The 72,089-nt window shown below is 42.7% G+C and overlaps 1 protein-coding gene across 1 annotated transcript; it reads left to right on the top strand.

Annotated features, from left to right (window-relative positions):
• The first annotated feature begins 27,281 nt into the window (after positions 1-27,281).
• On the top strand, positions 27,282-59,401 carry LOC141139810 (fetuin-B-like). Its single transcript, XM_073626313.1, has 7 exons — positions 27,282-27,553; positions 33,970-34,092; positions 37,170-37,257; positions 42,151-42,317; positions 52,077-52,190; positions 56,084-56,170; positions 58,690-59,401. The coding sequence occupies exons 1-7, from the start codon at positions 27,344-27,346 to the stop codon at positions 59,296-59,298; spliced, it is 1,398 nt and encodes a 465-aa protein (XP_073482414.1). The 5' UTR covers positions 27,282-27,343; the 3' UTR covers positions 59,299-59,401.
• Positions 59,402-72,089: the final 12,688 nt, after the last annotated feature.

Raw genomic sequence — 72,089 nt, 5'->3', positions numbered from 1 at the left:
AATTTTTGGAACGCGTTTTTTTTGGAAAAAAAAATGTTTTTTGCTTTAAAAAAAACAAAACAGTAAGGTTAGCCCAATGTTTTTGCATAATATGAAAGATGAAGTTACGCCGAGTTAATAGATACCCAACATGTCACCCTTCAAAATTGCACGCGCTTGTGGAATGGCGCCAAACTTCACCACTTAAAAATCCCCATAGGCGACGCTTTAAAATTTTTTACTGGTTACAAATTTTGAGTTACAGAGGAGGTCTAGGGCCAAAATTATTGCTCTCGCTCTACCGATCGCAGCGATACCTCAAATGTGTGGTTTGAACACCGTTTTCATATGTGGGCGGGACTTACGTATGCGTTCGCTTCTGCATGCGAGCACACGGACAGGGGCGCTTTAAAAAATTTTTATTTTTTTTTATTGTTCATTTTACTTTATTTATTTTAGTTTGACACTTTTTTCCAAAAAAAAAAATGTTTTGATCACTTTTATTCCTATTACAAGGAATGTAAACATCCCTTGTAATAGGAATATGGCATGACAGGTCCTCTTTACAGGGAGATATGGGGTCAATAAGACCCCACATCTCACCTCTAGGCTGTTCCTGAAATAAAAAAAAAAAAAAAAAAAAAAAAAAAGATCCTGGCTTCGATCATAGCGGTGAGTCGGTAGAAGCACCAGCACCGGAGGGCGGCGGGAGGGGGGGGCGTCCCCTCTCACCTCCCGTAAGAACGATCAAGCAGTGTAACAGCCGCTACGATCATTCTTATGGTGTAGGGAATCGCCGGCTGAAAAAGATGATATCTGAATGATGCCTGTAGCTGCACCCATCATTCAGATATCCCCGCACAAAGTCAAGGACGTCGTATGATGGAAGGCGGGAAGTGGTTAAAACGCTTTTTTTTTTTTTAACACAAAGTTGTCCATTTATACAATATTTCTAACACATAACATGTACATACCAAAAATGACACCCCAAAATAGATTCTCCTACTATTCCTGAGTACGGCGATACCACATGTGTGAGACTTCCACAGCCTGGCCACATACAGAGGCTGGGTACGGCTGAGCATGGCTGGGTATTGCAGAGTATCGCCGAGTATGACTGGGTATGGCAGAGTATGGCTGGGTATCACCGAGTATTGCAGAGTATGGCTGGGTATGGCAGAGTATGGCTGGGTATGGCAGAGTATTGCGGGTTATGGCAGAGTATTGCAGATTTTTGTGGGGTATTGCAGAGCATGGCTGGGTATGGCAGAGTATGGCTGGGTATCGCAGAGTATTGCAGAGTATGGCTGGGTATCACTGAGTATTGCAGAGTATGGCTGGGTATTGCGGGATATTTCAGGGTATTTCAGGGTATTGCAGAGTATTGCGGGGTATTCCAGGGTATGGCAGAGTATTGCGGGGTATTGCAGGGTATGGCAGAGTATTGCGGGGTATTCCAGGGTATGGCAGAGTATTGCGGGGTATGGCAGAGTATTGCGGGGTATTTCAGGGTATTGCAGGGTATGGCAGAGTATTTCGGGGTATTGCAGGGTATGGCAGAGTATTGTGGGGTATTCCAGGGTATGGCAGAGTATTGTGGGGTATTCCAGGGTATGGCAGAGTATTGTGGGGTATTCCAGGGTATGGCAGAGTATTGCGGGGTATGGCAGAGTATTGCGGGGTATTCCAGGGTATGGCAGAGTATTGTGGGGTATTCCAGGGTATGGCAGAGTATTGCGGGGTATGGCAGAGTATTGCGGGGTATTCCAGGGTATGGCAGAGTATTGCGGGGTATTCCAGGGTATGGCAGAGTATTGCGGGGTATGGCAGAGTATTTTGGGGTATTGCAGGGTATGGCAGAGTATTGCGAGGTATTGCAGGGTATGGCAGAGTATTGCGGGGTATGGCAGAGTATTGCGGGGTATTGCAGGGTATGGCAGAGTATTGCGGGGTATTGCAGAGGGAATTGCAGAGTATTGCACAGCATTGCAGGGCATGCAGAGTAGTAGGGATGGCTGAGCATGGATGGATGGATGGCTGGATGTCTCTGTGCAGCGCTGTGGGCACTACAGATGCAGCCCACAACGCTGCAGCCATCCATCCATCCGCCTCTTCGGTCACTGTGTACCGATCGGTACACAGGAGGGGAGGAGAGGGGGAGGAGAGGAACCGGCGTCATCAGATGACGCCGGTTTGTTTACATGTGATCGCTCCGTCATTTGACGGCTACAGGGCGGTTGTTTAACTCTGAATTCTGCTCTCGCGCGCCCCCTAGGGCGCGCACTCGAGAGCATCCATGATCGCCGGGTCCACAGGTTAAACAACCGCCCTGTAGCCGTCATTTGGCTATGGGCCGGTTGTTAAGTGGTTAAAGGCAGAGTAGGTGCAGCAGGTGGAAACAGGGTACTGGTACTTCATTGGTAACAGGGTGTATTGGGCGGCAACTGTGGTTGTTGGGGAAAAGGAGAGGAAGACATCCCAGCAGGCTGGTATCTAGCCACAGAAATTGGTGGTTGGGAGCTGACAGAGTACAACATGCTTGACCAGGCCTGTAATAACGATTGCACAAAATCAGGTTTGCACACTGCTCGTCTGACCAGGGACTGCACTGACTCAACACATTCTGCAAGCACCTGTTGAGGTCAAGCTGAGTATTGCTCAAAGAAAAAGGCTGTCATCTTCCAATAGCCAAACCAAGAGGCATCAGACAGGGCCAACTCAGCACAGATCTGAATCAATGGTTGCACATACTCAAATAGAAAACTGCATTGATCAATAAAAACATGAGCTAGACGGATGTATTCTAACAACTGCTCCTTAGTACATTCACTTAATGTTTGATAACAAAAATCCCTGTCATTTGTTGCCAGGAGCGATAAATACAGAATATCTTCAAAATGCATCTTTAGTAATTAGCAAGTGCTCAGACCCAATTCCCAGGTGCAACCGATCTGATTGTATGGCTTCAGAATTCTGTCAAGGATGCCATACACAGACATCCAATAGAGGTGATCAGATCGTTGGGCTGCACCAAGGAATTAGGAACAAACGAGTAAGTGAAAAAAAGTAAGTTTATTTATGATAAAGACATACGGGCAAACCAAACAGCAAACCATATAAACAAGTAATAAGTGCAAGACACAGCAAAACCCCAAAACACCTATCTAACTAATAATTATATGTTCATAAGCACAGGAAACAAACATAAATAACCTAGGCAGGGACAAAAGCAAAAGGGGAACAGAAGCCAGGTATGAGGAAACCGTAATGGGAGCAGGGAGCAGGTACAGGGAACAGGTCTCAAGGACAGGGTACATGGAACGGAATCCAGGACAAAAGCAGGGACAAAGCAGGTTCAGGCAGGGACAAGGCTAGCAGATGGAATTTTGAAGCATTTGAGCCTTGGTTAGGGGTGGGCTTATATAGTCCAGCAAACCCCAATGGGTGTGTTTGATAGCTGCTTGGTAGTCTTGGCAGGGAGACACCCGCTGGTGGCCACCAGAATTACACCCTTTGGTGCTGAGCATAAAAGTGCCACCAGCAGGTGAAACCAGTAATGACACCGTTCCTGACACATTTAGTAGCATTATTGCATTATTTTGTAGCATTATTGGGACTATGCTCATGGGCACCTATGGTACAGTTGGGCCCCAACGTTAGGCAGCTGAAGAGATAGATACTAATTTACAATTGACTTAAAGGTATTCACACTTTCACTCTATCAGGTGTGCCGGAGGGGCTGAGGTTGTTCTTGGAGTCGAGGCGCAGAAAAGAGAACCCAAATTACTAATTGCTCCTTCGGGGGTAGTGCTACATACATACACTATATTGTCAAAAGTATTGGGACACCTGTCTTTACATGAACTTTAATGGCATCCCAATCTTAGTCCGTAGGGTTCAATATTGAGTTGGCCCACCCTTTGAAGCTATAATAGCTTTAACTCTTCTCAGAATGCTGTCCACAAGGTTTAGGAGCGTGTCTATGGGAATGTTTGACCATTCTTCCAGAAGCGCATTTGTGAGGTCAGGTACTGATGTTGGACGAGAAGGCCTGGCTCGAAGTCTGCACTCCAATTCATCCCAAAGGTGTTCTATCGGGTTGAGGTGCAGGCCAGTCAAGTTTCTTCACCCCAAACTCGCTCATACATGTCTAGGGCAATCCTACCACGTGTGATACATGATACCCCTAAGATTATGTCCCTTAAAAGAAGAGAGGGGAGGAATTTGGATACAGTTTGGAGAGGCACAACGGAACTAGATATCATCTCATGAGAGCTTTAAGATTAACTTCAATTAACGATACATTTAAGAGTCCCTTGAAAGAGAGTCAAGAGAACCTATGCCACTTATCCAAATCTTTGTCAGTTGATAAATCGTTTTCCCACTCCTCCACGTAAGAAAACTTATTCAGGGTACCAAGTAACAACCTATAAACTGTAGATATACCTCCCCTCTGACCCAAATCTCGAGTGCACCATAAGGGGTACATTTGTCCATATTTCATGCTGTTTCATGCCTTAGTGCAGAAAAATAACCGTTAAACTGCTAAAAATGCACTCAGCTCCTAATTTCTTTCACTGTCATAATCTTTACAACATACTGTAGGATTTAATTGTTTTGTAGTACAAGGCAAGACGTAGGAGGGCTAATTAGACTTCTTAAAGTGGGTGTACACCCTGTACAACCACTTTTACCTACAGGTAAGCCTATATTAAGGCTTACCAGTAGTTGCTTGAAATATCTCCTAATCCTCCACAGGTTAGGAGATACTTAGAAAAAAGCAGAGCCCCGATGACTACGGCGCATGCGCACTTTAGAAAGGGCACATCGTGCCGTCCCTAATAGGGGTCATGCCGTGACTGGCAGCTCCCGCGCGCATGTGCGGGAATGACGTCACGTGACTCCGGCCAGTCACAGAGCCGGAGTTCGTGGCCCCGGAAAGAAGAGGGGTGAAGATGGATGCTCGCTGCTAGTGGGGACAGCAGTGACATTGCAGGCTTCGGTGTCAGGTAAGTGACACATAATAGGCTACTATGCGATGCATAGTAGCCCATTATGCTTTACCTTTGCAGGGAAATAAAGAGGTAGTAAAACCCATCAGGTTTTTTTTTTTTTTTTTAACATAAAGTTTATTTAAATTTTCAAACAAATTAAACCAAAAGTTTACATTGCCAGGTTATACCGTCATACAATCATACATCAAATTTTCTTTTTCACATATCTGCATATTCAAAAGGAACAGCAACAGTTGCACCAATAGATAGTCACCAATCTTATATCTAATATCTCCTAACCCGCTATACAGATGAAGTAACCGGAATCCCGGGGGGGGGAGGGAGGGGGGAGACTCATTAGGGTTTACTTCCTCTTTAAGATGACACATGAAATATGCACAGGACAGCTCTGAATTATGGAAAAGATTAGGTATTTCTTGCACCTATTGAACAAATATAACTAAACTTTTCCAAGGATGTATTTAACAAACTAAAAGAGAAACAAATAGAAGTTCTTTACACTTTAAACAAAAGTCATTACAGTCCCTCTATACTGCATTCTTGAGATGTTCTTCCAACATATTATTAGTGCACCGTATACATTCTGCTAGATTTCAGTAAGCATACAGTCAGTTTTTCCATTTTTAAATTATCCGTAGTATTTTAATGAGCTTCCTTCAAAACTCCTATAGTGAGTCTGCAAGGACACATTTAAAAGTATATGATTTGTTTCCAAAGGTCCTTGCAGTTAAAGTACATCCCATATTGTTTGTAATAAATAAGGCTGCAACTATATCTGTAATAAAAAATCCATATAAATAATAAAAGTGAAAAAAATGTATAGTGGTAAGGAGAGACGTTAATGCTCCTGATCTAGTTGCTCTGTGAGCACCTCTTAATATGAATGTTTTTTTCCCTTTTTAAATGTAAGTAAAGGTTGTATATATTCTACATATATGATGTTTTTACATTCCCTGGCTGATTTGGATAATCCAATGTAGAAGGAAGAACACGTGAAAGGTGTGCTACAGTGATAAAGAGGCCCTGACCTTATGCCCAACTAACCTACTTTTATCTAGGATCAACTTTATCTGGAACAACTTATCTGTCCTTTTTTTGGCACTATAAAGTAATGGTGAAACTCTCTGGAGAGAAGAGTAACATATTCACAAGGACACATGAATAAAGCATTGTAAAGATTTTAAAGCAATTGGATTATTAATAGATTTTATATATAGACTTTTTCATATTTATAAATTATAGACAGTAAGGTTTTTCCTTTAATTATGTTCTGTAAGTAACACTGCCGTCACTCTTGTAGCGTATATTTGCTTTCCTAAATTATTTCCCATTAAGCATTATGATCACATATTCAGTTTAAGCTTCCTTTTTTTCTAAACCCTTTACTCTGTTATTTAAAGCTCTCTCTATAAAGCTCCATATGTGGTGGATTTATGGTCCAATGGTTAAAGTCTAATGCCGCTTACACACGATGGGACATTCCGACAATGAAATCCTGGGATTTATTTCCGACGGATGTTGGCTCAAACTTGTCTTGCATAAACACGGTCGCGCAAATGTTGTCGGAAATTCCAAACGTCGAGAACGCGGTGACGTACAACACGTACGACGAGTCGAGAAAAATTAAGTTCAATAGCCAGTGCGGCTCTTCTGCTTGATTCCGAGCATGCGTGGAATTTTGTGCGTCAGAATTGTGTACACACGATCGGAATTTCCGACAACGGATTTTGTTGTTGGAAAATTTGGGAACCAGCTCTCAAATTTTTGTTGTCAGAAATTCCGACAAAAAATGTCCAACAGGTGTGTACCATGCACCTCAATACACATAACATCATACAGACAGCACCATGCCCCAATGCACAGGGCATCCTACACCTAATACACACAGTACATGCTCCCCAATACACAAATCATCCCACTCCTAATACACACAGCACCGTGCACCTCAATACATAGAGCTTCTTACCCTCTAATACAGTGTTTCTCTACCTTTTATGGCAAAGTACCCCTGCAAGACTAAAAAAAAAAATTCTAAGTACCCCTGTCTCGAGAAAGTGATGGCCAATTATAGGCGGCATGGATAGGAGGCACAGATAGGAGGCAATAGGTGGCACCGATAGGGGGCACCGATGACTGGGCATGCTGGCATGTGTAGTTCCTGAGCAGGCAGGACTCACCTTTTTTTCCTGTCTCCAGTAGCTGGCTATGTGCAGGATTGCAGAGTGGAGTGGAGATCAGGGAGCCGCAGCAGTCATTTTCACACATGACAGGAAATCTGAGGCATGCTGGAGAGTGGGAGGAGCCGAGAGATGGGAGAACATGGAGCCGCCTACTGACCCTGGTGAGTCAGCCCCGGCTGGGGAAAAATCGTCCTGGCAGCGTGATGGGTTTCCATTCCATTAACAGGACCCTGGGCAGCTGCCGCCGGGCCTGACACCCCCCCCCCACACACACACACACACACACGCACATGGGGCTGACTGCTTCTCCCGTTGGTAACACAGTGTTGCAGTGTTGCGCAACACAGCTACAGCAAGCCACCAGGGACTGTATGTGTGCAGGAGGTGGGACTCGGGAGACAGAGCACTGGGCGTACTCCCTGCCCTTGGTGCATGTACCCCCAGGAGTACGTGTACCATGGATTGAGAAACCCTGCCCTAATATACAGCCATGGCCAAAAGTTTTAAGAATGACACAAACATTAATTTTCACAAACACTGCTGCTTCTTTTTGTCAGATGTTACAATGGTATACTGAAGTATAATTACAAGCATTTCATAAGTGTCAAAGGCTTTTACTGACAATTACATGAAGTTTTTGTAAAGAGTCAATATTTGCAGTGTTGACCCTTCTTTTTCAAGACTTCTGCTAATCGCCCTGGCATGCTGTCAATCAACTTCTGGGCCACATCCTGACTGATTGCAACCCATTCTTGCATAATCAATGCTTTGAGTTTGTCAGAATTTGTGGGGGTTTTTTTTGTTCACCCGCCTCTTAAGGATCGACCACAACTTCTCAATGGGATTAAGATCTGGGGATTTTCCTGGCCATGGACCCAAAATGTAGATGTTTTGTTCCCCAAGCCACTTAATTATCACTTTTGCCTTATGGCAAGGTGCACCATCATGCTGGAAAAGGCATTGTTCTTCACCAAACTGTTCTTGGATGGTTGGGAGAAGTTGCTCTCGGACGATGTTTTTGTACCATTCTTTATTCATGGCAATGAATAAATTCAAAATTGTGAGTGAGCCGACTCCCTTGGCTGAGAAGCAACCCCACACATGAATGGTCTCAGGATGCTTTACTGTTGGCATGACACATGACTGATGGTAGTGCTCACCTTTTCTTCTCTGAATAAGGGTTTTTCTGGATGCCCCAAACAATCGGGGGATTCATCAGAGAAAATGATTTCACCCCAGTCCTCAGTAGTCTAATCCCTGTACCTTTTTCAGAATATAAGTCTGTCCCTGATGTTTTTCCTGGAGAGAAGTGGCTTTTTTGCTGCCCTTCTTGACACCAGGCCATCCTCCAAAAGTCTTCGCCTCACTGTGTGTGGAGATGCACTCACACCTGCCTGCTGCCATTCCTAAACAAGCTCTGCACTGGTGCCCCGATCCCGCAGCTGAATCATTTGTAGGAGACGGTCCTGGCACTTGCTGGACTTTCTTGGGCACCCTAAAGCCTTCTTCACAAGTGCAGTGGAAATGTTTTTTTTTATGGGATTAACTTAATTTTCATGGCATAGAGGGACTTTGCAATTAATTGCAATTCATATGATCACTCTTCATAACATTCTGGAGTAATTGCCATCATAAAAACCGAGGCAGCAGACTTTGTGAAAATTAAAACTTATGCCTTTCTCAAAACTTTTGGCCACGGCTGTTCACAGCACCATGCACTCTAATACGCATATCACCATGCACCAATATACATTGCACCATCCACCGCAATACACACAGCATCCTGCTCCCTAATACACACCGCACTATGCACCCCAGTACTCATAGTGCCATTCACTTGAATGATCACAGCAGATACACCTATGGCATCTTGCAAAAGGGAGTAAAAAAAGGGGAGTATGGTATGGAAACATACACACAGTTGCATAAAAATCAACAATAGAGGGTGTACAGAGCTGTAAAATTACTGTTGAGTGGAGTCATTTAGGTGCATACGTGTGTTTATGTGCCTATACGCATGTGTATTAACATATATACACTCATATTGCAATACTGGCAATAAAGACAATAAAGAAGAATTTTAGGTTTGTATATGCTTACAAGCCTTTACATGCGTTTACGTAAGGTCTTTATGGAATACTTTACTCCAGATATTTTTGTCAGCAAGATCCTGAGTATGAACATAAGTATATTTTTCATTTGTGTGCAACTGGCCGATACTCACTTCAGAGCTCCTAAGAGTGGTTCAGCAGGCTGAAGGAAGATCTTCAGCGGATAGCATTCAATTTTTGCCAGGATTCTCACTGAAAAGATGATCTGTCCATTCCTTGCTATCACTTCACTCTATCTTTTAGAAGTGCCAGGTAATGAAACCACTGACACTCTGCAAAGTTAAAGCAATATTAAACCCAAAACCAAAAAATGTATTATATTGCAGCTTACCAATCATTAGACGTAGTGGGTTTTTTTAGGCTTTTTAACCTCTGTTTTCATCTGGTGATCTGGCCAATAACACACCTCCCGTATTAGAGTGCCCCCGCTCTTGTTGAAGGAACACAGGGGGCACTTTTGGACAGCAGCTTTGTCAGTTTGGGGAAGGGGAGTATTAGATGTACAGATTTAGATACACTAACAAACTGAAGCCAAAAAGGTTGGGGACCACTGCTCTAGGGAATTAGTCTCAGAATTTCCCATCAGGCTATCTCCACCCAACATGCACATTGGCTGTAAATTTGATTCATCAGGTGAGTGGAGCTTGATGGGGAACTAGCTCCCTGTCAGGTCCATCCTGTTTATGATTGACAGCAGATGGCAATGAGCGAATTCAAAAGCCACTATTGGACAGAAAAGCAGCTATGGGATCTGCCCACTGCCATCAGCTTGTAACCAGGTGCTAACAGGGAGCCTGTGAGTATTTCAGGCCTGTCTGCACTGCATTATTATTTATGCAGAAAATGCTAGTTAGCAGCTGCTGCCCAGGTGGGAGGGAAGGAGTTAACTGTATCTCATGGGTCTCTGCTTTTGGCATGCTTCTGCTGGGCTCTGCCCCTATACATTCAGAAGGAGTTTTGCCTGGACAGAGACCAGCCACATGGGAGAAGAGGATAGGCTGACTGCTGCTGCAATGTAACCCAATCCTCCAGCACACCATCTGCCTGGATGGGCTTCTGCTTGTCCCTGCTCCAGCTATCTTCTCTTCTATCTGTCATCACTGAAGATGGCTGCTATGAGGAGCCTGCCAACATGCCTGGGATTGCTGAGACCTGTAGTCCCATAACACACAGCCTACTGAATGGAAAGGAAAGACACACCAGTTAGCAAGATGTAGGAGAGTGCTTCTGTTCCTGATTATAGCAAAGCTGCTACAATCCAGTGTCCTAGAGCTTTCCACATGTAGGGGGATATCTAGGACTTGCAGTCCTCCTGAAGACACCAGTATGGGCTCTTTCCTAAGCAGGTATTCCAGGGGCAGACACAGGCCTATAGTTAGGGACTAAGGATGTTAGAAAAAGACTGCACTGTATGCTGAATTGTTCTCTTGCCTTATTAACGTAAAATGTTTGATACTTTGTCCTTGCCTGGTCTGAAGTTACTTAAAGGGATGCATGGTGGTAATGGCGTATGGAAGAATAGGGCCTGTAATGCACACTATACAAGTAGAAGGTGCAAAAAGCTAAAACAGTTTATATCCCATAAATATTTAATCGATGTGCTGGGTGAGCATAGTATTATATGTGCAATAAGACCCCAAGTCCACAATCTATGTGATTGTATTAGAGGCAGTCCATAAATCATACAAGATAATAATAGAGGTAGGGGGTAGAGGGGAAAAAAGGGGGGGGGGATCATCCACTCTCACGGCAGCCATCCGGGGGGAACAGAAACCATGTTCCCAGTACACTGAAAAAACAAGAAGGGAAGAAGAGGCGCCTCTGGGTGCAGATTTTGTACAAGTTTAATATAAAGTAAGAGTAGTAATGGCAACTCACATTTTAGGAGTTAAAAACAGGCATTGTAAAGTCCCAACAACGGGGGTGTCTTCAGCGGAGTCAATTCCTTATTCTCCAGTTAGTGTGCGCTCTGCAGTCTTCTCGTACACCAGAAGATGGTTCTCTGCCGGCTGCGATGGAGTGTACATCAACACGAGGCTTGATGCGCAAGATGGTGCCAAGGCGAAGGGGATACGTCACTGGGATGCGACGCGTTTCCTGAGCGTGCAGGCAGTGGATGACGTGACGACCACGCTCCTTCTTCAAGCTGATTGACAGGGACTAGTCAAGTGAAATATAAGGGGAGGGAAGGGGAGTGTCCAATGTGTGGAATGCACCGTAATTGCATCGAAACAATAGCACGGAACATTGAAGGGGCAACAAAATGTTATACAAGAATACATGATTATGGCATTAGTAAAAACATATTACCAACATATTAGAAAACATATTAGAAAACGATCCCAGGCTTAAAAACATGATTAAAAACAATGTACTAGATGTAAAGCTGCAACATGTAGAAAATGTATGTGACAGTGCACACACAGTGGCATATGTAGGAGAAACGGGGGAAAAGGAGATGGTGTGCTAATCACTGCGATGCACATGATGCATGTTAGGTGGCATGGAAATATATAATGGTGCAAATTAATTATAGTACATTATTATGGGGAAAGGTTCATTAGTTGAATTAATGAAAATTAGTGGAGAGAATTCATAATATTAATTAATAGAAGGAAATATGATAAATGGACCGGATAGAGAAAAAGAAAGGGTAGTTGTATGGACATGTGAGATAGTGGGAAATTAATTGTGATGTAGGCAGATGAAGAATAGGAATGGTAAAGGGGATCGTGATAGTATGCGCACGCACATGTACAGCAAATGCATGGGCATATGAGCAACATATACATACATGCAAGCTCATGTCGGATTGCTGATATGTATATACTCATGGAAATTGCATACATACGTACACACATGAAGAACACATATAATATGTATGTAAGCGAATGTATACTTAACGGTCATGTGGAAGGTAATGAGCATATAGGATTTGCTTAATGGGAAGAAAAGGGGGAGGGGGAATAGAGAAAGTTGGAAGGGGAGAAAAAAAAGGGGGGGGGAGCAAAAAGGGGGGGTGAAAGGGGGAAGGGGGGGAGATTAGAGGTGGAGAGGTGCAACCATACTTACGGGTACCCGCCACTCCCATTAAATAGGAAGGGGAGTGCATGAGAAGGCCACCCTGAAGATTATATATAGGAAAAAATGCTTAGATATCGTGTTGATCCTAAATGTTAAAATTAGATATAAAAGTAGGTATGGTGGTATAAAATGAATCTAAAATACTTATAAAATAACCATAAAATTATTACATGTAAGAGGGCATATGGTTTGGGTTATGTATAGGTATGAGCAGAGATCAATGGTGAATGCTGGTAGTTAACGAATGGTAGCCAATTCTATGCATTCATTGATAACCCCTGGTGAGAGGGCATCAAGACTGTAGATCCAATAGGTCACTCTTGCACATAGCTTTTTGAATCGTTCAGCCGTCGAAAGAGATCTAGGGATCTTTTCTTTGACTGTCACGTACCTGGATTGTGAGCCTGACATGTAGAGGAGAGCCTCTCTTGCTGCACCGGCTTGTGGGCCCCTGAGGTTGAGACAGCAGCCACAGAAGCATGATGACGCAGGAGTGCCTAGGATCAGTCCAGTATCAGTATGGTTGTATGCTTGTGGCTGGAGATGCAGCAGGCAGACCGGTAGGGCTGGGTAGACCAGAACTGAGGTAGACTGGATCGCAGAAGAAACAGGAACTGGTGCTATTCGCAGGGCAGAACTGCAGCAGGCTGGAGGAATGGATGCAGAGTCAGGCAGGCCGGGTCGGTAACTTTCTGGTGAATTCAGGCAGAGCAGCAGGCAGAGGAGAAGTCCAAAAACAAGCCGGAGTCAGGGCATCAAGCAGACAGGATTAGTAAGAGCAAGCCGGGTCAAAGATAAGAGGTCAGCACAGGTAACAGGTTTCAGGATACACAGAAGCCGCAGACCAAACAGCAAGGAGTCTCTGGTGCACTCACTTTAAACCAGAGGAGGTGGACTCACAGGCCGTCGGCGGTGAGTCAAAAAAGCTTGTACCTTCAAACGGTGAGGTAGAGCTGATTATGGTCACACAGGTAAGCTTGGCTTGGAAGAACAAGAGGACTCAAAGGCTGGTGTATCCCCGGAGGAGCTGAGTTGGACCCAGATGTCCTATTGGACCAACTTCGATCTTCAACTAGGTTCCACTCGATCACCAACAGTCCTCATGATATGGCAAGGAAACAAGAAAGAAACTTCCACATAGTGTGAATTCGTTGAAAAAATGGGAATTTATTGGTATAAAAATGGTAAAAAGTTATATCCAACAAATGGTAAAAATAGGGCAGTAAAAATTGGGTTCACTGGAACTTGACAGCGCAGTAAGTGGTGGCTAAGTTAAAAAATGAACCCAACGCGTTTCGTCCTCTAAGATTTCTACTGGGGTGTCCAGCAGAAGTCTTAGAGAACGAAACGCGTCGGTTTCGTTTTTTACCTTAGCCACCACTTACTGCGCTGTCAAGTTCCAGTGAACCCAATTTTTACTGCCCTATGTTTTACCATTTGTTGGATATACCGTATTTATCGGCGTATAACATGCACCGGCGTATAACACGCACCCCAATTTAGGAGGGAATTTTAAGGAAAAAAAAACTTTTAGGAGGGAAGTTGAAGGAAAAAAAACTTACATTTAAATGCCCATCATTGCAGCCTTCTCAGTGCAGCCATGTCAGTGCAGCCTTCCCCAGTGCAGCCTTGTTAGTGCAGCCATGTCAGTGCAGCCTTCTCAGTGCAGCCTTGTTAGTGCAGCCTTGTCAGTACAGCCATGTCAGTGCAGCCATGTCAGTGCAGCCTTGTCAGTACAGCCATGTCAGTGCAGCCATGTCAGTGCAGCCTTGTCAGTACAGCCATGTCAGTGCAGCCATGTCAGTGCAGCCTTCCCCAGTGCAGCCTTCCCCAGTGCAGCCTTTCCCAGTGCAGCCTTTCCCAGTGCAGCCTTTCCCAGTGCAGCCTTGCCCCAGTGCAGCCTTCGATCCCCTGTCCTGAGCTTTAAAATCGCCGACCGCGATTTGAAAATGGCGCTGCCGGCGCCGAAATACACCGAGCCGGTCCTCGGCTCTTTCCGGCGGCTCTCGTTCACTTTCGGCTCCACTCGTAGTCCCGAGCGGAGCTATCCGAACCTAGCCGAGTAGATTTTAAAATTGTGACAGCTCGGGATCGCAGGGGATCGGCGTATAACAAGCACCTGCGACTTTCCCCTGATTTTAAGGGGAAAAAAGTGCGTGTTATACGCCGATAAATACGGTAACTTTTTACCATTTTTATACCAATAAATTCCCATTTTTTCAACGAATTCACACTATGTGGAAGTTTCTTTCTTGTTTCCTTGCCATATCATGAGGACTGTTGGTGATCGAGTGGAACCTAGTTGAAGATCGAAGTTGGTCCAATAGGACGTCTGGGTCCAACTCAGCTCCTCTGGGGATACACTAGTCTTTGAGTCCTCTTGTTCTTCCAAGCCAAGCTTAACTGTGTGACCGGAATCAGCTCTACCTCACCGTTTGACGGTATAAGCTTTTTTAACTCACCGCCGACGGCCTGTGAGTCCACCTCTTCTGGTAAGGGCATTATATTTCTATCTGCCTGAGTTTATGTCTGGAGAAGATATCACCCTGTATGCTGAGATGTTCCCAATAGTCCCGTAGAAATACCTATGAAGACTTGGAGCACCTACAGTGTTATAGTGGCATCCGAATGAGCCTATATTTTATACATTGACATTATACTTATCATGCTACATTTATATATTATGTATTCCACACTCTAAAAGATGGGTCTGACAGACACACAATATAGTTGAATTTATCCTAACTATATCCACATCAGTTTGTTTTGTATGGTTCTCCTCTACTAAATTTGGTGTTTCCAGGTTATTTACCTATGTGTTATTTTCACTTAGTTTCAAGGTCACATTCACCTGGACTGATATACTCATGTGAAACTCACCACTAGAGGTCACACGTAGCACAGTTTGTATTTACCCGCACATTACTATTTGTAATTTATCAATAGTCACTTTTTTGTGACTTATCACTAGAGGTTACATGTAGTCTAGTTTTTCTCACCAGTATAATAATATTACTTGTGACTTATTTATCTTTCTTTGGGGGTTACACCCTCTTTCCCTCATTTTTTGGTTCATTTTATGTGTTATTGCCACTCACAGTGACTCTACAATCATTAGTACTTTTTCCTAGCACATCCTATCAATCATTCTTTGGGGGTTACACTTTCTTTCCCCCATCGTTGGGTTGGTTTATGTGATATTGTCATTCATAATGACTCTATAATCACTAGTACAGTTTTTCCAGTACACTCTATGAGCGCTACACTTTGTCGTTTTACATACTTTTACAATTAGACTGATCGTTGTGTTGGCTACTTTTTTCCTTTTTTGAGTTGGCGCAGCAATTTTCACATTTATTCATAACCAAACATATGTAGGCTCCCATGTATAAGGGGTAAGAAGTTCCAATAAATGTGTTCCATCACGAATATAGGACTGGAGTTGGAGGACTATGGGTTGTAGAAATTGGTCTACATATAGACTGAAGCCTGAGGTGACACTGTCCATGGAGGCCACGATTGGTCTCCCGGGGGTGTTGTAGGTTTTTGTGGATTTTAGGTAAGTGATAGAAGTAGGGTATGGAATAAAAGGATTTATGTAGAAATGAGCTCTCTACTTTGGTGATTATGCCATCTAGTAAGGCGGTCGAGATTAGAATGTCTGCTTCTTTTGCGAAGTCACTGGTGGGATCCTTCTTTAACTTGATGTATGTGGCTTGGTCTGACAGAAGTCTGTCTGCCTCCTTGATATAGCAGCCTCTCCTGTGAGCTTTCTTTTTTGGGATACTGTGGCTGGAGGAGGACTGGGCACTAAAAAAACAGCTGGACAGTTGGTGGAAGGTAATGCACAACTTGTGGAGATGGTTGGTCCTGAATCACTGGAAGGTGGATCATGGTGACCTATGCAGGACGCCAATGGTGTGTTAGCCATGGTAGTATCCGGGATGGTGATGGGCTGGTCGGAATTATTGCAGCTACTAAGTTGAATTGTAGCTATATTGATGGTGGAGTGATCTGGAAGGCTTGAGGCCATGGTTGGAGGGTTATTGGGGCATCCAGAAGCAGAGGGGGTGTAATCAAGAGCTGGTGCAGAGCTGGATCTATTGTAGAACCGATTGAGGGCGATAATCAACTCTCCATTCTTATCACTGTTGTACTTATGCCTTTTCTTCTCAAAGTTGTTTTTGGAAGTGTGTAGAGGGGTACGGGATGAATAGTGGGCTTGGGTGGAAAGAAATTCCTATGCTATCTGTCGGAAATTACAGAGCTAAAAGATCTGTGAGGTTGTAGGCTCATTAGAGGGGGAGGGGGGCAAGTGTTCTCTGGTTGTGACAGGGATGGTTGGATGTTGAAGGTGTAGATGGTACGGTGGCAGGGTGGGAAAGATGTTGTTTGTTCCATGTGAAGATTCTGTCAGATATATAGTCATCTAAATCCCTTTTGAATTTTCCCATCTTCATTTTGACAAGATTGTCCTCGTCTCTCTTGGTGTTCTTCTTAAAACTTCTAACCATGTTAGGGGGATGGGTGTAGAGTGACTATTGATATCGTTTACTAGGGTTTTAACCTGGTCATATAATTTGTCAAACCTGCTATTTCTATGGGAAATTAGTATTCCCATCCATTTTGCAGTGCAAAATTCGGAAAGATTAGTCCATTCCTTACTGTTGTCCTCATCTAAAAATATGGGATAATCCTTCATGATTCTTAGGCCTCTGGGTGAGATCTGAGTGTTAATATATTGTACTAAGAAGAATTTGTCCCACCACTGCTGATTAGTGGTGTGGACTATTCTTTCAAGTTGCTTGAATTTTCCACAGAGGCTCTGTCACGTATTCCCCATGAGTCTGGTTTCACGGGAGAAAGTGACAGGTGCCATAGAGGAATATAGTTTTTCCCAAACCACATATCTCTGACCATCTATGATGGAGAGAAGATCCATCATAAAAAATGAAAGAACGTAATAAAAGAAAATGAGGTATAGATATATTAGTAACAAATTAATATAAAATTAAATAATTAAAAAATCAATTTGTTGAAAAATCTAAAGGGGGGTACAATAAAATTAGAATGATAGCACCTGTGATAGCACCAATAAGTCTGATAATGATGTAAAAATTATGCTAAAAGCAAGGTTGGGAGGAAAAGATGAAAATGGAAATGGGGTAGTAAAATAAAAAAATGTGATTTGGATAAAAGCATTTGGGGATAGGTTAAACCTATATGTTGTCAGCACATAAATAGGATAACGGATTAGTATGCAGCACAAAAGTTTCACACAGCAAGCTATACAAGTAGAAGGCGCAAAAAGCTAAAACAGTTTATATCCCATAAGTATTTAATCAATGTGCTGGGTGAGCATAGTATTATATGCGCAATAAGACCCCAAGTCCACAATCTGTGAGATTGTATTAGAGGAAGTCCATAAATCATTCAAGATAATAATAGAGGTAGGGGGAGAGGGGAAAAAAAGTGGGGGGGGGGATCATCCACACTCACGGCAGCCATCCGGGGTGAACACACGGGGTGAAGTGGTGACATGCTGTTGCTAGGGGCAACAAGTACCAGAGAAGAATATGATATCCAGACAGTGGGAATGGTACAGGGTTGACAGGTCTTATGTACTGTATAGTGAGGGCAGAGGTTCATGGCCTACCTCCTGAGCGGTCAGTGGCCCAGCAACCGGGACCAGGCCTCCATGGCCGAGACCCTAGGGACCTAGTCGTAAGGTACAAAAGAGAAAGAGCTAATTGTGCACGCGCATAGGGTCCGCACTGATTCCTGGCAGGACCTGTTCTGTCACTGGGGGATGGGTGACGGAGTCTACCTGGACTGGTCGAATTGGACACTGCAAGGTAGTGTCTCCTTCAAAATGTTGCATCCTAAACAGGTGTCTGTATCGTGCCACCTGGAGGCATCTGTATGACAGCTTAAGGTTATGATACATAGACACAGGGGTGGTGTACAGCTCGCTTCTAAGTTGGGGTGTCGCCATAATGTTGATGCCAGATGAATGCAGCCCTGCCTGGTCATGAGTATTAGCGAGTGCATACACCGGAAAGTCAAGAGGAAGGAGAAGAGAGAGAGAGAGAGTAAAAGGCCCCATCGGGCCAGTCAGCCTCACCCACAAGCTGTCAATCACAGGCAAGATGGACCTGATGGGGATCTAGTTCCCCATCAGCCTCTGCCTACTGTCAGTCCAATGTGACCTGCTGGTTGGTTTTCTAGGACGTGGGTGGACTTTGTCCAAGCAACAAAATAAATAAATGTAAAACAGATTCAAACATAATAATAAGTAATGTAACACACAACACCCGCCCCCCAATGCCATTTTGGAGTTGGTCTCACTGTGCTTATCTACTAACTGGCATTAATTCTTTTAGAACCTGTTGCAGCCATAGTGACAGATTTTAAAAGTGGTGGAAGTAAGGCTGGTCATACAGCAGGGGCATTGCTAGGTCTACAAAAGATCTGGGGCTAGAGCGCATAGCAGCGAAGTAAAGAAAGTCATACGCTTGGGCAGGCATACACATGTATACATCAGGGTCCCCAGAGATCCCCCCACTTACATCAGGGCCACCAGAGCTCCCCTCATTACATCAGGGTCTCCATCAGGGTCCCCAGAGAGCCCCCCACTTACATCAGGGTTCCCAAAGTGCCCTTTCCTTACATCAGGGTCCCCATAGAGCCTCCCCCTTACATCAGGGTCCCCATAGAGCCCCTCCTTACATTAGGGTCCCCAGAGAGCCTCTCCTTACATAAGGCTCCCCAGAGAGCCCCCCTACTTCAGGGTCCCCAGAGAGCCACCCCCCTTACATCAGGGTCCCCAGAGCTGCTCCCCTTTAGCATTAAATATAAGACTCCTAAAGTTTCTTAACTTCTTTAAAATTCACAACGTGTGAAGGGGGAGGCGGGGCACTGGCAGCAGCCAGGTCTAAATGAGAAGGTTTCACACTGGGAGGGAGCAGAGTTAGCGAAACTGTGGTTGGTTGACCACAACCAACCACTGAGGAGACAGTGAGCTGGGAGGTGTGACAGCAGCCAGCCCAGGACAGGACTGCATCCAGGAAAATTCCTCTCTCCGCTGAATGCCAGGGGCGGAGTCACGTGGTTAGTTGCTAGACGCTGGGCAGTCCTAGCAACCAGCCACCACTGGAATGTCAGTCAGTGGCGAGCAGGAACCGGGACTGCCGTGGCAGGAGTATGGCACCGCTGCACCTGATAAGAGACCAGTGGCCTATCCAGGGTATGGCACATATGGCAAGTGCCATGGGCGCCATATGAAGGGGGCATGCCGCTCGTGAGTGGCTGGCAGTCTAATGACAGCACAGGAGGAGTGGGAGCGAATATCCCCTGGTCGGTGTCCCCAGGGCCGTGTTTATACCCGCAGGGCAGATAGGGGGCGGACTAACCACTTAATCACTTACCAAGGTCCCAGGGTCAGTGCGTGGCTTCATGTACTCCCCTCCTCCGGCTCCTCCCCTTCTGCCAGGCTCTGTGGATCTCCTGCAACGCGCAGAGCGCGGCAGCTGGGCCTGATCCGGGCCCTGATCCACTCTCCAGGAAGGACGCCGGACGGTTTCTGTAATGGAGGAACCTGCCAGAGCTGTGCCTGGCGATCATTGGGGAGCCTGTCTGCCGCTCAAGGTACAGCATGAAGGATGGTCCTGTCCGATACAGACACATCCCATGACGTCACCCCCTGACCGAGGGCGCCCCGAAAATCACTGCTGCCAGCCATCCCACCCACACAGCCCTGATATGTATCATCCGGTATATGATGCCACCTACTGACCACCAGTCATCATCATTATCATCCCCCTGTTCCTGGCATCCCACCACCCCCTGTCATCTTCATCCCACCTGTACCCCTCTGCCAGCTTCCTACCGCCCCCCTGTCATCTTTATCCAACCTGTACCCCTCTGCCAGCTTCCAACCCCCCCGTCATCTTCATCCCACCTGTACCCCTCTGCCAGCTTCCAACCCCCCTGTTATCTTCATCCCACCTGTTCCCCTCTGCCAGCTTCCACCCCCCCCGTCATCTTCATCCCACCTGTACCCCTCTGCCAGCTTCCAACCCCCCTGTCATCTTCATCCCATCTGTACCCCACTGCTAGCTTCCAACCCCTCTGTCGTCTTCATCCCACCTGTACCCACCTGCCAGCTTCCAACCCCCCTAGCATCTTAATCCCACCTGTACCCCTCTGCCAGCTTACTACCACCTCCCTTGTCATCTTCATCCCACCTGTACCCCTCTGCCATCTTCCAAAACCCCCCTGTCATCTTCATCCCTCCTGTACCCCTCTGCCAGCTTCCAACCCCTCCAGTCATCTTCATCCCACCTGTTCCCCCCCTGTCAGCTTCCTACCCCCCTGTCATCTTCATCCCACCTGTACCCCTCTGCCAGCTTCCTACCACCCCCCTGTCATCTTCATCCCACCTGTACCCTTCTGCCAGCTTCCAACCCCCCTGTCATCTTCATCCAACCTGTTCACCTCTGCCAGCTTCCAACTCCCCATCATCTTCATCTCACCCGTACCCGTCTGTCAGCTTCCAACCCCCCTGTCATCTTCATCCCACCTGTACCCCTCTGCCACCTTCCTACCACTGCCCCTGTCATCTTCATCCTACCTATACCCCTCTGCCAGCTTCTTACCACCCACTCCCGTCATCCCCCCCATCTGTACCCCTTTGCCAGCTTCCTACCACCCCACCCCCTTGGTAATGAGCAGTAACCCATAGCAACCAATCAGTGAGTAATAATAATGTGCAGTAACCTCTAACAACCACATCACCTGCCACCAAATTGCCACCGTCGCCTGCCACCAGATGCAGCTTGTCACTTGCAACATCACCTGCCACAAGATGCAGCTTGTCATTTGCCACGTCACCAGCCACCAGATGCAGCTTGTCACTTGTCATGTCACTTGTCTTTAGATGCAGCTTGTCACGTCACTTGCCACATCACCTGCCACCAGATGCGGATTGTCACTTGTCATGTCACCTGTCTTCAGATGCAGCTTGTCACTTGTTGTGTCACTTGCCACGTCACTTGCCATGAGATGTGGATTGTCACTTGCCACGTCACCTGCCACCAGATGCAGAGTGTTACTTGCCATGTCACTTGCTACAAGATGTGGATTGTCAATTGCCACATCACCTGCAATCAGATGCGAATTGTCACTTGCCACAAGATGCAGATTGTCACTTGCCATATCACTTGCCACAAAATGCAGATTGTCAGTGGGCCACAAGATGCGGATTGTCACTTATCACAAGATGCAGATTGTCACTTGCCATGTCACTTGACACAAGATGCAGATTGTCACTTACCACAAGATGCAGATTGTCACTTGCCACGCCTCTTGCCACAAAATGCAGATTGTCACTTGCCACAAGATGCAGATTGTCACTTGCCACAAAATACAGATTGTCACTTGCCATAAGATGCAGATTGTCACTTGCCAGTGATTGTGTCCCTGGTGTCCCAGAGTGAGGGCGGGCAGTGGGAGATGATGTAATCTTTCTGCTGCCCATGGCTGCACAGTGAGGGTGGATGCAGGGCGAGCGGTGAGAGATGATGTCATCTCTCTGCTTGCCTGCCTGCCTGCTCACTGGATTGCCCACCCGCCGGGCCCGCTCACCATCCTGCCTATCTGCTCCCCCGCCGAGCCCACTCATCGTCCTGCCTGTCCGCTACTTTCTCAGGGACCTGGACTGTCTGCCCATCTGCTCACCCACCGGCCCCACTTACCTCCTTGCACATCCGCTCACCAGCCAGGCCCACTTACTGTCCTGCCGCCCGCTTCTTTCTGGGGGGGCAATTGCCAGATTGCCCCCCTGGATCCGCCCCTGTATGAGACTCAGGGCTATGGGCCCCAGATTCGGGGCTATAGCCCCAGAAGCCACCCCCTAGAGATGCCACTGCCATACATTATACAATTTTCTTGTATAATTATCCCTGAGAATTACCAAAACCATATAATATGAGGTCAAACCTAAACACTTTCAATTTGTATGCAATCAGGCAAACCCTTGCACTACATTGTTGAAGGTAAATCTAAAGGAAATTGAAGAAGAAAATAGTATAATGTATGCCCAGCTTATGAACCACCTCAGTCTAGCACACATGTCTGTAACTGTACCAAAGCTGGCGCAAGGCTTTCATGAATTAGGTGCAGGCCATGTTAAAGGCGCCATACTGCCAAAAAAGTGATGTTACTGCTTTATTGAGTAAATTTCACCGTATGAGTAGAAAATAATAGCAGAGGCCAGACATTGTTTTCAATGTCAAATGAACTCTGTTTGCTGTAGAGTGGCGCACTGGAAGCACCATGAAAGCGTGAGTACCCTGATGTTTTTTATCTTCAATAAATAGTGTTTAAACGTTAATACACTATCTAGCCTTTAGATTACATTACATTAGATTAACCTGGGGATCCCACAGAGACCATTACACTCAGAGCCCAGAGGTGGTTCAGCTGCTTTTGCAGACCAAACTTAGTTGTGCGGTCATACCCTGAGGTGAGCACCATCACGCGGGGGTAGCACGTGTTTGAAGTCACTGCACAATTGTTTGGAGCACTACCACAAAGTCACATCATTGGATATTGGAATTAACCACTTTTACTGTGGACTTGCTTATCATAGGATTTTTACATGGACTTACTTTCACTTTGAACTTCTTTGGAGCACTGTTATTTATATCTGTTATTTTTTTATCAGTTTAATTGTTGATTTTTATTATTTATATTGATCATGCACTAATCTAATTTTGGCACATTAACACTTTATATATCCACCATTTCATTGGTTTATGTTATATATGGTATTGAAGACGCTTTTACACAGCGCTGCATTCATTTTATTTATTTATTTTCTAGCACAATTTATGGGAGTGTGATCAATGCTAGCGGCTGTATAAAAATATTTTTATTTAATCATTTATAACAGGCATGATCAAAGTCCAGCCCGCGGGCCAATTTTGGCCCACGTTCTGGTTTATTATGGCCCCCCTGGTAATTTGGATATATATAAAATTTGACTTTTACAGGGGTGACATCACCCCATCTGATGAAGGCAAGATCAACACAGTTTGGACATACTAATGTCTGATATTGCCTTCACTTTATCAAAGCTGAACTTCCTGAGTTGTGTATGTTATGGTTTGCAACATGCCTGTTTAACCAAAAAAAGGATATTTCTAATGTGAAAAAAAAAATGTTATACACCAAAGATGTTGGTTTGTTCATTTACCCTTTTCTAACGCACATGTGAATGTGCTTTGAGTAAAATGTTTTCTACTCAACAACGTGTGGCTTCTTATTTCAATGCTCAATAGCAATTTTTGTTGTAAGTTGGTGTTTACAGTGACAATGGGGGTTATTTACTAAAGGCAAATCCACTTTGCACTACAAGTGCAGTTTCAGTGCAGTTTCAAGTGCACTTTTGCAGTGCACTTGGAGTGCAAAGTGGAATTTCCTTTAGTAAATAATACCCATGGTGTTTTATAATTTGCCACAATCATGCCATTTTCGTGACTCCTCAAATTTCAGTCATGGAGCTGAAAATGATAAATATTTTTATCAGTAATGCATTACATACATTAACAACAAAAACAAGCTGTGTGTGTAGCAGACCCACACCATAATAGTTTGCTGAAGAAGAGATTGTCACCTCATGTAAAAAATTACGTTTGCACTATTGAACAAAAAGGCAAAAAACAAAAGCCCATTGGATAACCTAGGAGCCAGCTAAAAGAAACAGAAGCAGTAAATCAAGTAAATATTATTTAGGTATAAATAAAAAATTTATTTTTAACAGGTTTGTTAACCATTTTGTGCCATATCAATGGCCTCCCAACCCGCAAAGTACTCTAGATACTTTTCACAAACTTCACGGGTACTTTGGACGTGGGCAAGCCAGGACGGCCAGCTTCAAGAGCCGTCAGGGATGTATCCGGTAATAAGCCGGCCTCAGTCCCATCTGAGGCCACGTAGTTCAAAGCATTTTTTTGTAAAAGATTATGCAATATGCAGCATGCCATAACTGATTGAGTTTATATTCTGCCATGTTGATCGCTGTGAGGAATAGGCGGAACCGGCTGGCCATTATTCAAAAGGCATTTTCCACCACTCACCAATCCCAAGTCACCATTCTGGAGCCGTCTGTAAAATTCGGTCTGGGCGATGACTCCACCATCCGACATCCGGCCATTCTTCCCCACGTCCACATACAGGAATTCATATGTCGCTGACACCACCGCCAACATCACAATACTATTAAATCCCTTATAGTTATAATAGTATAACTCCGAGTTGGGGGGTGGGACAGTGTGAACGTGCTTCCCATCTATTGCCCCTACGCAGTTGGGAAAGTCCCACCGCTGGGCAAACTGGGAGGCTACAGTCTGCCATTCCTGTGGCATTGAAGGAAACTGTGGAGTCAAACAAGAAAAGAAAATGTGTCATTTTGCACATAAACATTGCAAGCAGATTAGACACAAACATTCTTGGCCAAAATCAGTATTAACATTTATTTGAAGGAGTACTTAAAGACAAAAAGAGAAGGTCCACTTAACAGATGCTTCACCCCCTCTGATGGACCATTGTAAAAATTTTAGGGGGGGGGGGAGATGTTTTGGACAGGTAACCCTGTCTACTTCATTGAGAGCTGAATGCATAAATAATGTGTTACTTTGGCCAGCCCCTCCTTAGTTACACTATTGGCAGCCCACTGGACAGGTAAGAAGTGTCGTAATACAAAAATATAAATACACACTGTACAAATGAAAGCACTTTTTTACATTCTGCAATTACCTATCAAGATAATAAGAGAACAAAACTTGAAACAGTACCATTTGAAAGTATTCAGGCAGTCCCTTTCACTACATGCTTTGGTGAATTCATACAGAAACCTGACCACAAAAGAGGTAGGTATAGTGTGTATGGGTCTAGCAAAGTCAGTAGATAGAGGATTGGTATCGGTTGACTTAGCGGTTGGGGGGAGGGAGGGTTCTAAATGATTTTGGGAACCCAAAAAAAAGCGTCTGGCAATCTGCATGAATTTAAGGACACAAATAACATTTGTACACATTTTAGGGGGTGTTTAGGGTAAAGCACTACTATGGAGCTGACAAAATACATTGTTAAATAACTAGACTAGGTGCGTATGGGCCCAGGATAGCAAGCTGGGGAGGTTAGTGAAGGCAAATATGCATGAAGGACAAAAAAGGAAGTTTAAAAGCTTCCAGCATGCATGAGAACAAAGGGGACATTTGCGGCATATTACAATCATGGTAATAAGGGAATGATGAAATAAATATCATACATTAGCAATCATTAAATACATATAATGTGATGTTAAAGGAGAAAACTTACCCTAATATAGTCCTTCTGCAGAACCGGAATGATGGCAGAACAGGCCTCTGGAATAATGATCCCCAGAGCCTGAGGGGAGATGCCTGTCGAGAACTTGATATCCTGCAGACTTCTCCCCATCGCCAAGTACAGCAACGTGGCGACTAGCCTCTGTTCAGGAGTGATGACTTGCCGCATGCAGGTGTCCTGCCTGCTAATATACAGGGACAGCAAAGCCAACAATCTGTGAAAAACGGGGTCTGTCATCCGGAGATAATTCCACAAAACATCAGGATTATTTTCACTGATCTCCCGCAACAAAGGCATATGAGAGAATTGATCACGGTGGAGCAACCAATTCTTGGTCCATGAACTCCTCCCCACCCTGTTCATGGACTGGGCTTGGGTCAAAGCAAGAACCCCAACAACAAGCCCCCACACAGCACAAACTCTACGACGAGTACGTAACCGCAACATGGCTTCAAAACGGTCGGCTGGTCAGAACGAACTAACAGAATGCACTGAAAAACAGAAAGGCCTGAGAAGAGCGAGCTGAAAATCAGAAACGAGCGAACAAGAACGCACTGAAAATCAAATACATACTATAATAATAATAATACGCACTGACAAACAAATGCGAACTGACTACATGCACTGAAGAACAGATACGAACCCACAAGCACAAACTGAAGAGCAGTAATAACGATCTGAAAAGCATGAGGCTGAAAAGCAGGAATCGTCTCTCACCAAACTTCTACTAACACGAGATTAGCAGAAGGAGCCCAAAGGGTGGCGCACTTGGTATTGAACATCCCTTTTCTAGTGCCGTCGTGCGTGTTTTAGGTCACTGCGTTCTAGACGTTCGCAATTTCCGACCAACTTTGCGTGACCGTGTGTAAGCAAGACAAGTTTGAGCCAACATCCGTCGGAAAAAAAAACATGGATTTTGTTGGCGGAATGTGCGATCGTGTGTACGCGGCATTAGACTGAATTTTAATTAATTTCAAAGAATGTCAGGCAAAATGGTCGGCCCTTACGCATGTTCACTTCATCAAATCCGGCCCACTTTGAAAAAAGTTTGGACACCCCTGATTTATAACATCACATTAGTTTAGTGTTTATTATGGATTGGCCATCTCTTTGGTAGCTCGCAAGATACATAGTGTATATTGTTTTCAATGTGTCAGAATGATTGCTTGAATAGAATATCTCTAATTTACCTTTCAGAACATTTTTCTTTAAAAATGATGTATAATGTCGGTCACATAAAAAAAAAAAAAAAATGTTCAAACATACTTCTTATCTAATTGTTTGTTGAGCATTAAGTTATAGTCTATATTTCTTTGTTTACCATTTGTTTAAAGGTAGATAGTGGAAAACTATTTGATCGGTCAGTTTGCTAGAGAAAAACAGACACACTGGACATCAACCTGGCCCTTAAAAGGTCAGTAGTATTTGGCAATTCAGACAAGCCTATAATCATTTACCAATTATTTGTAGTACTTCATTGACGGGGTCAAGGAGAAAAGCTTGAGTCCACAATTAAGAGCTAGCCTATATAACGGGATGCTGCAGAATGAAATAGTTCAGGTCCAATCTGTGGTGAACCATCACAATGGAGCAGATCTGTGCACTAGCACTGTGTTTGCTGTTGTCATTGTGCTCTGCCACAAGCCCAAGCCCCCCAAAGATCCCCATCTTAACCCCTTTAAACTGCAATGAAACAAACTCACTGGTTGGCTTAGCAACAGACCTGATCAATGAAGACCGCGAAAGAGGATTTATCATAAAGCCTTTTCGCACTAGGTCCATTTTTGAACAGAAGGTAAGTAACATTCTTGCAGTAAGTACATACCATGGCGTGGTAGAATGTGTCAGTTGAGCTACATACTTTATTTGATTGCTATTCAGTGACTTCCTAAACTAAAGCACACCCTACTATCAAATAGTGGTAGCAGGTACTGGCACTTTCAGATACTTCTATTCTGAATGCCTGCAGCATTGTGGACTGAAGTATTTTTTTTCCAAAATTTTCTCCCAAACTGCTCTGCCATGTATGTTACAAAAGATGCCTTTTCTGATAGATTACAGTCATTTTTGTGACATGTGGTGGCATGAAACTTCATCAGCTCTAGAAAGTTCCACTTTGTAATTTTTCATTTAAATAACTGTAGGCATAAGAAGCTCTTCTTCTACAGGGCATATATAGTAGAATATCAATAATTATATATTATAATATCCAAAAACATTTCCCAATTACCCCTCATTAGGATGGACTGTGCTTCTTTTTGTTTATTAATTCTTTCTCTTCTGTATGACTGGAGCCATGGTTGGGAAGCTACCTTTTCCTAAATACTTTGTGCTGAAAGTTCTCCTCTTTTTCTCCAAAAAATTGTAGGGTTGACTTTTGGTTAGTTTGCTGTGATTTTCTTGCTATAATAAAGGCTAAGTTCACCTTTCCAGGCAGAATTTCAATTTTTTTCTAATGTCTTTTCTGTCCAAGCCAACCCAATGTGCTTATCTCTCACTTACTTAGTCCATGGCAGCTTTAAATCTACACCTCTCAGTTCAAAATGTAAAAAAATGCATTCCAAGGCCATCACTTCCATCCACTTTCCTACTTCTTCCTGTAAGGTGGCCATACACTATATAATCTCCTTTAGATCTACCATCAGCTATGTAGTGCAAGGGCCTGCCTGAGTTGATACAGATTGAATGGATTGATAAGGTGGGTTCTCCAATTCCATAGTTTTGGTAAATTTAAAGGAAATTGTACAGAGAGTGTACAATCAGATTGCATAGTGTATGGCTAGCTTTATACAAGTACATAGGAGGGAGTGGGTTATGGTTGCCACCTCATCCGTTTAAACCTGAACACATATTAATTACACAGGTTCTGTGGCTGATTAAGGTGGTAATTAAACTCACTTGGTGCCTTATGTGCATTTAATTAGCCTCAGAACCTGTGTAATTCAAAGGTGTTCGGGTTTAAAGGGATGCGGTGGCAACTCTAGAGTGGGTGGAGAAACTCAGCTGTCATTGTTCTTGTGGAAACACACCAATTTAACTTTCAGGCCCAATTCTAGTGTAGTGGAAGCGCACATGTTTGGCGCATTTTTCCCATGACATGCATAGGGCAGCCCATTGATTTCAATGGACTGCCTACATGCAACAAATGCAGCAAAGTAGCTCATGGAACTTTTTGATGTGTTGCAGTTTGCACGCTTTTACTGCGCATTTTGCTGAGTTTGCCGCACATTTTTGCATGCGCCAAATGTGCGCTTGTTTCTACATTTGGGGTGCCATTAACAATTACCGGCACTGAAATCAGGTCTAGTCTATTTTAGATGTATGAATATGACCATACACTATACAATCTGATTGTAAAATCTGCAGTCTCCTTTAGATTAACTAAAACTATATAATAGGTGGACACACCTATCTATCCAATCAATCTGTATCCAATTAGGCAGGCCCTTGCACTACATAGTTAATTGTAGATCTAAAGGAGATTGCACAATCATATTGTAAAGTGTTTGGTGAGCTTTACCGACTTTCAGGGATATACTGTACTTCTCCTGTTTTTAGTACTACAGCTGTGCTCCACCAGGGGCGGATCCAGAGTCTAGTCTCGGGAGGGGCACTGCCAGAAAATATATTTTTTTGGGGTACATTTATCGGGGAAATGGCTGGTGTTGGCGCTTCAATCATCACGGCACCATGGTTGTTATGGTGTCAGGATGATTGAAGCGCATTATTACCATAATTACATTGTTATAAAAAATTAAATAGTTTAACTCACCATAATGCAGAATCAGTGGGAGCCCCGAGTGTGTCACTTGCCACGTCACCTGTCACTAGATGCAGATTGTCACTTGCCACGTCACCTGTCACCAGATGCAGATTGTCACTTGCCACGTCGCCTGCCACGTTGCAGATTGTCATTTGCCATGTCACTTGCCACGTCGCCTGCCACGTTGCGGATTGTCACTTGCCACGTCGCCTGCCACGTTGCGGATTGTCACTTGCCACGTCGCCTGTCACCAGATGCAGATTGTCACTTGCCACGTTGCGGATTGTCACTTGCCATGTCACTTGCCACGTAGCCTGCCACATGTTGCGGATTGTCACTTGCCACGTCGCCTGTCACTTGCCACCTGCTAAGGTGGTCTCTTGTGTCCCAGAGACGATGTAATCTCTCTGCTGCCGCAGCTGCCTGCATGGAGGGGGGGAAGTTGAACTGCAGGGATGCAGGGCGGGCGCCGAGAGATGATGTCATCTCTCTGCTCCCCCACCCACCGGCTCCCTGATTGGTCAGCAGGCAGCAGCCCGCCCACAAACACATTGAGCGGCGGCTCTCCCTCGCCTATGGAGCCGCCCGGCGGCTCCCTCACTTACTCCCTCATTCACCGAGCCGCCCAGCGGCTCTCAGTCACGGAGCCGCCCGGCGGCTCCCTCAGTCACGGAGCCGCCCGGCGGCTCCCTCAGTCACGGAGCCGCCCGGCGGCTCTCTCAGTCACGGAGCCGCCCGGCGGCTCTCTCACACACCCTGCTCTCAGTCACCTGCATTTCTCGGAGAGGGCAATTGCCCCGTTGCCCCCCCCCTGGATCCGCCCCTGTGCTCCACATAGGCTGTTATGTGATCGATCAAATCCTTCACACTCTGCCAAATCAACGATCTATGAAAGAAGAAGGTAAGGTACAAAACGATCAATCAGCAGAGGAAGACACTGGCTGTGTATTGTAGGAGAATGATGACCACTGACCACTGACAATGAGTGCATGTAAATGCAGAGGTGGGTAGGAGCGTTCTCCTGGAGGGGGAGGACAGGTGCAGGGTGTGTTAATGAGGCCCACTGCTGAACTACTTCCTTACTTCCTAGTGGTTTTCCAGTCCCAAATACCAGGACGAATACCATGAAGTAATGGAGGAGCTTTCTATAGAATGTCTATCAATATATATGTATATAAAATGCACTTTTTATCTATCAAAAAGTGTTTCCCAGTGCTAAACCTTTCATCTGATTTCTAAATTGCTGCATTTGTAAATTCCAAAAGCCAATATACTGGAACAGTAGTGATAAAAAAAGCACTTGTGGGTTTAACCAATCTTGTTTTTTTGTTCAATTCTCCTTTTAAGGGGGTGTGACAAGGGGTGTGTCCTATGTCTGCATACTTTGGCTGATAGGTGTCCCTCATTCCCATGTCAAAAAGTTGGGAGGTATGCGACAGAGGTACATTAATGGCACATTGGTATATAAGGGAAAATGGGATTTAGAAAATAAAAGGTAAACTTAGCCTTTTCAAATCCTGCAGCTCATGGACTGGAACATTTTTAAAGTGGTAGTAAACTCTTGTGAAAAAGAAGTTTTCTCCTGCAAGGCAATATCATAATGTGCTAGTATGCACCGCATACTAGCACATTATGAGAAACTTACCTTGAAACGGAGCCCTCCAGTGGCGAGCTGTCACCGCTGCAGACACTTCCATCTTCACCCCGTCTCCCTTCCGGGTTTACACTCGGTCAGGGCACACATCTCTGAAGGAATGGCACAGGTATGCCATTCCTTCAGAGTGCATGAGCCAGTGACGTCATCAGCTGCTGCTCACCTGAATATCTCCTAAATGGTGCCCGTTTAGGAGATATTCATTTTACCTACAGCTGAGCTTTAATATACGCTTACCTGTAGGTAAAAATCACAAATGAGAGTTTACTATCACTTTAAGGAGCTTTGTTTTTCAGAGTATATGTATGACCATTGCAAAGTATTAACACTCCAATGCTAGTATTCTTTATTCTTTATTAATCCAATCTAAAAAGATGTACATAAAAGGAAATCTAACAATATGTAACAAAGCCTGTGCAGTAATATATTTTAACAGTTTTGTGCATTTCACTTGATGACTATACAAAAACCAGTATGTACCCGTGTCCATTTATAGATTTAGTGACAATATGATGCTACAGAAATCTCCAGGTCTTTTGTCACTGCATACTATAAGGCCTCATGCACACAGCATGTTTTCCTAACTCTACTAGAAGCCTTTCCTCCTGGCAGCAGCGTTTTGGTGAAAAAAAAAATCGCCTGACGCTTGTAAAAGTGTTTAGGTGCATCATGCGTTTGGGTGTTAATTTATTTCATTGGCCAGAATAATCATTTATTTTGGCCACTGAAACGAATTAGTGATTAAACGCTAAATGTGTCTAGTATTGACGCACGTTTAGATATGTTTACAGGTCTTTAGAAGTGTCAAATGTTTTTTTCTGGCAAAACTCTGCTGCTCCTGGATGGACTGGCTGTGGGTTTTGTTTTCTACCGCCAAACTCCTCTAAAAGCCTATATGTTTATGGACACATGAAAGGACATTTAGAGGCAGGGAAAAAAAAAACACGGCTCCCATAGGAGCAGCTGACAAAAACATACAGTGTGCATGAGGCCTAAATATGCTAAGTAGTTTAGCAGTGTATAGACAATTACCAAACACAGAAAATCGGGGTCCAGCACACTCTGTAATTTGGTAATAAAGGGCTACCAGCAGAATTAATTAGCACAAATATGAACCATGACCATAAACATCTACTATATTACACCCGTAAATGGCCTGCACAGGGATAATTTGCCAGCAATATTTACTTGGAAGAATTAGCAGAAAAAGGAAGATGGACGGCCACACTCCAATATAACAACTTTATTGTAAAACGTAATTCATTCACCAACAGTGGTAAAGGTACAGTGTGTAACTGATGCGTTTCGCACCGTTAGTGGTGCTTAATCATAGCTGAGCTCCTTTTTTCTGCTAATTCTTCCAAGTACTTCCAAGTAAAACACGCTGCTGCCTGTTCACTTCCAGATGGCACTTTATACAGACACACAGAGGCACACCTCCATCTCTGTAGCTCTGATTGGCCCTCTTATGACTCACACCCCCTCCCTTCCTGGCAAACTCTCACGAGAATGAGAGAGAGAGAGAGAGCTGTGCATGATGTCATTAGCCTAGGCTTTTTACCAGACAAGAAACAGGAAGTGGGCTGTATAAGGTATTTACTGGCAGAAAAAAAAAGTTTTACTAAACAAAGTTAAAACAACAAGGGCAGAAGATTTATTAGATGGAAAGATGAAAAAAATGACTGAAGTTCTACTTTAAGAGTTCCCTTCACCGGCACTAAGGGGCCAAGCCCAACTCCTGAAAAACAACCCCACACCATAATCCCCCCCCCCACCAAATTATTTGGAGCAGTACACAAAGCAAGGTCCATAAAGACATGGATGAGTGAGTTTGGGGTGGAGGAACTTGACTGGCCTGCACAGAGTCCTGATCTCAACCCGATAGAACACCTTCAGGATGAATTAGAGTGGAGACTGCGAGCCAGGCCTTCTCGTCCACATCCGTGCCTGACCTCACAAATGCACTTCTGGAAGAATGGTCAAATATTCCCATAGATACACTCCTAAACCTTGTGGACAGTCTTCCCAGAAGAGTTGAAGCTGTTATAGTTGCAAAGGGTGGGCCAACTCAATATTGAACCCTACAGACTAAGACTGGGATGCCTTTAAAGGAGAAGTCCAGCCTGAGCTTTTTAGGCTGGGCTTCTCCTCTGGGTCACAGGAGTGCAATTTAGTTTTGCACTCCTGTGAGCCATTTTTAGAGGAGAGCAGTCTGAAGTCGGCTCCCTGCTGATGTCACTGCCATCAGTCGAGGCAGCACGTCATCCCAACTTCCAAGTCTGGATCCACCAGCTGCCTTGATTGATGGCAGTCTCAGCATCTCAGCGAGCTGAGATGGCCAATCCCCGCCCCTCCACAGCTCAGAGCTCCAATGAGCGTGGAGAAGCAGAGAGGGGAGACGCTGACTGACCTCTCCCCACTGGGATCTGTGAAATCTGCGATTTTCGTGGTTCGATTCTCAGTGCAGAGACGGCGGGGGATAGATGCAGCATCGGTCTGTGCACATAGAGTTCCATATTTTTCTTGAAGTATTTTTACATCATGTAATAAAACGAAAACTCCAAAACAGAATGCAATTAACAAATACAAAAGTATAAGCTTCAACACACAAACATGCATGTCAGGACATACAGCATAGTTATGATGGTGTTTCTAAATGCATCTATTTAAAATAAAAAATCTAGATGGCAAAATTATAGACCTCACAAATGTTGTTTCATTTGTATGCATTGATGAGCACTCTTGTTGTTTAATTAATCATTGTTTATTTCATTTTTATCTTCTCTGAATTTAGGTAGAGAAAATACCTGGTGCCTCTATCTATTATATAGACTTTGATGCCAAGGAGACGGGGTGTTCTGTTTTAAGTGGTAAAAAGTGGAAAGACTGTGATAAAGAAAGATCATTTCATGAAAAGGTAAATGTAGGAACAGAAAAGATCTGTGTTATTTCCATACCTGGGAACTTTTGGAAGTATGAATTCCTAAGAATGGGGGTGGAGCAGTGGACAGGGACAGTGGCAAATGGTGAGTGTGGCACAACTGTACTAACAGTGGGAGGGGCTTAAAACTTGAGCCTTTGTACAGTGTGTCAGCAGTATGTAACATACATAGTATAGGGGTCTGGTTGGGCAATGTACATAGGGCAGAAGCCAGGGTTGGGTAAGGCATATAATGCAAGGGTCCAAGGTGGGTAATGTAGATAGTACAGGGGTTCGGGATAGGTTACTTATATAGTGCAGGGGTCTGGGGTGGAAAACGTATATAGTGCAGGAGTCTGGGGTGGAAAGCGTATATAGTGCAGGAGTCTGGGGTGGAAAGCGTATATAGTGCAGGGGTCTGGGGTGGAAAACTTATGTAGTGCAGGGGTCTGGGGTGGAAAACGTATATAGTGCAGGAGTCTGTGGTGGAAAGCGTATATAGTGCAGGGGTCAGGGGTGGAAAACTTATGTAGTGCAGGGGTCTGGGGTGGAAAACGTATATAGTGCAGGAGTCTGTGGTGGAAAGCGTATATAGTGCAGGGGTCAGGGGTGGAAAACTTATATAGTGCAGGGGTCTGGGGTGGAAAACGTATATAGTGCAGGAGTCTGGTGGAAAGCGTATATAGTGCAGGGGTGGAAAACGTATATAGTACATGTTTCAGATGTGTTATGTACAGAGTGTGGGGGTCAGGAGTGGGTAATACACAGAGTGCAGGGGCCAGATGTATGTAGTATATACATTATAGTTTAAGAGTCAAATGTATATCAAGCCCAGTGCACAGCACCTCTTTTGATTCTTTTCCCCACCACCCTCTTATACATGGCACAGCAGTACTACCTATGCACATACATACGCACTGCATACAAGATACATACACATTGCACTCAAGTACATACAACATACATTGACATGCATGCAATATATGTAAACACTGTATACACATGCATACAACACACTGCATACAGATTAATACAACATACAAAAAAAACAGTATATACATACATACCACATACCTACACACTACATTTACATACATACTGCATACAACATACCTACACATACTGTACATACACACATCGGACACATTCATACAACATATACACACAATCACTTACCTCACTGGTGGCATGTTTAGTTCCCCATGTCCATATTCCTGCCGGCATAAAACCAACGGGGCAGCTCATTGCCATCTCATCCATTTTGCCCCTGCACAGCTAGTAAATACAGGTCCCAACATGCGTGATGCAGAGAAATGACATCTCTCACACACACACACACACACACACACACACACACACACACACACACACACACACACACACACACACACACACACACACACACACACACACACACACACACACACACACACCATTTTTTTTTTTGTTTGCTTTTTTTTTCAGTTTCCGAAATAGAAATTCCAGAAAGGTAACTTGCAAAGCTGTTCTAAACTGTGGGCTGCACACCAAAATGATTCCATTTATTGCATTATAATTTATTTGTATTATTTATTGTAATCTCAGTTTTGGGTGGGTGCAGGTGAATTAAATCACCTTCCACCCCATTATGTCTGTCAAGAGGCTCTAGCGATTTGCTTTCAGTGCAGTAATTGTGCTCTCAAAATTACATGATTAAAGTGATTGTAAGGGTCTTTGTTAAAAAAAAAAAAAAAAAAACATATCATACTTGCCTCCACTGTGTAGCTTGTTTTGCACAGAATGGCCTCGAACCTGTTTTCTGGAGTCCCCCGGCAGCTCTCGTGGCTCCTCCCCACATCTGATAACCCCCTCGGAGAAGCGCTTCCTTGAGGGGGTTACTTTGCGGGCGCGCTCCCGAGTTCAGCATTTGCGTCTATAGACAAACGATAACCGGACTCGGTCCCGCCCCCCGGACCCACGTCATTGGATTTAATTGACAGCAGCGGGAGCCAATGGCTGCGCTGCTATCAATCTATCCAATCAAGAACCAGGAGCCCATGGAGAAGGAGCCAGTGTGTCCCCACCGACTGAATGAAGGGGTTCAGGTAAGTAAAATAGGGGGGCTAGGGGGCCGGTGACTGGCAGGTGTTTTTTCACCTTAATGCATAGGATGCATTAAGGTGAAAAAACACGTACCATTACAATCCCTTTAAGGAATCACTCTTTCATAGCCTATGGTTTTTGCCTAATCTAACAATATGAGAAATGTAAAAGAACAAAAATAGATCTTGCCAAAGGGGACACAAACAGTAGTAAACACCTGACAGAGGTTCTAATCTTTCACCACTCTATCTATAATGAAAAAAATAGTTTTGGCTGGAGTTGAAGCAGAACTAAACTTTCCAATCCTTTTCAGCCAAGGAGGCTGCCATCTTAGCCTCTGTTTGATCTGCAATTGCCATGGAGCTGCACGTGTGATCAGTTATGATGTCAGCCATTTGATGGTTTGACAGTTTGGTTGAGAGCACAAGCAAATGGGACAGTTATCATTCCCAGCATGAATAAACCAATAAATTGATGGGTTTAGTTCTGCTTAAAATTTTATTCACTAAAACGTCTTCTGCTCCTCGGTGAGTGGCCCCGTTGTCTTCTGGGAACTGTGTGTGTTCCCAGAACACCACGGGGCCATTCACAAAACACAGCGCCGCTCACGCGTGCGCAGTAGGAAACTGGCATTGAAGCTGCAAGGCTCCACTGCCTGTTTCCCTTACCTAGGATGGCTGTGCCGGGACCCGTGATGCCGAGGGACGGGTCGGCCTCGGGCGGCCGACATCGCGGGCACCCAGGACAGGTAAGTACTTATTTAAAGTCAGCAGCTACAGTGTTTGTAGTTGCTGACTTTTTATTTATTTATTTATTTTTTTAGGCCAGAATCCCGCTTTAATTGAGACAAGTACACACTAAAGATGGATATTGTTTGTTCATATTTCATATCTGAGGTTTACAACCACTTTAAATGGTGAACAACATTGCCAACAAAGAGTTCTTGTCAAAGATTTTTGATGAAGGCTAAGCAATAATTTCTCTCATTGTAGGTGGATGGGGAATGCAAGACTATCATGTACATAAGCAAGCCATGGAGAATACTGAAAACATTGTCTTACAACTGCACGTTGGGTACAGGTAAGAGCAAGATTGGACAAAGCATGCACTTGAAAGGGGATTTAAAGTATTACTGAATACAAATGCAAAAATACAAAATACAAAAATGTAATATATTGCAGTCGGCCTGTCCTTAGATGTGGTGACTGCACATTTGTTTTCTATTTTAAGCTTTTGTCTCTTGATTTTCACTTGGTAATCCTGCCAGTAGATCACTTCCTGTCCTAATGCTCAGTCATTTGTACTGTAACTATGAAATAATATCATTGTCAGTCAAGGACAGGAAGTGTGTTAGGACTACAGAACACATCCCTCTTTCCTTATTTCCATAACATACATGACAGATGTTTTTCAGTCCACAGAAGTCAAATGTACAGGGCTGAAACCATTGCTTAGGATTTCAGAACAGCCAGGCAGGAATTTATGAGCTCACTGGATTTCTAACAGATCAACAGGCATTTTCTGCACTTGCAGCATTTTTGAAGAGACAAAATATGGGAAAATGTGCATACATTAAAGAAATCTACTGAATATTTTTTTTCATATTGTCCAGGCATACGTTCTAAAGCTGGCCATAGAAGAATCGCTATTCAACCTGTTCAGCAGGAACCAGCCCAATTTCAATCCATCTATGGGCAGGCTGGTTATATTGCAGTTATCTATCGATCAGCTTCAGTACCACCAGCCTGTTGTTCTCTTGTTTTGTTTTTTTATCACTGCCAGCAGAGATCATAGTATTCTGACAGCCGGGAAAGCTCCCGCTGTCAAAATACAATGGCTTCCCCCATCAACACTAACTGTGTTGGGGCAAATGAGCAATTTTCTTTCCTTCAACCTTTGGTTGAAGGAAAGAAAATTGCATAATGTATGGCCTGCCTAAGAACCGATGATATAAAATGTTACAATAGTTTAGGATTTAGCCCCACAGTCTGAGCAGAGCACCATCCAGTTTATATCTGTATTTAACTTTTCAAAGCTTTTGGAAAAGGCTTCATTACCACATAAATATAAAAGTGAAAAACTAGTGCGCAAACCAAAGTGAATCTCAAAAAATATAATGGAATAATAAACAGATCAATAACTATTAACACACATAATAAATATCAATCATATGCATAACTGTAATCCAATCAGGGAAGTATCAGTCTAACTATCATAAGAGTGCATGTGCAAACAAAAGATTTTAGTGTTGATTGTAGAAGTGCAGCAATCAGGTACAGGAAAAACATCAATTCTTATAACGTGTATTCACACTTGCTTCCACCTCCATTCACGGGTCATATAAGATAAAGGAGATCTCCATAGTGCAGTAATATAAAGTAATGTGCAATGTGTCCTCCCCCGGTCACATTGCACATGTCACAGCGTGGAAGGTTGGAAGCAGAGGATGTGTCCACGGTGTCACACGATCCGTGACGCAACTCGTCGGGAGGAGCCAGGTGATGTCCCTTCCAGTCGCACCTGAGACTGGAAGTCCCTGAATTGCATCGATGCTGAATGTTTCTATTTTACATGTAAGTTGCTGCTTTGAATAAATTATTTTATATGGAATTACTGAACCATGGAGATCTTCTTTATCTTGTATGACCCTTGAATGGAGGAGATTAAGGAGGACGTATACAGTATAGTACAGTGGGAGAATACTGTTTATTTTTATCCCCAACCACTGCCTTACACCTTTGCCTGCTTTGGTGCTCCAAGGAGAAGAGCAGAGAGTACCATTAAGATTAACACTTAACAGAAGCTCTGCTAGACCCGCTGGGGTCTTTATTTGAGGTGAGAGGCTGGGGCACACTCCTGGTGGATTGCGGATGGTGGAAGCAAGTGTAACTGTATAAGAATATAGAATTATAAGAATTTATGTTTTTCCTGCACCTGATTGCTGCACTTCTACCATCAACTCTAAAATCTTTTGTTTGCTTATGCACTTTTTTGAACTTTAGATTTGAGGAATTATACTTGTTTGCACATGCACTCTTTTGCACTCTTCTGATTTTTGGACTGATACGTCACTGGATTTGATATATATTATGTGTGTTAATAGTTATTGATCTGTTTATTATTGCATTATATTTGAGTTAGCGCCACATTTATTTATTATATTTATTACCACAGAAATACAGTCAGACCCACTCTGATGCCCTAGATAATTCAACTATCACTCTATAATATATAATCAGTTCAAACCCACTTATGTGTATTTTTCACTTTATACAATTAATGAAAGATAACGTGTTTTTTTTTTTTTTTTTTTTAATGTGTGGCGGCTTCCAGCTAAAAACAAAATAATAGCATTCTTGCACACCAGGCATACAGGCTACAGTCCATGTACCTGGAGGGCTACAAGTTTGGAGGCGATCTGCATTGATGATACCATAGCCTGATTGCCCTTCATTACCAGGCAAATTCTTTAGGTATTGAGCCGTAAAAAAAAGTTGTGAGTCCCTCTTTAATTATTGCTATTTGGGACAGTGGAATTTTATCCCATGTAGGGCAGATTAGCTGCTATGCGCTCCTGTGGGGGCTAGTAAGCTGATATTCCCAACCTGATGAACTAGTCTTTTGGTCCAATATAACCACAAAGGTTCCAAGTGAATACGTTAACCAGTTATCTGACAACAGAGGAAAAATTTTATTAGATGTAATCCCCCATTAATACATATATTAAAATAGTTATAAACAATAGATCCAGTAGAACGTCTTCTGTTTTTTTTATCACTGCAGCACAGTGGCTCAGACTAATTAACTGGCATTTTTGCCTTTCAGTTTGGTTCCAGGGTTCCAATCCAACACCTTAAACACCAATTGCCAGGGGCCACAGCACATGGCTTTTATGCTTAGGCAATCCTTTGTAACCAATGTGCAGATATGTCCCTAGTCTCCTTAGGCTCAGCATAGCCCAACTAACCTTACAGAACAGAGTCCTCAAATAGCAAGTCACATTTAACCACAGAGCTACACCTTTAATTGAATTGGGTGTTAAATTTTCCCTTTTCAGTTAAATACTGTAAAAATACCTGATACACAATCTCACTAATAACAGCAGTAGAAGAAAGCATTTACAGTATATGTCCATGGGATATTTCTGACCTGTCCAGATAGCTCAAAGATTAGTGATTTCAGGGGTAGAATAATTTCCCAAAGTGGAATTTCTTGGCTGATTGCTGTTGTACCCCTAAGAATTGTCTACACAGGATATAAAGTTGAACCCTTGGCCAATATGCATTGCTATAGACCAGTGATTGCTAACAAGGGTTCTGTGGAACCCTAGGGTTTCTCAGAGGTTGCTAGGGATTCATTGAGCTGTGATGCATGACCTCCCATTTGATGGTGTCTGCAGAGCTCCAGGGCCAGAGCCAGAATTAATTACACCAATGATCTTTTTAGCTGTGTGCAGGGGCGTAACTAGAAAATGTTGTATGGGGCCCCCCTGCAAACAGCCCCCCTCCCACAGCTGCCCTAGTGTCAATGCAGCGTGGCCTGTGCCCCATGCAGCGTGGCCTGTGCCCCATGCAGCGTGGCCTGTGCCCAATACAGCCTGGTCTGCCTGTGCCCCATACAGCCTCACCTGTGCAGAGGAAGAGGCAAGCTACCCGGATCAGCAGAGAGTGGGATTGCCTGCTGTAATAGCTTTCATTTGAATTTCCCATCTTCCCGGGGCTCATCGTCACATAGCCCCACCTCCTTGGCCTGACGCCTTTGACGTCACACGTCCCGCATTGGATTGGCGTTCTGTCTATCAAAGGCACCGGGCCAAGAGGTGGAGCTATGTGACGTGAGCCCCGGGAACACTGGAAGTTCTAATGAAAGCTATTACATCGGGCAATTCAGCTCTCTGCTGATCCGGGTGGCTTGCCTCTTCCTCTGCACAGGTGAGGCTCTATGGGGCACAGGCAGACCAGGCTGTATTGGGCACAGGTCACGCTGCATTGGGCACAGGTCACAGCTTGCCTCTTCCTCTCCTCTCTCTTCCCCTGGCTGGGAGACTGTGACGGTGGTGCTCTCTTCCTCACTGGGCCCCACTTGGCTGCGGGCCCCATAGTGCCCGCATGGGTCGCTATGGTGGTAGTTACGCCCCTGGCTGTGTGTAAGGGAGGCATTCTGACCACCACTGTAATGCTAAGTACATGCTAGAAGTGTGTTTTTTTTTTTTTTTTTTTTTTTTCGTTCAACCAAACGGACTGAATGGAAAAAAAACAGAGGTCACCGTACTAACTAAGCGATTTTAGTGCTGCAATCTGCCCCACTGTGCCTTGTGTTCTGACAGAGGAACTGCCCCCTTGCCAGAACACACTGATCACCACTGGCAGCGCTGATCGAATGCTGGTTTTCCAGCATGCCTGTTTGACGGAAGCCGATCATTAGACCGGCTTGTGTCAAACAGGCTGGTGTACACACTGGCCAAATGTCAGATATTCGACCTGTGTGTATCAGCTTTAAAGGTTGCATTCTTCCTACTGACCACCAATGTAGGAGACATTTTTCTTACTGATTGCCAATGAAATGATTTTTAGCAGGGGTTCCCCAGGAACTTGAAAATTTTTTCAGGAGTTCCTCTAGGACACAAAGGTTGAGAAAAGGCTGGCATAAACTATTGTGCTACAGAAAATATCATGGCAATGGATCTCTCATCTGTATTTTTATTCTAAATGAACATAAGAAAATAATTAACAGTTAGTGGAGAAAGAGGTTGTATAATAACATTAATAGATTCTTTATTCTGCCCAGTATTTGTTGTAAACGTACAGATGGTAAATGAAGAGTGGAGGAGCAGTAATGCATGAACTATCTCTTGTGGGTCCAGGAATGTATGAACTAGTAGATTCCATGTAGCATACAAATCATAAACATTAGTAATGTATAAACAGAACGTACCAATTCAAGTAACACTGAATACGTTTATTTTTGTATCAGTTCCTTCCCGTACCATTGCTTCAAGTTGCCCTGACTGTCCCGTAATTGTAAGGAATATATCTCCAAGCATAAAAGCAAAAGCTGAACATATGGTGGAAACATTCAATCAAGAGAGCAACCAGACCAATCTTTTCAAACTGGATGAAATAGAAAGAGTGAGAACCCAGGTAACAGAAAGTTAGTATGCGAGTAAGGACAAAGTGATGTACCTGCTGTATTGTCATAATGAGGTGTGCTCAATATTTACTTTATATGGCTTTTACAGTACTGTTGCTAGGGCTATCGGGGACCAATAAAACTAAACTGTACATAGATAAAGGTTGTGTATTAAAACCCTTGATTAAAGAGAAAGAAAAGGTATTTATGATATACTGTATATACAGTGGGGACGGAAAGTATTCAGACCCCCTTAAATTTCTCACTCTGTTATACTGCAGCCATTTGCTAAAATCATTTAAGTTAATTTTTTTCCTCATTAATGTACACACAGCACCCCATATTGACAGAAAAACACAGAATTGTTGACATTTTTGCAGATTTATTAAAAAAGAAAAACTGAAATATCACATGGTCCTAAGTATTCAGACCCTTTGCTTAGTATTTAGTAGAAGCACCCTTTTGATCTAATACAGCCATGAGTCTTTTTGGGAAAGATGCAACAAGCTTTTCACACCTGGATTTGGGGATCCTCTGTCATTCCTCCTTGCAGATCCTCTCCAGTTCTGTCAGGTTGGATGGTAAACGTTGGTGGACAGACATTTTTAGGTCTCTCCAGAGATGGTCAATTGGGTTTAAGTCAGGGCTCTGGCTGGACCATTCAAGAACAGTCACGGAGTTGTTGTGAAGCCACCCCTTCCTTATTTTAGCTGTGTGCTTAGGGTCATTGTCTTGTTGGAAGGTAAACCTTTGGCCCAGTCTGAGGTCCTGAGCACTCTGGAGAAGGTTTTTCGTCCAGGATATGCCTGTACTTGGCCACGTTCATCTTTCCCTCGATTGCAACCAGTTGTCCTGTCCCTGCAGCTGAAAAACACCCCCACAGCATGATGCTGACACCACCATGCTTCACTGTTGGGACTGTATTGGACAGGTGATGAGCAGTGCCTGGTTTTCTCCACACATACCGCTTAGAATTAAGGCCAAAAGGTTCTATCTTGGTCTCATCAGACCAAAGAATCTTATTTGTCACCATCTTGGAGTCCTTCAGGTGTTTTTTAGCAAACTCCATGCAGGCTTTCATGTGTCTTGCACTGAGAAGAGGCTTCCGTTGTGCCACTCTGCCATAAAGCCCCGACTGGTGGAAGCTGCAGTGATGGTTGACTTTCTACAACTTTCTCCCATCTCCTGACTGCATCTCTGGAGCTCAGCCACAGTAATCTTTGGGTTCTTCTTTATCTCTCTCACCAAGGCTCTTCTCCCCTGATAGCTGAGTTTGGCTGGACTGCCAGCTTTAGGCAGGGTTCTGGTCGTCCCAAACATCTTCCATTTAAGGATTATGGAGGCCACTGTGCTCTTAGGAACCTTAAGTGCAGCAGAAATGTTTTTGTAACCTTGGCTAGATCTGTGCCTCAATTCTGTCTCTGAGCTCTTCAGGCAGTTCCTTTGACCTCATGATTCTCATTTGCTCTGACATGCACTGTGAGCTGTAAGGTCTTATATAGACAGGTGTGTGGCTTTCCTAATCAAGTCCAATCAGTATAATCAAACACAGCTGGACTCAAACAAAGGTGTAGAACCACCTCAAGGATGATCAGAAGTAATGGACAGCACCTGAGTTAAATATGAGTGTCACAGCAAAGGGTCTGAATACTTAGGACCATGTGATATTTTGTTTTTTCTTTTTTAATAAATCTGCAAAAATGTCAACAATTCTGTGTTTTTCTGTCAATATGGGTTGCTGTGTGTACATTAATGAGGAAAAAAATGAACTTAAATGATTTTAGCAAATGGCTGCAATATAACAGAGTGAAAAATGTAAGGGGGTCTGAATACTTTCCGTCCCCACTGTACATAATGCAGAGTGCACACCAGCATTGTTATACACCCCAGTAAACTATTGTTAAAATTCTTACCCAAGCACTTTGCAATGTTCAGTGTTGCTGAAACCTGCTGTTTCAGTACTGCTTCCCTGAGCTTCTGCAAGCAGCGTGTTTATTCAGTTATTAGATTCAATAAAATACGGTGCTTGTTCAGAGCATTGAGTAAGAGGGCACACACCTTGAAATGCATAAGCCATGACACACACAGAGTTATAGCTTTTGGAGGTAGGAAATGTGGGTGGAAGGGCGCCAGAATGGAGTATGGGCTAGAGATCCCTAAATCCCACAGCAATCGTGTAATGCTACTTGTAAGTGGGTTGGAAATAGCCAGTTAGGTGCTGTCCCGGACAGGAGGGTAGGAGTTAATACTTTTCTGGATCTTTGATCTTTTAGCTGGTTTTTCCCTTGATCTGACACACTAATCCTGTGTTTTAGAAAAAGGACAGGGGTCCTGTTCACAGGGCCCCCTAGCAGAGAGCCCCCAAGAGGGGAGTCCAGGGCTTGTAGCGGGCCAGAGATGGAGAGATGTCTGGTTCCCTTTTTTCAAGCAAAGTTTTGAAACCTTTTTCCCGCCTGGTCTGAAGTTACTAAAGTGGGTGTAATGCAAGTAACCGGCACCATCCTATTGTTGTCACTAAGGTACTTGGGTTATGAGGACATCAGTGTGTGTATAAGGAAATGTGAAGACACAAGTGGTTCCCTAGGGTAAAGGAAGGCTAACGAGCAGTCTGTCGGTAGCGTCTACCAGCTTCAGGTGTTATCGGCACTCCTTCCACCAGCAGGGCAACGGGAGTGGATTCACGCCACAGGGGTCCCCATCCTGTGCAAAGATGCAGAAAGTTCAATAGTTAAAGTGCACATGTGGAGCCTGTGTAAGAGTTTGCCAGGGAGGGGGCATGAGTCATAAGAGGGCCAATCAGAGCTGCAGGGCTGCAGAGCTGGAGGTGTGCCTGTGTAAATTCAGGAAGTGAACAGGCAGCAGCTTTAGCTGCCCACAATTAAAATGGATGCAGCCAGACTTAGTAGAGGGAGATTTCTGCAGCATATTTGGCAAGTAAAGAATCACAGTATATATAAAATAATATGCAAAGTGGTTGGAGAGAAGCTTCAGAATGGCAAAGATGTTTTTATTACAAATTATGTGAGCAGAATGCAGTTTCTCTTTGACTTAATTTTTTAACACTATTTAGAATAACATCCAAAGAACTGATTTATCTAACTTTTTTATAATAATAATTATTATTATAATAATAATTGCAGCTAAAAGCAAACTAGTAAGTAAGGATATGATTACTAAATATACAGCAAACAAGTTTACCTCAATACCCAACTGGATTAACCTCGCTAGCGGTAATTTAAAAAGGGCCCAAATACATCCCTGGGAATTACAGACCAGTTAGCCTAACATCAATAGTATGCAAGCTCTTGGAGGGGATGATAAGGACTATATACAAGATTTTAGTAATAAGAACGGTATCATTAGCAGTAATCAGCATGGATTCATGAAGAATCGTTCTTGCCAAACAATCTATTAACCTTCTATGAGGAGCTGAGTTGTCATCTAGATAAAGGAAGGCCCGTAGACGTGGTGTATCTGGATTTTGCAAAAGCAATTGACACAGTTCCCCATAAACGTTTACTGTACAAAATAAGGTCCATTGGCATGGACCATAGGGTGAGTACATGGATTGAAATCTGGCTACAAGGGCGAGTTCAGAGGGTGGTGATAAATGGGGAGTACTCGGACTGGTCAGGGGTGGGTAGTGGGGTCCCCCAGGGTTCTGTGTTGAGACCAATCCTATTTAATTTGTTCATAAACGACCTGGAGGATGGGGTAACAGTTCAATCTCTGTATTTGTGGACAATACTAATCTAAGCAGGGCAATAACTTCTCTGCTGGATGTTGAAACCTTGCAAAAAGATCTGAACAAATTAATGGGGTGGGCAACTACATGGCAAATGAGGTTTAATGTAGAAAAATATAAAATAATGCATTTGGGTGGCAAAAATAAGAATGCAATCTATACACTGGGGGGAGAACCTCTGGGGGAATCTAGGATGGAAAAGGACCTTGGGGTCCAAGTAGATAGGCTCAGCAATGGCATGCAATGCCAAGCTGCTGCTAACAAAGCAAATAGAATATTGGCATGTATTAAAAAGGGATTAACTCCAGGGATAAAACAATAATTCTCCCGCTCTACAAGACTCTGGTCCGGCCTCACTTGGCTTATGCTGTCCAGTTCTGGGCACCAGTCCTCAGGAAGGATGTACTGGAAATGGAGCGAGTACAAAGAAGGGCAACAAAACTAATAAAGGGTCTGGAGAATATTGGTTATGAGGCAAGGTTGCGAGCACTGAACTTATTCTCTCTGGAGAAGAGACCCTTGAGAGGGGATATGATTTCAATTTACAAATACCGTACTGGTGACCCCACAATAGGGATAAAACTTTTTCACGGAAGGGAGTTTAACAAGACTCGTGGCCACTCATTAAAATTAGAAGAAAAGAGGTTTAACTTTAAACTACATCGGGGCTCTCTGCTAGGGGGCCCTGTGAACAGGACCCCTGTTCTCCACAGGCGGTGGTCTCAGAGGGGGGCATCGATAGTTTAAAAAAATGAGAACTAAGGACTAAAATTAGATAAGCACCCGAACGACCACAACATACAGGGATATACAATGTAATACTGACATATAATCACACACATAGGTTGGCCTTGATAAACTTGTGTCTTTTTTCAACCTCACCTACTATGTAACTATGTAACCCTGAGCCACACTCTGGATCACACCACAGTATCCTGGTACAAGTTACTTACCTTGTCCCTAGGATTCTGCAATGTCCTCCCACTGTATCCTCCGGTCGGATCCTCCGCCTGATGTCTCACTGTTCCGGGCTCCATTCCCTGCGAGCGTTGCGACGCATGGGGGGGAAACCCGATGGCAAATTTAAAAAAGTACAAAAAACATAATACATTGCTATCTCTCGATATTAAGAGGGCATTTGACACAGTATCCTGGCAATATATGCAATATTCATTACAAAAATGGGGTTTTGGACCCCACTTTTTAACATGGATCAAAGCATTATATAATAAACCCAAAGCCTATATAAAATATGCTGGATACAAATCTGAAGCCTTTAATATCGAAAGAGGTACCCGACAGGGTTGCCCATTATCTCCCTTATTATTTGCCCTTATACTCGAACCCATGGCCCAATACATCAGAACAAACCAAACTATAACTGGCATTGAAGTAGGAGGTATTACACACAAATTATGTATATTTGCAGACGATATATTACTTTTTCTATCATCACCACAGGTCTCTGGTCCTAACTTAATACCAGCTCTTGATGGATTTGCAGCCCTATCCGGCCTTATGATTAATCCTAAGAAATGCCTAGTGCTTAATATTTCACTCACAAACATGGAATTGATCCCGGCTAGGGCTGCACTCCCATTCACATGGGCAGAAAAATCAATCCCATATCTTGGAATTCATTTAACAGCATCTCATTCTGACTTATTCTCAACCAATTATCCTCCTGTATTAAGACAGATCACAAATCTAATAAAACAATGGTCGCAACTTCCTTTATCCTGGATAGGGAAGATTAATGCAATCAAAATGACTATTCTACCCAAATTGCTTTATCTATTCAGAGTCCTCCCTATTCCAATTCCTTCCTATTTTTTGAGAATAGTACAAAAAAGAGCAACTTTGTTTATATGGGGCTCTTCTAAACCACGTATACCTATACACACACTACATCTTCCCAAAAATAAAGGAGGCCTGGGATACCCTAATTTTACTAACTACTACAGAGCAGCACATTTGGCCAGTCTGTCCAAATACCATGCAAAACAGGAAATCCCATTATGGGTATTTATAGAGGCTTCAGAAAATGACCCTCTATTAATATCAAATTTATTATGGCTTGATCCTAAAGACCGCTTTAAAATTCATAATCCCATAACTAAACACTTCTTATCTCTCTGGGATAAACTAAAAACCAAATATCAGTTACAATCTCCACACAATCCTCTCCTTTCTTTTATCAGAAATCCGGCCTTTTATCCGGCATGGATCTACCCAAATTCTTTTAAAGCTTGGACAACATCAGGCATTCAGACACTAAATGATTTCATAGCATCTAAATCATTCCTTTCATTCCCATCGCTTAGAGAAAAATATGATCTACCAAACTCTGAGATATTTAGATATCTCCAAATCCAAAATTTCTATACACCATTCCTAAAGGGGGATACACCATTATCCCAATTATCCATTTTTGAATCAATCTGTACAAAAGATCCATTTGCTAAAGGTACAATTTCATCACTTTATAATCAATTATATGGAGTAGCAAATCTTAATAGACCCTCTTACGTTCAGAGGTGGGAGGAGGACCTGGGACGAACTTTAGAAGACACGGACTGGTCTAACATATGGCTCACATCTAAGTCATCTTCACCCAACATCTTAGCACTGGAGACAAATTATAAAGTCCTAACTCGCTGGTACCTTGTACCCGCTAGAGTGGCAAAATATTCACCTAATACCTCAGCTCTTTGTTTTCGAGGATGCCCAGAAATAGGCACATATTTACACATATGGTGGACGTGCCCAGTAATCCAAACCTTCTGGAAGGAAGTCTTCGTGATTGCATCTAAAATATTTAAAAAAATAATACAACCAGATCCATATTTAACTTTACTTAATCTAAAACCGGAATGGTTAACACTCTCTCAATTCAAACTTATGATCCAACTAATAACGGCTGCAAAACAAACAGTGGCCAAGGCATGGAAATTTCCTACGTTGGTACTAGCAGAAACAATTCACAGAATGAATAATACAATGTCCCATGCTAAGATGGTAGCCATCGATCAAAATCAAATTCCAAAATTTGAAAAACTTTGGCATCCTTGGATAAAACAGTTCCTGTCAAACTTCAATGACTCTGTCCTGTTGCCATGGTAACAGATTAAATGACTTACAGAGACACCCATTCTAAGGCTTCAAAGAGAACTAAAAAGAATAATAAACTGACGAGCGGGACAACCTTGTGGATCATACCTCTACCTTTCAACCCTTTTTCTTCTTTCTCTTTCCTTTTCTCCACCTTACGATTAAAGCTCATTATCAGAATTTATTTGACCTATATACACTCTACTTGTAAACAATATGTATAGTAGGTATAAATCATTTAAATACCTACAAAAGTAACTAAGGAAATTATATATATCTTTAATTTAGGTTTACGTGAACCCAATGTTTAATATTTGAAATTTCATGATATTTACCTATATAAACCCTACTGTAAAACAATAAGCTTACTTTATAGATCCTTGTAAACTTACTTTATGTATCTTTATAACATTGTATACTCAAACTTCTTTTGACAAGGAAAAACATAATACATTGCAATCTGTAGATTACATTACTCTATCAAATCATTTGACCTCAGTTTTGTCCCTAGTGCTTTGGCCAGTGCCCTACATGTAGTTTTATATTATATATGTCGTTCTTTCTGCCTGGAAAGATTGTCCATAGCATCCAAAAAGCGTCCCTTTACGTCAAAAGTGGTTTTAGACCAGCTAGAAAACATTGATAGTGAGAATCACTAAGTGATTAGAATCACTTGCAGAATTGAGCGATAGCGATTTGTGGGGAAATTCGTCATCAGACACTGAAAGTGACGACAGCGACGATTCTGCAACTGAGCTCAGTGATGTGCGAACTTGGTGCTCTATTGACTGTGGTATGGATCACGCAGCTGATCCGTACAACTCAGTCAATCAGTGAGCTCAGTCGCAGAATCGCAGAATCGTCGCTGTCTGATGACGAATTTCCCCACAAATCCCTATCGCTCAATTCTGCAAGTGATTCTAATTCAGTATCGCTATTTTCTAGCTGTCTAAAACTACTTTTGACGTAGAGGGACGCTTTCCATTGTCCTGATTGTGATGTCAGACTTTGTACAGTCCCATGTTTCAAAATTTTTCATACCCGGGATGTTTACTAAACCAATATGCAGTGTCTAATATTACAGTGACCAGTGTTAATTTTGGCAGCAAATTCTGATTTAGTTTTAGTCTTGGGACTAAAATGGCATTTTAGTTTTAGTCTCATTTCAGTCTTCTGCAATTGTTTTAATTTTAGTTGTATTTAGTCGACTAAATTTCCAGTACATTTTAGTCAACTAAAATTATTTTAGTTGACTAAAACTAATTTTAGTCATCTAAAATCTAATGGGTAGAATTAAATCGTAATGCATCATTAAGCATTTCTCTACAATTTCCAAACTCATGATATACTGCTGGAGTGAAAAATCTAATATGTTATTATTTATGGTACTGAGGTATGAACATGCACTACAGACCAGTGTTATTTTTTACATCAAATTTTCAATTTAGTTTTAGTCTTAGTCAACTAAAATGGCATTTTAGTTTTAGTCCCATTTTAGTCATCTCAATTGTTTTAGTTTTAGTCATATTTTAGTCGACTAAAATGGTATTAAGTTAGTCGACCAAAATGTTTTAGTCAACTAAACTAACACTGACAATGACTAATAATATTGCACCCTTGTTTGAACAAATTTCAGTGATTTGCATTTGATTACATTATTGAATAAAAATTTATTTTATTTTTTATAATTATTTATTATATTATAATTTTATGATTTAGTGTTTCAAACTTTATCATACCCAGGATGTCTACTAGACTCTTGTTTGGACAGATGTAACCACTTTAGCCCCGGACTATTTGGCTGGCCAAAGACCAGAGTGTTTTTTGCGATTCGGCACAGCATCGCTTTAACTGACAATTGCGCGGTCGTGCGACGTGGCTCCCAAACAAAATTGACGTCCCTTTTTCCCCACAAAGAGCTTTCTTTTGGTGGTATTTGATCACCTCTGTGGTTTTTATTATAAACAAAAAAAGAGCGACAATTTTGAAAAAAAATGCATTATTTTTTACTTTTTGCTATAATAAATATCCCCAAAAAATATATAAAAAAACATTTTTTTTTCCCTCAGTTTAGGCCGATACGTATTCTTCTACATATTTTTGGTAAAAAAAAAAAAAAATCGCAATAGGCATTTATTGATTTGTTTGCGGAAAAGTTATAGCGTCTACAAAATAGGGGATAGTTTTATGGCATTTTTATTAATCCTTTTTTTTTTTTTATATCATGACTGCGACATTATGGTGAACAGATCGGATACTTCTGGAGCTATTTTGGGACCATTAACATTTATAAAGCGATCAGTGTGATTAAAAAATGCACGGATTACTGTGTAAATGTGACTGGCAGTGAAGGGGTTAACCAGGAGGGGCGCTGTGGGAGTTAAGTGTGTCCTAGGGAGTGATTCTAACTGTGGGGGGGGGGGGTGGGCTATGTGTGACACGACACTGATCACCGCTCCCGATTACAGGGAGCGGTGATCAGTGTCCTGTCACTAGGAAGAATGGGGAAATGCTTTACATTGAGCTGATGGGATTAGTAGTTTACAGAAGAAAGAGAAGATTGTTTGTGCTATCTGGTAAGCTCGGGAAGTGACAAGGGCGCTGCAGTTCTGGGCAGATCAACAGGTATTTTCTGCAATTGCTGAAAATGTTCTGAAAACTAATGCAGCCACCACATCCAAAGAATGATAAGCTGCAATATATTACAGTTTTGTTTTTGGGTTTAGTTATTTGAACGTTGCTCTCTGGAACTGTTAACCAGTTCACAATCAGTCCTTTTGTCAACATGCTAGGCTGTATGTAATAGTATTTACAAAGCATATAAATGATGTCTTTAGAGAGACATAAAAGAAGAAAATATTTAATATAGAAAATGTCTTCGCTTTTTTTTTTTTGTTTTTTTTTTTTTTAACAGTGGATGATTGGACAGTCTTACTTTATCCTTTTCATCATAAAGGAAACGGATTGTTTGAAAACACAGAAAGATGCCATCCTTGACAACTGCAAGTCTCTCAGTGATAGCAAAGCTGTAAGTAAAATAGTCTCTTTACAGTTGTGCATTTGTAACTAAAGGAATATATTAATAAAGCAGTGGATGTAACATTCAGTGAATTTTCCTGGTGAGTATAAATGTCACATTCAATGCTCTTTTTAAATATATCATATTGTGATGATTACATAAAAACCATGATTGCTTAACCACTTCAATACCGGGCACTTTCGCCCCTTCCTGCCCAGGATAATTTTCAGCTTTCAGTGCTGTTGCACTTTGAATGACAATTGTATGGTCATACTACGCTGTACCCAAAACTAAATTTTTATCATTTTCTTCCTACAAATAGAGCTTTCTTTTGGTGGTATTTGATCACCACTGGGCTTTTTATTTTTTGCAAAACAAACTTAAAAAGTCTGACATTTTTGAAAAAAAAAAAAAAAGTTTTTCTTTGTCTGTTATAAAATGTTGTTTTCTCCTTCACTTCCGGGCACTGATGAGTTGGCACTGATAAGGTGGCACTGATGGGCACTGATGAGGAAGCACTGATATGTAGAATTGATGGGCACTGATATGCAGCACTGATGGGCACCGATAGGTGACACTGATGGGCACTGATAGGTGGCACTGACAAGTGGCTGTGATGGGCACTGATAGGCGGCACTGATTGGCACTGATAGGCGGTACTGATTGGCACTGACAGGTGGCACTAATGGGCAGCACTGATGATGAGGTACTGATGAGGTTATGATAGGTGTTACTGTAGGGCACTGACTGGCACTTTATTGGGCACTGACCAGCGATCCTAAGGGGTCACTGACTGGCAGCTGATGGGCACCTTTTTGGCAGCTGTGGTGGCACATCTGATGGGGCTGTGCAGCACAGAAACCCCCCCCCCCCCCCGACAGGGAGATCCGCCGATCGGCTTTCCCTGTCAGCGTGAACCGAGGACTGCCGTGTACCGACACTTCCTGGTTCACGCGAGGATCAGCTGTGATTGGTCACGTGGTAAAAAGCCTCTGTCAGAGGCTTCTTACCATGATCGGAGATGCGGCATGTCAGACTGACACGCCGCGATGCGCGCAGGCATGTTATCCTGCTGGACGTCATATGACGCCCAGTCAGGATAACAGAACCACCACCCAGCCGTCAATCTGCTATAGGCCGGGCGGGAAGTGGTTAAAGTGATATTAGTAGTTGTAAAGGAACAAGGTTTTTTAACTTCATGCATTATATGCATGAAGGTAAAAAACCATCTGTGTGCAGCCCCCAGCACCCCTAATACTTACCTGAGCCGCCTCTCGATCTAGCGATGTCCAAGAAAGCCTTGCCTCTCTGGGGACTCGCACTCCTGATTGGCTTTTGGCAGCAGCGGGAGCCAATCAGGAGATGGAGGGGCGGGGCCAATTTGCGGCTCCGTGTCTGAATGGACACACAGAGTAGAGGCTCAGCTTGTTATACTTGCCTCCTCTATGTAGTGGTTTTGCACAGAGCAGCCCAGATCCTCCACTTCCTCGCCGGCATTCCTGGCCCCTCACTCTTGGCGGATGCCCCCACAGCAAGCAGCTTGCTATGGGGGCACTGGAGCCGAGCCACTGCTCTGTGTGTTCATTCACAGATGGAGCCATGGCCCCGCCCCTCCATCTCCTGATTGGCTCCTGCTGCTGCCAAAAGCCTCCTCTGTGTAGTGGTTTTGCACAGAACAGCCCAGATCCTCCTCTTCTTGGGTTCCTCGCCGGCGCTCCTGGCCCCTCACTCTTGCCGGGTGCCCCCACAGCAAGCTGCTTGCTATGGGAGCACTGGAGCCAAGCCACTACTCTGTGTCCTTTCAGACACGGAGCTGCGACTCGCTCTCTCCTCATTTGCTCACTGACTTTGATTGACAGCATTGGGAGCCAATGGCACCTGTTGCTGTGTCTCAGCCAGTCAGGAAGGAGAGTCCCAGACATCCAAGGCTCTCGTGCAACATCACTGGATTGAGATGGGGCTCAGTTAAGTACTAGGGAGGCTGAGGGGGGCTGCTGCACACAGAAGGTTCTTTTTTTTTTTTTTTTTTTTTTTTTTATCTTAATGCTTAATCTTACTGTAAGGTTGTGAAGGGTATAACTGTCAATAAGCCTTTATTTTATTTTTCAGTTTTTTGAGTAAATGTTATCTGGCAGGAAATAGGATGGCCTTACAGGCTGACACCCCTGCTCTGATAGAGAAATACTGGTAAATAATAAAGGCTCCTGTATGACAGTCTAAATAAGTACAAGATCTAGTTACTATCTGCACAAGCCTCATAAAGTTAAAAAAAGATTCCCGAAACCTTTCCTGACTGAACCAAATCCTCCTTCATGTGTGTCTCATGTGTTCCTCTTTCAGACACTGCAGCTCACCATAGGAGGGTCCCGGAAACAGAGGCAGTGCTGAAAATCCAGAAAGCAGTGGGTGGGATTAGGTGTGGCCAGGAGCCGATTGACAAGCTACAGGGTTATAAATCAGCAGTGACAATGCTTATAATAACCAATCTCACTGCAACATTTTTTAATCTCAATGTACTGCAAGTAGGCCCAGTCCACATGAGGATGGCAACTCTGCTCTGAATTGAGGCGCAGTGTAAAATCATTGCCATATCATCACAGGAAGCTGCATTGGGTGAACTTCACTGGCAGGATCAACAGGTATTTCTGAGACATTGCAGGGGGACTAAGAAAAAACTATAAATGTGGGTGCTGCAGCAATAGTTCTATGAGACAAGTATTCTTTGAGAGGTAAGGCTGAACTATTATAGTGATTCAAGAAATTAAGATTATTACAGATGCCCACTGACTGGTGACCCCACACCTGGATATTTTAGAGCAATATTGCTTGTAAAGGCCGTTTACTTGGTTAATCTGTGGTAGATATGCATTTACTCTGTAGAAAGTAGACAAGCTGTGCCATATCTCTTTATCTATTTAGGAGCACAGGTATTGTGTGTTTGTTGATTTGAGTTATTTTAGCACCGCTTTACCGTCGTTTTAGCTGCGCTATTCGGCCGCTAGCGGGACGGTTTTAACCGAAAAAGGGTTAAAACCTCCCACAAAGCACCGCTGCAGTGGCGCTTTGCCGGCGGGTTTGCTGCGCTGCCCCATTGTTTTCAATGGGAAGGGGTGCTTTAGGAGCAGTGAATACATCGCTCCTATAGCACTGCAAAAATACGGCTTGCAGGACTTTTTTGACCGTCCTGCAAGCGCACCACTCCAGTGTGAAAGCCCTTTCACACTGGAGACACAGAAGAGGCGCTTTACAGGCACTATATAGGAGCTATTTTTAGCGCTGTAGCGCCTAAAGCGCCTCAGTGTGAAAGTAGCCTTATTGTATCCTCAAAACAAGTTTGTGCCAAAACATGTCTTTCCTTTTTACTAGAAAATTCTGCTCAGTATACTGTGTACAGCCCCACTCCTATCAAATAGTAAAGAGTGTAGCTTAGTAGTGGGATGGTGCAACATCATTGCACCTATGTATGAGTTTCATCACGGTTTGCCTAGTTGCAGAACAAGGAAGCTCCAGCAACAGGAGAAGCTTCCATAAGGATGGCACCAGTGAGTGAGAGTGAAGAGCTATTATTGATAGAGCAGGCAAAGCTATGGTAAGTTGTAATGTACAAGTGCATATTTGTACATTATTGTTAGTGCCCCCCCCCCTTTCCTTTCCCCCTTCCCCCTAGTTCCACTTTGACTTTGATCCAAATGTCACTATACTTTTTGTGGTCCCAGGTAGGTAAAATCACTATTCTGGTCTGTAAAATAAAAAAAAGCAGCGTAACAAAATATTGTGAGTGGCCTTGGAGCTATTGTTTCAAAGACAATAAAGACAATAAATAAAATCTAGATTTGGGATATTATACATAGCTTTATATGCTACAGATTTAGCAACGGAATTAACTTTGTTTTCTCTTGCAGCATGTTGGCTTCTGCACAGGTACTGCATATAATACACCTGATGGACAGGAAAAATATTCTGTGTCCTGTGAAATCTATGACCCAAGGGTAAGTGTAATTGATATTAGTATTATTATCAAATTTTTATAACAACAACATTTATGTAAGCCAGGTATGAATGCAATACCTAAGTGTGACGGAGGTGGATATCAGATCCCTGCCCTCCTTACCAACTTGTGACAAAGAACTGGCCAATCTTACATCGAACTGTCACTTGCGTAACAATGCCACACTCAGTTGCACCCAGCACAAAGATTTCCTAGCTTGTGGGACCCAATCTAGGTGCCAGCAGCCTGAGAGTGATTTGTTACTGGGTTAAATTAATTAAGCAATTTAAACTTTAAACTACCACTACCCCCTTTTGACTGAAAAGGAGGAACTCGTAATCTTAGCAATTACCCACGATGATTTTACAATAAACATCTGTAACACACACTCACCACAGACAGATGTGTTCAGAGGATTTATACTATACAGTAGCACTTTTCAAGAGACAGGGATTCTTTTTTAGTTTGCATAGCGCAATTAAAGACAAGGTTAACACTTTTCAGAATAAGGTTTAATAATGAAAAGGTCAATTGGTGCAAATAAAATATTTACAGAAAAAAGGGTGGAAGGGTGGAAAAATACTTGCAGTGTCCTTGGGTTTGGCAGTCAAAGAGCAAGATGTTATTGGTTCTCAAACTTGACAGATGCTCCTTGTTGATGGTACACATACCTACCAACATTCTGAGATGGGAATGAGGGACAACTATTAGGAAAAGTACATAGGCATAGGACACACACCCTGCCACGCCCCCCTAAAGGAGAATTGTACACAAGAAATAGATTGTTTAAACCCACAAGTGCTTTTTTTTACCACTACTAATTCCTGTTATATTGGTTTTTGGAATTTACAAATGCAGCAATTTAGAATTTTAATGAAAGATTTAGCACTGTAAAACACTTTTTGATAGTGCATTTTATATACTACTATATAGATCAGACCAAAATGAGGGAAAGAGGGACTTTGTCCCAAATCAGGGACAGTCCCTCGAAATCAGGGACAGTTGGGAGCTATGGGTACATGAGAAGTGTCTTGGCATGCCCTTTTTTTCTGGGATCAAAGTGGTGTTGACAGAGTCCATCTGACCAATTAAACGTCTGAGGCGTGGCCATGGGATGTCACTGAGTTTATGACGGTATCACGGCCCTCCCTTACATGCAGTTTTTTACTACTATTATCTTCCAATATGTGCCGGTTGCATTCTTGAAACTGATTATTGTTCAGCATTGAATTTCCTGTCCAGGGATACTAAACACATAGTATCTCAGATAATCCTGTCGCCCAGGAGGTATCTGACTGCTATCTTCCCTTCTGTATGTGCTAGCTTAGTCATGTATGACCTCGATTTGTTCGGTAGGATATTGCCCATTTAAATCTATACTTAATATTAATGTGTCTTGATCCTGTTTGATTATATGAATTGTGTGTGGATTTTGTTGATTTGTGAATTGGGCAAAGGTCTCCAAGAGGTCACATTTAGCTTGACTGCTTTTTACGATCTCCATTAGTTCTGGGTAGACATTTTATGTCATGCTATGTATTCCTAATGGATTTGGTCATAGTTTTTTACAATAGGTCTGGTCAGCAGAAATAAATATCCTGCCAGAACTTAATTGGCTGTTTACAGCTCTGCAGGCCTGTGTGCTGGTTTCCGCTGTCCCAAAGTTGAGGCTCTTTTGAAATGTGTGCTAGAAGGCTAGAAGGCTATGGAGATGCATTCCTAAGTATTTGCTGCTGCAATGTGTAACTGTTCTACAAAACTTTCATGGCTGACCTATGATTTCTGAACAACATGGCAACTAGCCACAGCTTTTTGTGCATCCAGTACGTACTATCATTACACTAAGCACTGATATTTTAAAAATATAGAAGGATAAGATACAAGAAATAAGACATAAAGTTAACATTAATAACACATAAAGCATCAACGTTAAGGGAATGGCTAATGCGTATAGCTAAATGAAACATATATGAACACAGGGGCGTAAATACAGGGGTCACAATTGCAACCTGGCCCCATGCTCAAGGGGGTCACACAGCTCACCTGTACAGCAGGAGGGGCAGCAGGAGAGGCATATAAAGGAACTTGAACTTATGAAAGCCTGCTTCTCCTTCTCTCCCTCCTGCATTCATTCAGTGGCTGCAGGAGGAAAATGGAGGGTATCGGTTCCTCTATATGCTGCCCCTCCTATCCAGCTTTCCTCTTCTTTTTGCTGCCCCCAAGGCTCCTGTGTGCTCCCCTGGCCCCCCTCGTCCCCCGCAGCTCTGCCGGCTTACACCCTCCCATATGCCGCCAGCTGCTGCAGGGATGTGTCAGAATGGAGAGCGGGAAGGGGCCGGTAAATATGTAATGTCTTTTTTAGTGAATGTTTGAAAGCTGTTTACCATTACAAAATTGAGGGTGAAAATCTATGGTACTATGCAATTAGTAATAAAATATTTGCTCAAAATTGTATTTGTAAATGATACACTTCATACAGTAGATCAGAAATTACATTGTTATTTGTTTTGTCTATTCAAGGATGATGATCACCATCATCATCATCATCATCATCATCACCACGGACATGGCTCTTGTGACCATGGAAAGGAAGGTGCCCAGGTGGAGAAATTAAAAGATAATGTTGGACACAGTGAAACAGGGGCAGAAGAGGTAGGAACAGGTGAAGCAGGACAAGGACAAAGCAAGGATTTGCCTAAAAAATGTGAACTTGGTAAAGGCAAGAATTGTGGACAACACAGAGGTCACAGAGATAACTGCCATCCTGGTCATCATCATCATCATCATCATCATCATCATCATCATCATCATCATCATCCTGGTCAAAACCATGACCATCAAAGCCATTCTCACCCACATGATCCAGCTCACCACCATCACCCTCATCATCATGACCATCACAACCATACAGTAGATGAACATGGTTCTTCATCAGAAGAAAACACTAATAAGCAACCTTTTAAGAGAACGAAGGGATCCCTTCAAGTTTACTATCTTGATGAGGAAACTTTAAGTCCACCAGTCCCAACCATTGTTCGACTGCCTGGACCAAGTAAGCATATTTCTGAGGTTGCTGATTTCCCCAATGAAGCATCACCTCTAAAAACATGTCCCAGCGAACCATATTAAGACTTATCGTCAGATACTAAAGGCTCATTATTTGCACAAAACTGCAATTATATAGAGTATGTTTTGAAAAATAAAGAATAAACATAACTCTTGGTACATAAAATCTTGATATTGTCTGAATTTTTAAGAGTTTTTTTTTAATATGATTGTAGCACTACCCCTTTAAAAGTTGCTGAAGTCAGGGTTCCCAACTGCTACACAGCCAGTCACACAGCATTACCTTCTTGCATCTGACACAGATGTCAGTCCTCTGGCTTGTTTTTGTTATTTTATTAGGAGATGATACGTTGGATGGGGTAAAGGATTAGGTAATGTCCAACTTGAAAATGTCCATAAAAAAGAACCAGGGACAACTTCCTCCCTATTTACAGATTCCTCTTCTGCCTTCCTCCTGACAAACTTGGTTTCCTTTTGTACAGCCTCTGCTGGCTCACCCCTGGGGAAACTAACAGTAGTTTTGTTAGCTCAGCAACAGCCCATTACAGGCTAGGAACTCTCAGTCCCTTGGTGAAGTAGCACATATGGCGTGAACAGCATCCTTGCACCACCTTCTGCCTTCCTGTAGACACTGATCCCAGTTCTACTGCCTGCAGAAATGCTAGCCCACCTGGCTTCCACCAGCCCACCTGACTACTTTACTTTTCTTTCCAGTCCTCCTGACTGACACAGACATGGGGACTCCCCAGGGCAAGGTTGGATGAAGACTTGGCACACTACTGTCTTCAAGAGAGACCCGCAACAGCTGGCAGTCTCTCCCCTTGTCTGTTCCTGCACCTTGCTGATCTACTAACTGTCCCTCCTTGCTCTCTCTGCTGCCTCCCCGGTTAGGGTCAACTGCCTCCTGTGGTGGGTTCCTTCCAGACCAGGCTCCCGAGCTCCAGCTTATCATTCACAATAATCCAGTTCAATGTATGTTTAACATAATCTAAGTGCACCACAGCTGTTTTCCAAAAACATGTAATCGTGATTCTTGCTGCCAAAAGCATATATAGTATATATAGAGCTGTTTAGTCCATTTTGGGATATCTGAGTCTAATTTCCATAGCGGTACATTCTTATACTAATTGCTTTGTATTAGGAAAACCTCAAATAAAATGTCAAAAATTTGAGGTATTTGAAGTTTTTATAGTTACTATAGTTCAGGACTGATAAATTAATATGATTAGTATAAAAATATGCAATAATACATATAATTTCTACTTGTGTTAGTGTTAGCAAAAAGGCAACCCAGTAAAGTGGTCATTTCACTAAAGCCTATCACAGAGATTATTTTTGTTACTGTCCATTGTCCATATATTTTCCTATTGATGGACTTTCTGAAGGCAAGTTATATTATAATTTTTGCAGTATTGCATATGTAAAGGTCAATTCACAAAAATTATTAAACAGGTGTTCGCTTCCCAAAGTGAACCTTTATTTTGCGAATGCAAGGCAAAGTAAAGAGTTTAGCTTACTTACTGGCCCCACCAGCTACTCATACTTATTTTCCAGTACTCGCCCTTTGCACCATTTGTCTACCAAGAGGGGGTTAAAGGTGAACTTATCCTTTATAAGTTTTCAGCACAGCTAAAATTTCTTTAAGTGTTCTGGGATCCTTTTGCATTGATGCTCCCTGTATTAAATGTTTATTCGTAAAGTAAAAATTCCAATAACAGACAGTATAAGTGAAAGGAATATAGCACTTCTCTTTATTAAATTTATCCCAAGTTCTCTGGGAATTCTTTGTCACGTTTTAAATGCTTACTTGTAAAACAAAGATTGTGCATAGTAAGGATATATGTAAAAACTTATAAAACAACAGTTTTAAAACTTAAAAACCTAACAGACGTCACCAAAAACTGAATCAAATTATTTACCTTCCTGGATAATCAATCACAAACATAGCTAGATTTAAAAAAAAAAACTAAAAAAAAAAAACGTATATGCTAAGGTTACGAAATCGATAAGCCCTAGTTTACACTGATGCGATTTCAGATGTGAATCGGATTGCTCTGAATCCCATGACAAGAGAAGCAACATTGCAATGCAACTTTGGGAAAGGTTCCTGTGCTTTGGTATGATTCTGTGGTCCATAGACTTAGAAGCAATTTGAAAGCGCTTATCTGCCCTATTGTCATTTTTTTTTTTTCCCCCAGCACAGAAATTGCAGCTGTATACAAATCACGTTAAAATCGCATCAGAATTGCATCAAGTCACACTGCAACTGCACTTGAAAATCGTACTGGAAATCGCACTGCATTGGTGTGAACCTAGCCCCGGTTCGCACTAGTACGTGGTGCTGGAAACTCGCAATTTGTGTGCATTTCCCACACCATGTTTAAATCGCACTGCCCTTGCGATCTACAGCTGGCATCAATGCAATGTTAATATCACCCCAAATACAGGTCGCAAACACTGTGCACTTGCCTGCACCAGATCGCAGGGTACAAAACGGGCATGTGATCTGGTTGCAGGGCATTTCTAGCAATGGTGCATGCGCAACTTTGGGAAGATGAGGTGCTATTTGAGCTCATTCAAAATGAATGGGCTCAAATTGCATCCCACTGAATTGCATGTAAATTGCACAGGAATGCGGTGTGATTCCTGTGCGATTCATAGTGTTAACCAGGGCTAAAATAAAAAACCAATTCATCAAATGAGCCTGTAACTCCACAATAGTATAAGGAAGAATTTCACCCAAGCTTGGGGGAGGTGGGGTAAATGCAATGGATAGCTGAAAAGCAGGGAAACAGAGAGGTGGCTTAACTTTTCTAAAGTACCGTATATGTGAACTCCCATCTTGTAAAACAACTCGTTTAAAAGTTTAAAATAGGAATGAAAGGCAAAACCTCTGTGCATGTGTAAAATATATATATATATATATATATATATATATATATATATATATATATATATATATATATATACACACATTATAAATACCTGCTTTTTTTTTTTTTCCCCTTTTTTTTTTTTTTTTTTTTAAGGAGCTCAGATCTGGGGGTGGAGAAACAGCACACCGGTCTTCTCAATAAATGGCTGTACTGGGGAAAGGGGGGTGTACTCCCCTGTACTCTCAGAGAAAAATGAAACCAATGACTCTGTGCCCTCAATCTATTTTCACTAGCACAAAGTGGAGAAGTAGGGGTCCGTTAAACCACTGATGTCTCATTAAAGAGGACCTGCCTTTGCATGTGTACTGTCACTAAGGGCTGTGACCTGGAAAGTCATAGTATTCAGGAGTAGAGAGTCAGACTTTCCCTGACCATCTGAAGACCAAAGGCATTCAGGACTCTTGTGTGCAGCTTCAGGTGCCCTGTTATCAGGTTTCTCCATGGTGGGAAAGTGGGAGGACAACACATACATGCTGTTTCATTCTGACTGTCTTTCATCCTCTTAACCTGGCTGGTATGTTCTATACAAACAGTGTGTAGAGAGATGGAGATCTACATATAAAACACTAATGATGTCAAAGATCAGTGGGCACAGTGTCCTGTTGTTAGGCCTGGTTCGCACGAGGTGCCAAAAAGGCATGTTCATTGTGTATTCCTGCATCATGTTCACAACGCACTGCCTTTGTGATCTACTGCTGGTGATAATACATTGTTAACCCCAAACGTAGATTGCAAATGCAGTGAGTTTGTGGACACAAGATCGCATGGTACTGCAGTATCATGCAATTTGGCACAGTGCATTTTTGAAAGTAGTGCATGCACTACTTTTTGTGCAGTCTGATGCGATTTGCAGGCAGGGCTGGATTTACAGCTCAGAAGCCTATAGGCAGGGAAATCTGAATTCCGAGTGCAGGGATTAGGAGTGTGTTATGCAGGGAATGCATGGTTTACCAGTGCATTACACTAGAATGCAGGGATCTGGAGTGCGTTATGCTCAGAATGCAGGGTTAATGAGTGCATTACGCTCAGAATGCAGGGTTAAGGAGCGTGTTGCACTTAGAATGCAGGGATCAGTAGTGTTTTGCGCTCAGAATGCAGGGATCGGGAATGCGTTGCACCCAGAATGCAGGGGTTCAGGAGTGCCTTGCGCTCAAAATGCAGGGGTCAGGAGTGTGTTACGCTCAGAATGCAGGGTTTAGGAGTGTGTAGCACTCAGAATACAGTGATCAGGAGTGCATTACGCTCAGAATGCAGGGTTCAGGAGTGCGTTGCACTCAGAATGCAGGGTTCAGGAGTGCGTTATGCTCAGAATGCAGGGATCAGGAGTGCATTGTTCTCAGAATGCAGGGATCAGCAGTGCGTTGGGCTCAGCATGCAGGGTTTAGGAGTGTTTTATGCTCAGAATGCAAGATTTAGGAGTGCATTGCTCTCAGAATGCAGGGATCAGGAGTGCGTTACGTTAAGAATGCAGGGTTCAGGAGTGCATTGCGCTAAGAATGCAGGGTTCAGGAGTGCATTGCGCTAAGAATGCAGGGTTAAGGAGTGCATTATGCTCAAAATGCAGGGTTAAGGAGGGCATTATGCTCAGAATGCAGCGATTAGGTGTGTTACACTCAATGCAGGGTTCAGGAGTGCGTTGTGCTCAAAATGCAAGGATCAGGAGTGCATTACACTCAGAATGCAGGGTTTAGGGGTGCATTGTGCTCAGAATGCAGAGTCAAGGAGTGCGTTATGCTCACAATGCAGGGTTAAGGAGTGCGTTACGCTCAGAATGCAGGGATCAGGAGTGTTACGCTCAGAATGCAGGGATCAGGAGTGCATTGTGCTCTTAATGCAGGGATCAGGAGTGCATTGGGCTCAGAATGCAGGGTTATGCATTAGGCTCAGAATGCAGGGTTAAGCTGTATGTTAGACAAAATAAAGCACAAAAGTTGCACTGCTCCAGATGAAATATGAGATCTCTGCTGCTAGGATAATTGCTGGGAGCCAGCATTGGTCTCGCAACCAGAGCATATATGAAGGAACGAAGGAAATGGTGGCACTGACCAGCATAAAAATAGTAGTTTTATTTCATATAGTTACATAGTAGGGGAGGTTGAAAAAAGACACATGTCCATCAAGTCCAACCTGTGTGTATGATTATATGTCAGTATTACCTTGTATATCCCTGTATGTTGTAGTCGTTTAGGTGCTTATCTAATAGTTTTTTTAAACTATCGATGATCCCCGCTGAAACCACCGCCTGTGGAAGGGAATTCCACATCCTTGCTGTACTTACAGTAAAGAACCCTCTACGTAGTTTAAGGTTAAACCTCTTTTCTTCTAATTTTAATGAGTGGCCATGTGTCTTGTTAAACTCCCTTCCACGAAAAAGTTTTATCCCTATTGTGGGGTCACCAGTATTTGTATATTGAAATCATATGCCCTCTCAAGCGTCTCTTCTCCAGAGAGAATAGGTTCAGTGTTCGCAACCTTTCCTCATAACTAAGATCCTCCAGACCCTTTTATTAGCTTTGTTGCCCTTCTTTGTACTCGCTCCATTTCCAGTACATCCTTCCTGAGGACTGGTACCCAGAACTGGACAGCATACTCCAGGTGGGCCGGACCAGAGTCTTGTAGAGTGGGAGAATTATCGTTTTATCTCTGGAGTTGATCCTATTTTTAATGCATGCCAATATTCTGTTTGCTTTGTTAGCAGCAGCTTGGCATTGCATGCCATTGCTGAGCCTATCATCTACTAGGACCCCCAGGTCCTTTTCCATCCTAGATTCCCCCAGAGGTTCTCCACCCAGTGTATAGATTGCATTCATATTTTTGCCACCCAAATGCATTGTTTTACATTTTTCTACATTAAACCTCATTTGCCATGTAGTTGCCCACCCCATTAATTTGTTCAGATCTTTTTGCAAGGTTTCCACAATCTGATAAGAAGTTATTGCCCTGCCTAGCTTAGTATCGTCCGCAAATACAGAGATTGAACTGTTTACCCCATCCTCCAGGTCGTTTATGAACAAATTAAACAGGATTAGTCCCAGCACAGAACCCTGGGGAACCCCACTTCCCTATGATATAGGAAGCCCATCAATCTTCATACACCATACTTCTGTGACAGCAGACCGAATAATGGATGCAGCAAACCCAGATGCAGCTCTCCTTGTTCAATATGCACTCCAGCAATATTCACCACATAATTATGAGCCCATGTGAACAGAAGGGGATAAACCTCATTGCTCAGTACATCAAAACAGCCTTTATTTTTGATTAAAAAATGGGAATCAACTCACATTTTTAGCAAATAAATTTGGCTTGTGTTTATATAAAATCCAGCAGTCCCCACCAGAAAGATGGCTGCCGTGTCCCAGCATGCACTAGCGCCTCATTGCCAACCTCTCAAACAAGCTGTTTAAAGTCATAGCATTCTGGAGTTTAAGGCTCTAACTGTTTTCCATAACAGTTACATTCAATGCATGCCATGAATGATAAGTGCTACAGTTACTGATGTGCTTATGTTAGCTCTCAAACCAACTGGTGACCCCTAGCTGGTGCCATAGCTTATAACATGTGCAGCGCTATGGAAACTGCAGATCAAACAGGCTAACATTGCACCTTCCTTGGTTGCAAAGGATAGGAAGGCTTAGTTCACCTTTAATCTAATTTAAGCACTTCGATACCGGGCACTTTTACCCCCCTTTCTGCCCAGGCCAATTTTCACCTTTCAGCGCTGTCACATTTAAGCCTCGTACACACGGTACGATTGTTGGACAACCGAGCGTCTGATTTTTGTCAAATGGGCGTGTGCCAGGAAATTGTCTTGCATGCTAACGTTACACAAATTGTCGTGCCATAAACATGAACGTAGTGACATACTACGAGGAATTTCAGCTCTTGAGCGCCACCCTTTGGGCCCCTTCTGCTAATTTCGTGTTTGGCGAGCATTGATTCCGAGCATGCGTGTTTGTACTTTTGACTTTTGTGTGACGGATTTGTGTACTGACTATCCGAAAATCTGACGTGGAGCTGTCGTTTGACAAAAATTTGCTAGCCTGTCATCCAACAATTTGTTGGCCGAAAACTGGAAAACAATTGTTGAAAGAAGCATACTAATGGTAAGAACTTCGGACAACAGGTTGTCAAACGACAATCCCCTTCTGATTTTCGTACCGTGTGTACAAGGCTTTAGAATGACAATTGCGTGGTCATGCAACAGTGTACCCATAAGAAATTTTTATCATTTTTTTTCACACAAATAGAGCTTTCTTTTGGTGGTATTTAATCACCACTCGGTTAAATAAACCGCTATCACCAAACTAAAAAATGTGCAGAATTTAGAACAAAAATTTTTTCTTTGTTTCTGTTATAAAATTTTGCAAATAAATAATCTTTCTTCATAAATTTAGGTCAAACTGTATTCTGCTACATTTGTTTGGTGAAAATAACCCAAATCAATGTTTATTATTTAGTCTGTAGAAAAGGTATAGAGTCCACAAACTATGGTATATACTGTACAGCAGTGTTTCTCAACTCCAGTCCTCAAGGCGCCCCAGCAGGTCATGTTTTCAAGATTTCCCTTAGATGAAATGGCTGTGGTAATTACTAAGGCAGTGAAACTGATCAAATCACCTGTGCAAAATAATGGAAAGCCTGAAAACATGACCTGTTGGGGCGCCTTGAGGACTGGAGTTGAGAAACACTGCTGTACAGTATATCTGAAAACTAATTTCTTGAGGCCCAAAAATCAGGACAGTACAAATACCCCCAAATGACCCCTTTTTGAAAAGTATACAGTCCAAGGTATTTAGTAAGAGGCATGGTGAGTTTTTTGAAGTTGTAATTTTTTTGTCACAATTATTTGTAAAATTAAGAAATAAAAAAAAAATCACAATTAGTTTTTCTTTTTACATTACCAGTGCAGTACAGCGTTTTCATATAACTGGTGTGGTGGTGATCAGGGACACTGACTGGTGACAGTGGGGCTGATTTACGAAGCATTTGCGCCATAAGTTGCGGCTCACGCCGATGCGCAAATGACATTTTCGTATTTACAAAACAATTGCGCCTGTAACACAGCGCAATTCCCCATTTATTAACCTCTTCCCGGCGGAGGAGGCGATTGGTATGCCACTATAGACATGGCGCATGGCATCTTTAACTTAAAATTGAAACAAGCTGGAAGTGCCAATATTAGGAGGTGATGTGGGTGATGCAAAGGTGATGCCGCTCCACAAGCTCTGCGGACAAAGAAATGTATCCACCCTTGATGAGGATCAGGTGCAGACTGTGCACAAGTCTGTATGAACAAGAAAATCCCGGACTGCTGCACTCTGAAAAACAATCATCTTTATTCCATGGTAAAAACAACAAAAGTCATCCACACAGACAGGAGATAGCAATAGCTAACGCGTTTCACATGCAAAGATGCTTACTCATAGCTAAAGTGTGAATAAACACAATTACAAATATGTAGGTAGAACAATTAGAAAACCACCAATAGAAAAACTAGTGGCAATTAATCAATTAAATGAATGAACAATAATGGGTTAAAATAGAAAGGACACACCTGTATGGAATCACACAGCCCCAGATCTTTAGCTGTTACAATATGACGTGCTTGAAAAACATGAACATATAAATGTATATTACCATGCACATTTAAAACGTAAAACTCAGCCCAAAAATACTGAGATAAGTCAATTACGTACAAATTCCAATATTACTTGCCCCAGGAAAGCTAAGATGTTTCCTCTACATAATGCATCAGCCGGAAAGAAAAACCACAATGGCCAAATTCGCATATCTGCATATCAATATCCCATGCATGTACCTAGACCAATAAATTAACAGTGGATGTTGAAAATCCCATTAAAATATACTTAAAGCGGAGTTTCGCGAATCTCAGTATTTTTGGGTTGAGTTTTACGTTTTAAATGTGCATGTTAATATACATTTATATGTTCATATTTTTCAAGCACGTCATATTGTAACAGCTAAAGATCTGGGGCTGTGTGATTCCATACAGGTGTGCCCTTTCTATTTTAACCCATTATTGTTCATTCATTTAATTGATTAATTGCCACTAGTTTTTCTATTGGTGGTTTTCTAATTGTTCTACCTACATATTTGTAATTGCGTTTATTCACACTTTAGCTATGAGTAAGCATCTTTGCATGTGAAACGCGTTAGTTATTGCTATCTCCTGTCTGTGTGGATGACTTTTACCATGGAATAAAGATGGAATAAAGATGATCGTTTTTCAGAGTGCACCAGTCTGGGATTCTCGTGATGTGGGTGATGTGAGGAAGTATAGTAATAACTGCCCAAGTAACAAATATGGCCAAAATAGAATGAGAAAGTAACTTTTTCTGAACAAGCCTGCAGTGCCGGCAAGTACATTTAGAACTGCGGGAGGTCAATTCGTGTACCACGCATGCTCAAATGGCATTTGCACTTGTTCAAATGCTTTGGTTCACTGCACCGGCAAAATCTTAGTAAACGTCAAGCAACGTAAATGCATTTGCATAGGTTGAACGGGCGCACCTCTAAACTTTTTTTTTTTCTTTTTTAATGCTGGTTCACTTCGCGGCTATAATGAACTGTCGGTCTGGCAATACACATAAAAGTTCATTGATAAAAACAGCATTAAGAAAAAAAAAAAAATTCTGAAAAAAAACCCTTCAGGTCTGGTATGGATATTAGGGGAACCCCACGCCAAAAAAAAAATAAAAAATGGCGTGGGGTCCCCTCAAAATCCATACCAGGCCCTTCAGGTCTGGTATGGATTTTAAGGGGAACCCGCACCAAAATTTTGAAAAAAAATGGCGTGGGGGTCCCCCTAAAAATCCATACCAGACCCTTATCCGAGCACGCAACCTGGCAGGCCGCAGGAAAAGAGGGGGGGACAAGAGAGCGCCCCCCCTCCTGAACCATACCAGGCCACATGCCCTCTCATTGGGAGGGTGCTTTGGGGTCCCCCCAAAGCACCTTGTCCCCATGTTGATGAGGACAAGGGCCTCATCCCCACAACCCTTGCCCAGTGGTTGTGGGGGTCTGCGGGCGGGGGGCTTATCGGAATCTAGAAGCCCCCTTTAACAAGGGGACCCTTTGCTCCGGTGTTCTCGTCCGGCATCTTCCTCCATGGCGTCTTCTTCCCGGCTTTGCTCTCGGGCCGCTCCGCATCCATGGGAGGCTCCCGCTGTGTGACGCTTCTCTTCTTCTGACACTTCTTATATAACAGAGGGCGGGGCCACCCAGTGACCCCGCCCCTCTCTGAAGCATGGTTCCGTTATATAAGTGTCAGAAGAAGAGAAGCGTCACACAGCAGGAGCCTCCCATCATCGATGCGGAGCGCCCCGAGAATGAAACCGAAAACTTTGAAGTTCTCTCTACATTGGGTGAACTTGCATTTTGTGTGTTTCATGGACTGTCCATGTGTTTGCAATTGCCTCATTAGCACACAAACCTATGTTATATAAAGCTTGCAGATAGCATTCTTTACTTTGCCCTGAAAAGAGCCAAGATTGTGTGTGTCTGGGGGACTGGCAAGAGAGTACATTTGGGTGTCCTTATCGAGTTTCTAACACATGTATTTTCTATTTGTATTTTGTTTATTATGTTGTTGCAAAACAGATGTGTTTTTATGCAATTTATTTGTTACTTTGGTTTGTTGTATTTTTTTGGGTGGTGGTTATTTTACCAAAATATTTTTTATGTTGGCAATGTTTGTTGTTTTTACATTGTTCGATTTGATTTAACTATCTGTGCTGCATTATTTTTAAAATTCTTTCTCAAGATGTTGTGCCTAATGTTTTAATCCTTAATAGATGTCCATTTGTGGGTGGTGCACTCCTTTTAACTCCTGTTAATTTACACTGCAAAAGGGTCAAACCTCAAACATATTCTGTTAGTGTATCAAATTAACATACATGTGTGTATTTTGCTTCTTTTCCAAGTCCTGTTTTTTTTTTTATGGATTATACATGGATTGTGCATATGCTGCCAAGGATAGTGACCAGGAAAGTAACATTTCAGAGTGGGAAACCTCAGTCCTCAAGTACCCTCCCCGACAGGACGTGTTTAGGAAATTTATCTTATCTAAACTAGCTGCCCAAAATACAAAGCCATTGACTTTGATTTAAAGCACCTGTGCAAGATGAAGGAAAACCTGCAAACATGGCCTGTTGGGGGGTACTTGAGGACAGGGTTGAGAAGCACTGATTTAGAGCACTGAACTAAAATCAATCTCAAGACAATCCTATTCTAATTTTGTACATTTGAGGGAAATCAAGAATTTTTTTTTTTTTTTTTTTTAGGTTGGGCTTTGTGTCCCTTTTCTTAAAATTGGCTTCGCTTCCTGTCACATAGCCAAACAGGAAGTCAGAGTAAAACCCTAACAATATTTTTCCTTGGGGACACACAGGTCAATCTAACTAGTGTCCCCATCATGCAAATTGCACTCTAGCACTTTGTTGTGTACACCCCAAATTATTAGGTATTTTGGGGTTTATTAAAGGCAAATCCTTTCTGCAATACAAGTGTAATTGATGCAAATCAGAGGGGTAGTACTGGTGATTTTATCATCCAATCATGTAGAGGCAAAGGTGCTGTTTTTTTTTTCTTTTCCTTGCATGTCCCCCTCGGATCTCCAGCAACTGCACTTCTAAGTGCACTTGTAGTGCAAAGTGGATTTACCTTTTAGTAAATAAACCCCAAGATACATTATAATTTGGGATGTACATGGCAAAATGCTAGAGTGCAATTTCCCGAATGGGGAAACTATTTAGATTGACCTGTGTGTCCCCAAGGACATACATTGGTGGGGTTTTACCCTCACTTCCTGTTTGGCTATGTGACAGGAAGTGAATAATTTTGAATGAGATATTGGCAAAATTTGGGAGTTGTCTTCACCCTACCAGGGGTGTATATGGAAACTAGGGAATTTGGACTTTAAAGGCACCCAAGTAATTGAAACTATATAGAGTATAAGAAGTAAAAATATTTTTTATTTGATTGTATTTAGATTAAAAAAGATTATATATATAATCAAGGATTATCAGACATACAATTTACATATAAAAAAGAGAATCATACATAGATAAATCCTATCCTGCATGCTAATTGAACCCAATCATTTAGTGTATATGTCCCAACATTCAAAAGTAGGAGAAGAAAAACCAACTTCCCAAATGTGATTGTTGTAATGAATGGAGGACGCAATGTGGGTTGAATTGCAGTTCAGTTAGGCGTTCTCTTTAATTGCTCGACATGTTTCGCGTTATATAACGCTTCTTCGGGAGCTGGAGGTAAGACCTGACAGACGCTGCTCTATTAAGGAAACAACACCATCCTTTACCAGCTCTCCATTCAATTGTAGGTCTCTTTGTCTCTTTATCTTCTTTACATCAGAACTAATGACTTCCACAAATTACTGCTAAAGACCTACCCTCTACACACATCTATATCGGGATACATTGGGAGTACTTTGGTTTGTTCCCGCAGCGTTCTGGTATTCACTATCAATGTTTGTTTTTTTTAAAAATGTAATCCAGCGATTACCTGTCCTTGCTTGGACTAATACTATAGCGATACTTTTTCTTTAACCATATGGGAATTACCTCCAGCTCCCGAAGAAGCGTTATATAACGCGAAACATGTCGAGCAATTAAAGAGAACGCCTACATGAACTGCAATTCAACCCACATTGCGTCCTCCATTCATTATAACAATCACATTTGGGAAGTTGGTTTTTCTTCTCCTACTTTTGAATGTTGGGACATATACACTAAATGATTGGGTTCAATTAGCATGCAGGATAGGATTTATCTATGTATGATTCTCTTTTTTATATGTAAATTGTATGTCTGATAATCCTTGATTATATATATATATATATATATATATATATATATATATATAATCTTTTTT

Source organism: Aquarana catesbeiana, linkage group LG04 (assembly GCF_042186555.1).
Source record: "Aquarana catesbeiana isolate 2022-GZ linkage group LG04, ASM4218655v1, whole genome shotgun sequence".
NCBI lineage: Eukaryota > Metazoa > Chordata > Amphibia > Anura > Ranidae > Aquarana > Aquarana catesbeiana.
This window is presented reverse-complemented; position numbering and strand designations above follow the sequence as displayed.

Excerpts from the sequence above, each read along its gene's own strand:
- LOC141139810 (XM_073626313.1), top strand. The coding sequence starts at position 27,344 with ATGGAGCAGATCTGTGCACTAGCACTGTGTTTGCTGTTGTCATTGTGC. Across the intron at positions 37,258-42,150 it reads CAACTGCACGTTGGGTACAG|TTCCTTCCCGTACCATTGCT; the intron begins GTAAGAGCAAGA and ends TTTTTGTATCAG. Across the intron at positions 56,171-58,689 it reads GTGAAATCTATGACCCAAGG|GATGATGATCACCATCATCA; the intron begins GTAAGTGTAATT and ends TGTCTATTCAAG.